This window comes from Cherax quadricarinatus, chromosome 98, assembly GCF_038502225.1.
Source record: "Cherax quadricarinatus isolate ZL_2023a chromosome 98, ASM3850222v1, whole genome shotgun sequence".
In the NCBI taxonomy this organism is placed as follows: domain Eukaryota; kingdom Metazoa; phylum Arthropoda; class Malacostraca; order Decapoda; family Parastacidae; genus Cherax; species Cherax quadricarinatus.
The window spans coordinates 5336159-5408247 of NC_091389.1; the positions used below are offsets into that span (position 1 = coordinate 5336159).

At 37.9% G+C, this 72089-nt stretch overlaps 1 protein-coding gene across 1 annotated transcript; it reads left to right on the forward strand.

Annotated features, from left to right (window-relative positions):
- The first annotated feature begins 11030 nt into the window (after positions 1 to 11030).
- On the forward strand, positions 11031 to 57058 carry SmB (small ribonucleoprotein particle protein SmB). Its single transcript, XM_053796763.2, has 5 exons — positions 11031 to 11135; positions 13493 to 13586; positions 19030 to 19196; positions 21423 to 21714; positions 56629 to 57058. The coding sequence occupies exons 1-5, from the start codon at positions 11133 to 11135 to the stop codon at positions 56652 to 56654; spliced, it is 582 nt and encodes a 193-aa protein (XP_053652738.1). The 5' UTR covers positions 11031 to 11132; the 3' UTR covers positions 56655 to 57058.
- The last annotated feature ends 15031 nt before the right edge of the window (positions 57059 to 72089 follow it).

Consider the following 72089-nt stretch of genomic DNA (forward strand, 5'->3'; position numbering starts at 1 on the left):
AAACAAGGGGAAAAAAAAGCAATTGAAAGCATCATGAAAGCAATAGGAGAAGACGATATGACCCAGCTGGAAAATTTTCGGAGAATAGGGGGGTTTGTAAAAAAAAGAACCCGGCCAGTGAGAGTGACCTTCAAGGCAGAAGCAACTCGGACCAGGATACTGCAGGAGAAAGCACGATTAAGGGACATGACGGCATACAGGAGGGTGTATCTCGACCGCGACAGAACACAAGAAGAAAGGAAGAAACTGAGAGAGATGGTACAAAGGCGAAAGGAGGAAAGAGAGGGGATGGAGAAGACAGACAGGAGATCCCAGACCCAGGAAGAAGATCTAATACAGCCTCCCTCACAACTTTCTATAGAAGCCTCCCAACCAGGTCAACCCCAGTGCAACCAAACACTCTAAATCAAAACACCCATGCCACATCCAATGCCCCCACCCACTACATTACAAACTTCACCCCCACAGCAACAACCCATAGTTCCTTACCAGGTCTCCCACTTCCCCAACCCCAATATACTTCCCAGACTACAGTCTTAGAAAAGAAGTTGAAGGTGTGGTATACAAATGCAGATGGAATAACAAACAAGTATGAGGAGTGGCACGAAAGAATCAAAGAGACATCCCCAGACATAATAGCACTCACAGAAACAAAACTCACCAGAATAATAACAGATTCAATCTTTCCATCCGGATATCAAATCTTCAGGAAAGACAGAGGGAGGAGAGGGGGAGGAGGAGTTGCACTGCTCATTAAAAACCAGTGGGGTTTTGAGAAAATGGAAGGAATGGATGGCATGGGCGAAAGGGACTACTTAGTAGGAACAATCCAGTCTGAGGGACATAAGGTGATAATTGCAGTAATGTACAACCCACCACAGAACTGCAGGAGGCCAAGAGAAGAATACGATGAGAGCAACAGAGCAATGATCAACACACTAGCCGAGGTGGCCAGGAGAGCACACATGGGGGGAGCAAAGTTACTAGTTATGGGTGATTTCAATCACAAGGAGATTGACTGGGAAAACCTGGAGCCCCATGGGGGTCCCGAAACATGGAGAGCCAAGATGATGGATGTGGTACTGGAGAACCTCATGCATCAACATGTTAGAGACACTACCAGAGAGAGAGGAGAGGATGAACCAGCAAGGTTGGACCTTGTATTCACCATGAGTAGTTCGGACATCGAGGGTATCATGTATGAAAGGCCCCTGGGAGCTAGTGATCATGTGGTTCTGTGCTTCGACTACATAGTTGAGCTCCAAGTGGAGAGAGTAGCAGGAATAGGCTGGGAAAAACCAAACTACAAAAGGGGGAACTACTCAGGCATGAGGAACTTCCTTCAAGACATTCAGTGGGAGAGGGAACTGACAGGAAAACCAGTACAAGAAATGATGGACTATGTGGCAACAAAATGCAAGGAGGCAGAGGAGAGGTTTGTTCCCAAGGGAAACAGAAATAATGGGAAGAACAGAACGAGTCCTTGGTTCACCCAAAGGTGTAGGGAGGCAAAAACTAGGTGTACTAGAGAATGGAAAAGGTACAGAAGACAGAGAACTCAGGAAAATAAAGAAATCAGCCGAAGAGCCAGAAACGAATATGCACAGATAAGAAGGGAGGCTCAGAGACAATATGAAAATGACATAGCATCAAAAGTAAAGACTGACCCGAAGCTGTTGTACAGCCACATCAGGAGGAAAACAACAGTCAAGGACCAGGTAATCAGACTGAGGAAGGGTGATGGGGAATTCACAAGAAACGACCGAGAGGTTTGTCAGGAGCTCAACACAAGATTTAAAGAGGTATTTACAGTGGAAACCAGTAGGACTCCAAGAAATCAGAACAGGGGGGCACACCAGCAAGTGCTGGATGAGGTACATATAACCAAGGAGAAGGTGAAGAAGCTGCTATGCGAACTTGACACCTCAAAGGCGGTGGGACCAGACAACATCTCTCCATGGGTCCTTAAAGAGGGAGCAGAGATATTGTGTGAGCCATTAACAAAGATCTTCAACACATCATTTGAAACTGGGCAACTCCCTGAGGTATGGAAAATGGCAAATGTAGTCCCAATTTTTAAAAAGGGAGACAGACATGAGGCACTAAACTACAGACCTGTATCACTAACGTGTATAGTATGCAAGGTCATGGAGAAGATCATCAGGAGGAGAGTGGTGGGGCACCTGGTAAACAAGTGTATAATTGACAACCAGCACGGTTTCAGGGAAGGAAAATCCTGTGTCACAAACCTACTAGAGTTTTATGACAAGGTGACAGAAGTAAGACAAGAGAGAGAGGGGTGGATCGACTGCGTATTTTTGGACTGCAAGAAGGCTTTCGACACAGTTCCTCACAAGAGGTTACTGCAAAAGCTAGAGGACCAGGCACACATAACAGGAAAGGCACTGCAATGGATCAGAGAATATCTGACAGGGAGGAAACAACGAGTCATGGTACGCGACGAGGTGTCAGAGTGGGCGCCTGTGACAAGCGGGGTTCCACAGGGGTCAGTCCTAGGACCTGTGCTGTTCTTGGTATACGTGAACGACATAACGGAAGGGATAGACTCAGAAGTGTCCTTGTTTGCAGACGATGTGAAGTTAATGAGAAGAATCGAATCGGACGAGGATCAGGCAGGACTACAAAGAGATCTGGACAGGCTACAAGCCTGGTCCAGCAACTGGCTCCTAGAATTTAACCCTGCCAAATGCAAAGTCATGAAGATTGGGGAAGGGCAAAGAAGACCGCAGACACAATATAGTTTAGATGGCCAAAGACTGCAAACCTCACTAAAGGAAAAAGATCTGGGGGTGAGTATAACACCGAGCATATCTCCTGAGGCGCACATCAATCAGATAACTGCTGCAGCATACGGGCGCCTGGCAAACCTACGGATAGCGTTCCGATACCTCAGTAAGGATTCGTTTAAGACTCTGTACACCATCTACGTCAGGCCCATACTGGAGTATGCAGCACCAGTTTGGAATCCACACCTAGTCAAGCACGTCAAGAAATTAGAGAAAGTGCAAAGGTTTGCAACAAGACTAGTCCCAGAGCTACGGGGATTGTCCTATGAAGAAAGGTTGAGGGAAATCGGCCTGACGACACTGGAGGCCAGGAGGGTCAGGGGAGACATGATAACGACATATAAAATACTGCGCGGAATAGACGAGGTGGACAAAGACGGGATGTTCCAGAGATGGGACACAGACACAAGAGGTCACAATTGGAAGTTGAAGACTCAGATGAATCAAAGGGATGTTAGGAAGTATTTCTTCAGTCATAGAGTAGTCAGGCCATGGAATAGCCTAGAAAGTGATGTGGTGGAGGCAGGAACCATACATAGTTTTAAGGCGAGGTATGATAGAGCTCATGGGGCAGGGAGAGAGAGGACCTAGTAGCAATCAGCGAAGAGGCGGGGCCAGGAGCTGTGACTCGACCCCTGCAACCACAAATAGGTGAGTACAAATAGGTGAGTACACACACACACACACACACACACACACCCTCACACACACACACACACACACACACACACACACACACACACACACACACACACACACACACACACACACACACACACACACACACACACACACATACACACATGCACACATGTGGTAATGCTTTATTTACAGCTAGCAAAGTCAGGGTATTTCTCCAGAATGGTCTGCAATATACCACTGTGGATAAAATACTTAGCCATTTCTTGAACACTTCTGAGTGAGTTGTTTCTAAATTCATTAATTTTATCACACTCCAGTACATAATGACGCAGGGTGTGACAATAATCCATCTGGCAAAGTTTACATTTCGTTTGGTCTACATCTGGTGGTGGTGATTTAACCTGCCAAAGATACTTGTAACCCAGCCGGAGCCGGGCAGTAGTGACATCCAAGAGTCTGCTTATTTTGTTGGATGCACCATAGACATGTGGCTCCTCCTGCATGATGGAATGATGATAGATGGACTGACTTGTGTCAATCTCCCTAAGTCTTAAGTCAATAAAGTTCATTTGAAGTTCTTTTCGTATTATTGTTCTCAAACTGCTAAGTGACAACCCAAGATTGTAATCTACCCCCTCTTTGAAAGCATACAGCTTAGCCAATTTATCAGTTCTATCATGCATCTGAAGACCAATGTGAGATGGAATCCACAGCATGTGCACTCTGACTCCACTGTCCACAATCTTACCATATCTATGTCTGGCTTCTGACACAAGCATGCCACAATTTATACTTAATGAGTTGAGAGCATTTATGGATGACAGAGAATCAGTTACAATTAAAGTGTCAACCTTAGATACATGGACACATTTGAGTGCAAGGAGTATGGCAAACAGTTCTGTTTGAAGGGTAGAGGCCCAGTTATTGATGCGTGCTCCAATTTCTTTATGAGAGCCATCACTCCGTGTGACAACAGCAGCACCACCAGCTGCACCAGTGGACTGGTGAACAGAACCATCGACGTAAATAATTTGTGAAAGAGTGTTCTGTGTGACTAAGTTATCAATACAGCTTAAGGCATCATGTTTGGCTTCAAGACGAAGCTTTGGTTGTGATTTAAGAAGAGTTTTGGGGGGAAATGGAGGAATGGTAGTTTGGAATGGGGTAATATCCCATGGAGCAGGGAAATGTCTCTGTTGTCCAACTTGATATAGATCATGTAGCTGGTTCATGCGGAGGTCGGTTCCAGTTTTTTCGATCCATCTGGAAGGATGTTCACCAGTGCTGTGGGACGACCCCCGTGTCCATGCTCCCTCTCCATAGGATGGAAAAGGCTCGTGATAGGGGCTTCTTGCAGTTCTTGATGAACACAGAGTTCCATGAGTCTGGCCCTGGGGCAGAGTGCATGGGCATGTCATTTATCGCCTGTTCGAAGTCATTTGGCGTAGAAGGTATACATGTACAAGGTATACATCTACAAGGTATACATGTACATGGTATACATATACAAGGTATACATGTACAAGGTATACATGTACAAGGTATACAGACCATAGTTGACATCAATGACATACTACTATATAGAAAGTACCTTCTTATGTTGAGCATTTCCTGCAAATTATGTCAGTTTTGTCCCAGGATGTGGCCCACACCAGTCCACTAACACCCAGGATGTGACCCACACCAGTCCACTAGCACCCAGGATGTGACCCACACCAGTCCACTGACACCCAGGATGTGACTCACACCAGTCCACTAACACCCAGGATGTGACCCACACCAGTCCACTAACACCCAGGATGACCCACACCAGTCCACTAACACCCAGGATGTCACCCACACCAGTCCACTAACACCCAGGATGTGACCCACACCAGTCCACTAACACCCAGGATGCCACCCACACCAGTCCACTAACACCCAGGATGTGACCCACACCAGTCCACTAACACCCAGGGTGTGACCCACACCAGTCCACTAACACCCAGGATGTGACCCACACCAGTCCACTAACACCCAGGATGTGACCCACACCAGTCCACTAACACCCAGGATGTGACCCACACCAGTCCACTAACACCCAGGATGTGACTCACACCAGTCCACTAACACCCAGGATGTGACCCACACCAGTCCACTAATACCCAGGATGTGACCCACACCAGTCCACTAACACCCAGGATGTGACCCACACCAGTCCACTAACACCCAGGATGCCACCCACACCAGTCCACTAACACCCAGGATGCCAACCACACCAGTCCACTAACACCCAGGATGCCACCCACACCAGTCCACTGACACCCAGGATGTGACCCACACCAGTCCACTAACACCCAGGATGTGACCCACACCAGTCCACTAACACCCAGGATGACCCACACCAGTCCACTAACACCCAGAATGTCACCCACACCAGTCCACTAACACCCAGGATGTGACCCACACCAGTCCACTAACACCCAGGATGCCACCCACACATGTCCACTAACACCCAGGATGTGACCCACACCAGTCCACTAACACCCAGGGTGTGACCCACACCAGTCCACTAACACCCAGGATGTGACCCACACCAGTCCACTAACACCCAGGATGTGACCCACACCAGTCCACTAACACCCAGGATGTGACCCACACCAGTCCACTAACACCCAGGATGTGACTCACACCAGTCCACTAACACCCAGGATGTGACCCACACCAGTCCACTAATACCCAGGATGTGACCCACACCAGTCCACTAACACCCAGGATGTGACCCACAGCAGTCCACTAACACCCAGGATGCCACCCACACCAGTCCACTAACACCCAGGATGCCACCCACACCAGTCCACTAACACCCAGGATGCCACCCACACCAGTCCACTGACACCCAGGATGTGACCCACACCAGTCCACTAACACCCAGGATGTGACCCACACCAGTCCACTAACACCCAGGATGTGACCCACACCAGTCCACTAACACCCAGGATGTGACCCACACCAGTCCACTAACACCCAGGATGTGACCCACACCAGTCCACTAACACCCAGGATGTGACCCACACCAGTCCACTAACACCCAGGATGTGACCCACACCAGTCCACTAACACCCAGGATGTGACCCACACCAGTCCACTAACACCCAGGATGTGACCCACACCAGTCTACTAACACCCAGGATGTGACCCACACCAGTCCACTAACACCCAGGATGTGACCCACACCAGTCCACTAACACCCAGGATGTGACCCACACCAGTCCACTAACACCCAGGATGTGACCCACACCAGTCCACTAACACCCAGGATGTGACCCACACCAGTCTACTAACACCCAGGATGTGACCCACACCAGTCCACTAACACCCAGGATGTGACCCACACCAGTCCACTAACACCCAGGATGTGACCCACACCAGTCCACTAACACCCAGGATGTGACCCACACCAGTCTACTAACACCCAGGATGTGACCCACACCAGTCCACTAACTCCCAGGATGTGACCCACACCAGTCCATTAACACCCAGGATGTGACCCACACCAGTCCACTAACACCCAGGATGTGACCCACACCAGTCCACTAACACCCAGGATGTGACTCACACCAGTCCACTAACACCCAGGATGTGACCCACACCAGTCCACTAACACCCAGGATGTGATCCACACCAGTCCACTAACACCCAGGATGTGACCCACACCAGTCCACTAACACCCAGGATGTGACCCACACCAGTCCACTAACATGCAGGATGTGACCCACACCAGTCAACTAACACCCAGGATGTGACCCACACCAGTCCACTAACACCCAGGATGCCACCCACACCAGTCCACTAACACCCAGGATGTGACCCACACCAGTCCACTAACACCCAGGATGTGACCCACACCAGTCCACTAACACCCAGGATGTGACCCACACCAGTCCACTAACACCCAGGATGTGACCCACACCAGTCCACTAACACCCAGGATGTGACCCACACCAGTCCACTAACACCAGGATGTGACCCACACCAGTCCATAACACCCAGGATGTGACCCACACCAGTCCACTAACACCCAGGATATGACCCACACCAGTCCACTAACACCCAGGATCTGACCCACACCAGTCCACTAACACCAGGATATGATCCACACAAGTCCACTAACACCTAGGATGTGACCCACACCAGTCCACTAACACCCAGGATGTGACCCACACCAGTCCACTAACACCCAGGATGTGACCCACACCAGTCAACTAACACCCAGGATGTGACCCACACCAGTCCACTAACACCCAGGATGTGACCCACACCAGTCCACTAACACCCAGGATGTGACCCACACCAGTCCACTAACACCCAGGATGTGACCCACACCAGTCCACTAACACCCAGGATGTGACCCACACCAGTCCACTAACACCCAGAATGTGACCCACACCAGTCCACTAACACCCAGGATGCGACCCACACCAGTCCACTAACACCAGGATGTGACCCACACCAGTCAAGTAACACCCAGGATGTGACCCACACCAGTCCACTAACACCCAGGATGTGACCCACACCAGTCCACTAACACCCAGGATGCCACCCACACCAGTCCACTAACACCCAGGATGTGACCCACATCAGTCCACTAACACCCAGGATGCCACCCACACCAGTCCACTAACACCCAGGATGTGACCCACACCAGTCCACTAACACCCAGGATGTGACCCACACCAGTCCACTAACACCCAGGATGTGACCCACACCAGTCCACTAACACCCAGAATGTGACCCACACCAGTCCACTAACACCCAGGATGCGACCCACACCAGTCCACTAACACCAGGATGTGACCCACACCAGTCAAGTAACACCCAGGATGTGACCCACACCAGTCCACTAACACCCAGGATGTGACCCACACCAGTCCACTAACACCAGGATGTGACCCACACCAGTCAACTAACACCCAGGATGTGACCCACACCAGTCCACTAACACCAGGATGTGACCCACACCAGTCCACTAACACCCAGGATGTGACCCACACCAGTCCACTAACACCCAGGATGTGACCCACACCAGTCCACTAACACCAGGATGTGACCCACACCAGTCAACTAACACCCAGGATGTGACCCACACCAGTCCACTAACACCCAGGATGTGACCCACACCAGTCCACTAACACCCAGGATGCCACCCACACCAGTCCACTAACACCCAGGATGTGACCCACACCAGTCCACTAACACCCAGGATGTGACCCACACCAGTCCACTAACACCCAGGATGTGACCCACACCAGTCCACTAACACCCAGAATGTGACCCACACCAGTCCACTAACACCCAGGATGTGACCCACACCAGTCCACTAACACCCAGGATGCCACCCACACCAGTCCACTAACACCCAGGATGTGACCCACATCAGTCCACTAACACCCAGGATGCCACCCACACCAGTCCACTAACACCCAGGATGTGACCCACACCAGTCCACTAACACCCAGGATGTGACCCACACCAGTCCACTAACACCCAGGATGTGACCCACACCAGTCCACTAACACCCAGAATGTGACCCACACCAGTCCACTAACACCCAGGATGCGACCCACACCAGTCCACTAACACCAGGATGTGACCCACACCAGTCAAGTAACACCCAGGATGTGACCCACACCAGTCCACTAACACCCAGGATGTGACCCACACCAGTCCACTAACACCCAGGATGTGACCCACACCAGTCCACTAACACCCAGGATGTGACCCACACCAGTCCACTAGCACCCAGGATGTGACCCACACCAGTCCACTAACACCCAGGATGTGACCCACACCAGTCCACTAACACCCAGGATGTGACCCACACCAGTCCACTAACACCCAGGATGTGACCCACACCAGTCCACTAACACCCAGGATGTGACCCACACCAGTCCACTAACACCCAGGATGTGACCCACACCAGTCTACTAACACCCAGGATGCGACCCACACCAGTCCACTAACACCCAGGATGTGACCCACACCAGTCCACTGACACCCAGGATGTGACCCACACCAGTCCACTAACACCCAGGATGTGACCCACACCAGTCCACTAACACCCAGGATGTGACACACACCAGTCCACTAACACCCAGGATGTGACCCACACCAGTCCACTAACACCCAGGATGTGACCCACACCAGTCCACTAACACCCAGGATGTGACCCACACCAGTCCACTAACACTCAGGATGTGACCCACACCAGTCCACTAACACCCAGGATGTGACCCACACCAGTCTACTAACACCCAGGATGCGACCCACACCAGTCCACTAACACCCAGGATGTGACCCACACCAGTCCACTAACACCCAGGATGTGACCCACACCAGTCCACTAACACCCAGGATGTGACCCACACCAGTCCACTAACACCCAGGATGTGACACACACCAGTCCACTAACACCCAGGATGTGACCCAGACCAGTCCACTAACACCCAGGATGTGACACACACCAGTCCACTAACACCCAGGATGTGACCCACACCAGTCCACTAACACCCAGGATGTGACCCACACCAGTCCACTAACACCCAGGATGTGACCCACACCAGTCCACTAACACCAATAATAATAATAATAATAATAATAACAATAATAATAATAATAATAATAATAACACCAATAATAATAATAATAATAATAATAATAATAATAATAATAATAATAATAACACCAATAATAATAATAATAATAATAATAATAATAATAATAATAATAATAATAATAACACCAATAATAATATTAATAATAATAATAATAATAACAATAATAATAATAATAATAATAATAATAATAATAATAATAATAATAATAATAATAATAATAATAATAATAATAACAACACCAATAATAATAATAATAATAATAATAATAATAATAACAATAACAATAATAATAATAATAATAATAATAATAATAATAATAATAATAATAATAATAATAATAACAATAACAATAATAATAATAATAATAATAATAATAATAATAATAATAATAATAATAATAATAATAATAATAATAATAATAACAACACCAATAATAATAATAATAATAATAATAATAATAATAACAATAACAATAATAATAATAATAATAATAATAATAATAATAATAATAATAATAACAATAACAATAATAATAATAATAATAATAATAATAATAATAATAATAATAATAATAATAATAATAACAATAATAATAATAATAATAATAATAATAATAATAATAATAATAATAATAACAATAATAATAATAATAATAATAATAATAATAATAATAATAATAATAATAATAATAATAATAATAATAATAATAATAATAATAATAATAATAACATTCAATCAAAACCTTATATAACACAGGTATAAAAAATCGCATCTGCTAGATAAACTCTATAATTTATTATTTTATATAGTACACAAAATTAAACCCTAATTTTTATTAAGTACAAAAATATGTTCATTGAAGTGAAATTAGAAATTGTTGAACAAAGAATAAGAGAGGAAGTAATAAATAATTATGTTGTTATAGAGCAGATGCGGTGAAGGTAGCGTCCATAAACGTTAGAGCTCCTCAGGCGGGCAGGCTCATCATTTTTATATCGGGGTGATCCTCCCTTAACACACCGCAACCATGGTAAGTACACACACCCACATAAATGGCAGATATTCAGCGTCATCACCATCAACAAATAACAGCGGGAAATATCGTGTCTCCAGAGATCTCGCAGAATGTTTTACGGGCGGCAAAAATTTTTTTTTTCAGTTTCTTGCCGCTTTGTTTACATATATAATTTTTTCAAAAATTTGTGGCTTAATGGGATTTTCTGAGTACTGGATATGTTGATAATGTTAAAAATGTTTGAATATTTCATCGTTAAGTTACGATTATTAACATGTTAAATTTAACGCCATTATTAACTTTTGAATTATTTACATAAATATAATCCTACGGGTTTAGCGCTTCCCCCTTGATTATAATAATAATAATAATACATAAATATTATCGCTGGAAAATGTTTCTGATGTGTTGGCCTAAGTTGATTTAAAGTTTGCTAGGCCTACGTGATAATGGTGTATTTGGCCAGTCCTGGCAGCTACTGGTTTATTTGGCCAGTCCTGGCAGCTACTGGTTTATTTGGCCAGTCCTGGGGGATACTGGTCTATTTGGCCAGTCCTGGGGGATACTGGTCTATTTGGCCAGTCCTGGGGGATACTGGTCTTATTTGGCCAGTCCTGGGGGATACTGGTCTATTTGGCCAGTCCTGGGGGATACTGGTTTATTTGGCCAGTCCTGGGAGATATTGGTCTATTTGGCCAGTCCTGGGAGATACTGGTCTATTTGGCCAATCCTGGGAGATACTGGTCTATTTGGCCAGTCCTGGGGGATACTGGACTATTTGGCCAGTCCTGGGGGATACTGGTCTATTTGGCCAGTCCTGGGGGATACTGGTCTATTTGGCCAGTCCTGGGGGATACTGGTCTATTTGGCCAGTACTGGGGGATACTGGTCTATTTGGCTAGTCCTGGGGGATACTGGTCTATTTGGCCAGTCCTGGGGGATACTGGTTTACTTGGCCAGTCCTGGGGGATACTGGTTTATTTGGCCAGTCCTGGGGGATACTGGTCTATTTGGCCAGTCCTGGGGGCTACTGGTTTATTTGGCCAGTCCTGGGGGCTACTGGTCTATTTGGCCAGTCCTGGGGGATACTCTGGGAAAATGTTAATGGTATGATAAACCATGAGGATCTTTAGCTCAAAATCGTAATAACGTTATTGGAAACAAGTCAATGAACACGTAGGGTTTGAACCCATGGCAAATGGTTCCTAAAACTTGCCATGGTTTCAAACCTCCCATTACTTTTGACAAGTACATGTGGTCCTCGACTTAATATATTTTGAGTTTGTGGTGATGCAGAGGCAGTTACTTCGGAGGTGAAACTTGAGATAATTACCCAGCATGAAGGTGGCAAGTTCGTAACTTGTATTCATGTACAGTGGTACCCTGAGTGTCGAACAGCTCCCAACTCGAACTGTTATGTAAGTGTGTTTTTGGAGGTCTAAAATGGACTAATCTAATTTACATTGTTCTTTATGTTAACAAATTTGTTCGGTATCGGCACTCGAACAGCCTTCTGGAACTAATTAATTTCGTAACTCGAGGTACCACTGTGTTTACTTTTCAGTTCTGGTAGTTACTTTGTTCCAGTAATTATTTACTTATTTAGCATATTTTCATATTCGACTTGCGATTTTTTCGACTTGAGTTCATTTATAACCCCTTTGTAAGTCAGGGAATGCCTGTATTTGCTTTATTAATGGAATGCCCAGAACTGTTGTTACGGGCAGCTGTTGGTTTCAAATTTTAGTTTAATACAGGTATGGTCTGTCAATAGTGTAGACAGCCTGTACTGTCTGCACAGACAGTCTTGCTGTCTGCCAGCTTAGTTCATATTTCACGCCACTCAGGTGCTGCCCTCTGGGCCTGTTCAGGTTTGTGGGAAGCTGGTCCCACACTCGCTCACACAGCGGCCTGGCAGCAAGACACAAGGCCTAGTAGCGCTCTCTCGTGGGATGGCCCTCCCGGGCCATGGGCACAACACACAAGCCTGTGTACCCACCACGACTTAACAATAAAGTAAGAAGTCTCCGAAGACGTATCATTGAACCCCGCTACCATAATACCAATAAACCCGTTCACAAGAGAACCAGAATAAAAACAGTACCAGGCAGTACTAAATTGTATTTTTGTCAGCCAGCTCTTTATCGTCCTGTGTAAACATGTGCTACTTAGGCTCAGAATGAATCGTAAAGTGATGCTGAATGTTCTTATTACTGAAAACAGACTCCTATTTTCTGTTCGCTTCAAAATAACTTTGCCTTATTCATTACTACATTTATTGTTATTGTATGGTATAATTGGGTTAATTTAAGTGATGTATGTAAATTGGTTTTATCAGAGGCTGTCACTTACCGGCTATTTTAACTTTTCAGACTTTCTCTAAAAACAACAAAATGCTCGGCCACATCGGCTACCGTATGAAAGTGACCATGCAGGACAGCCGCACCTTCATCGGCATATTCAAAGGTGAGGAAATATGTATATTTGTACTGGATGTGATTTGGCTCATGATCAAAAAATTTCAGATCCATGTCATGTTAAGACTAAATTTGAAGATCAAACTTCTGCCTAGACTTTATTGTGGAACTGCTTTACTCAAATTGTTTTTGATACAATCTTAAGAGACAACCCTTAAACTGTCCAAACGTAGATTTACGTTTTTTTACAACATTTGAAAGTACGTAAAAAAACGTAGATCTTTTCTGCTCACCGACTCTGCCGTGTGGCACCATTATTACTCTCTCACTCAGCCTGTACACAAGCAACATGACAATGTTACTCATTTATATTTTAAATGATTTTGTACCTTTCTCTAACCCAATAATTTTGAAGCTAATTACAATCTCAAACAATACTGCAGACAGTACTCCTTTGAGATTTTAGCTTCGGGTGCTTCATTATAGATTAGAAGTAAATGAAAGACTACTTAATTTGTATTTTTTTTATTTAATTTGTACGTATTACGTAGTGGAAATAATTGGAAAGTTCAAATATTAAATTATATTTTAGTACCCCATTAGAAGGCAAACTGGAGTGTTGAAATGTATGATAGTAAATACAGTGGAACCTCAAATATCGAACTTTCTTCGGTCCAGAAGGCTGTTCGAGTGCCTTTACCTAATGAATTTATTCCCATCGGGAATAATGTAAATTAGATTAGTCCATTTCAGACCCTCAAAAATACACTTATAAAAGCACTTACAAAAATACACTTACATAATTGGTCGTGTTGGGAGCAGTTCGATTTTTGAGGTTCCACTGTAGTTAAATTTACTTGTAAATTAACCCTCAAACGGTCCAAACGTATATATACTTTTTTTCAACATCTGAAAGTATTTAAAAAAATGTAGATCTTTTTTGTTTTATATTTGAAAACTTGTAAAAAAAAAACTTTTATCTACATTTTTTTTTGTTATATTTGAAAATATGTAAAAAAAAGTAGGTCTACTTTTGCAGCACTACGGATTTGAACGTCGATCTGTTTGGACCGTTTAAGGGTTAATTGTTGGGTTTTGCCAAATGACATTTAAACTTCATTTCATTCCATTATTTTTTTTTTCTCAACAAGTCGGCCGTCTCCCACCGAGGCAGGGTGACCCAAAAAGAAAGAAAAAATCCCTAAAAAGAAAATACTTTCATCATCATTCAACACTTTCACCTCACTCACACATAATCACTGTTTTTGCAGAGGTGCTCAGAATACAACAGTTTAGAAGTACTATATACATATGAAAATACACAATATATCTCTCCAAACTGCCAATATTTCAAACCCCTCCTTTAGAGTGCAGGCATTGTACTTCCCATTTCCAGGACTCGAGTCCGGTTATATAAAAAAACCGGTTTCCCTGAATCCCTTCACTAAATATTACCCTGCTCACACTCCAACAGATCGTCAGGTTCCAAATACCATTTGTCTCCATTCACTCCTATCTAACACGCTCACGCACGCTTGCTGGAAGTCCAAGCCCCTCGCCCACAACACCACCTTTGCCCCCTCCCTCCAACCTTTTCGAGGACGACCCCTACCCCGCCTTCCTTCCCCTACAGATTTATACGCTCTCCATGTCATTCTACTTTGATCCATTCTCTCTAAATGACCAAACCACCTCAACAAACCCTCTTCTGCCCTCTGACTAATACTTTTATTAACTCCACACCTTCTCCTAATTTCCACACTCCGAATTTTCTGCATAATATTTACACCACACATTGCCCTTAGACAGTTCATCTCCACTGCCTCCAACCGTCTCCTCGCTGCTGCATTTACAACCCAAGCTTCACACCCATACAAGAGTGTTGGTACTATACTTTCATACATTTCCTTCTTTGCCTCCATAGATAAAATTTTGCCTCCACATATACCTCAATGCACCACTCACCTTTTTTCATTCATCTATTCTGTGATTAACCTCATCCTTCATAAGTCCATCCGCTGACACGTCAACTCCCAAATATCTGAAAACATTCACTTCTTCCATACTCCTCCTCCCCAATTTGATAACCAATTTTTCTTTATCTAAATAATTTTTCATTTTTTTTTTTTTTAACAAGTCAGCCGTCTCCCACCAAGGTAATATAAATTGTGTGTGAACGTGGGCAGGTTCACAAAACCAGATCTAGATCATTTGATAATAGGCATTGACAAATTGTGCTGATGCAGTTTTTATGATATTAAACACTATATATGTCCCATTGTAGGTAACAGTTTTTCAATTAGTTAATCTGGTAAGATGTTTCAGGTGAGGTTGGCAAGGCAAAGCAAATTGTCTTCTTCACTACCTAGTCCTAATCAGATCCACCGTAATGTCCTTGCTACGTGAACCCCAAACCGCCATAAAAATAGTCTTGGGGAATTTTCAGACCACCACCATACTGCCTTCCCCACTACCACCTTCTACCATTACGACCTCCTGCCTATATATGCTCTCTCCTCTCCTTTTCGTTAGTGTGACTTTGTAAATGGTCCAAGTCGGACTGAAACATCATCGTAAGCTCCTCTCTTCAATGTGCAGGTTATTTCTGTATTTCTCTCCCTATCTAGTAGGAGAGCAAAGGTGATAAAGAACATGATCCAAACAGGTCTGAATGAAATTGTTGTCAAGAAGATGCATTGTGTACTTAAAATTTATTATATATTCAGTCCCCAGATCACTATAAGACAATGATATTTTAAAGCATGTGTGGGTGTGTTTCTGGGGCCAAGATAAAGGGGTTACAGAGGAGTCCTCCCCCCTGCCAGTTCAGGTGTGCTATGCCATAAAACTCAGGCATAACATGTATGTCATGGCAGACAGTATAGTCCTAAGTTATTAAGTCAGTTGCCAATAATTACAGTTTACAAAACACCTTTCATTAGACTTTCAGCTTTTTATTGTTTTGATGACTCGCGAAATCGTAATGACACGATCGCAAACCATACCACGGATGGGGTTTGAACCTGTGGCAAGTCTCAAAACTCCACACTTGCGTTAGCCGCTGGGCCAGCTAACGCGACGGTCTGGAGTTTTGAGACACTCTTACCGCAGGTTCAAACCCCATCCATGGTATGGTTTTTTTATTGTTTTTTTTGTGCTTCACTTCAAGTATTTATACAGAACTTAACCCTGCATCTTTCTGAGAAGCCATAGATAGTGTTAAATATGCTGACACTCGTCAACAAGATCACCATCAACTGCGGTGTAATCACTAAGCACAAGCTACATACACCATCTGTGACTGCCCTCATAATAGTATTATCCAGATTAACCCTTTGACTGTTTCAGGCCCCTCTCTGAAACTGTCGTTCTATGTCGCTCAATTTTTGAAAAAAAAAAAAATATTTTTTCTTATGAAATGATAGAGAATCTTTTCCCGGTGGTAATGACACCAAAAGTTCGAAATTTGGTCGAAAACTCATGGAATTATGCTCCCGCGAAGTTAGCGGTCTCGGCGACATACGTGTATCGGCGATTTCGCCGACTTTGAGCCCTATTTTCAGCCAATTCCATTGTTCCAGTTGACCAAACTCATAGCTATTTCTTTTGAACTCCATCTTATCTATCAGCTGAGTACAAGAAACCTCCCATTTACTAATTTGGACTACCCAATATGGTGGTCAGAAATTGGCAATTTGGCCAATTTCACGCAAACTAAAAAAGATGCCAATTTCAAAATAGGGTCCAGAATAAACAAGGTAGACATTCGTGGCACTAAAATAACATATGCTCTGTTCATTAGTCACATCTCTAGGCCCCTCTTATATTATTATTGCTTTCTATTTTGATTTTTTATTCATACAAAAAAATACAAAATTTACTGTTATGCAGACTACTGCATTATTGTAAAAATGGTATAAATAATATCAGTGCACTAGTGAAAGAATATTAGACTCCCCAGTTGACGTGTGTTGGACGTGTGGTGTGATTTATTTACTCCTGAACATTGGTAAAAATCGAACATTTCCGCTACTTTGAGCTCAGTTTCAAGGTCATTTTCATCGTCAAAGTAATGAAAATCATCTCTATTTCTGTAATATGTTTTCCATTTTATCACCTAAGACCATGAAAACGCGAATACAATGATAAATATTATACGAAAATACACCTCAAAGTCGGCGTTTTATTCCAAAAAAACGATCAGTTTTTTTTTTCTCATTACGCAATGTGTGCTGCAGGATTTTTTTTATGTGGTGCACACTGACCACACAGACCCATTCTCTCACATGTGGGCCTACCAGCTTTCTCCCGCTTGATTTGAAGCCGCTAGAATTATTGAGTATATATACGTCAGAAACATTGGCTCGTAAGACGTATTTATACGTCGAAAACAGTCAAAGGGTTAAGAGTTGGTTGACCATCTATTGCTGGACAATCAGAGTTGTACCTGTATGAACAATAACACCCTAAAACTTTGTGCTGCCTCACTCCAGGTGTGTTTTAACTGTTGATCTTCTCTTCCCTTATGACACATGTATACCATTTTAAGTGTCTTCCAGCTTCGTAACTATGCTTTTGTTTTAACCAAGGCCTACATTGCCTTTTTTATTATTAACATTTTTTATTAACACACAGGCGGATTCCCACCAAGGCAGGGTGGCCCGAAAAAGAAAAACTTTCACCATCATTCACTCCATCACTGTCTTGCCAGAAGGGTGCTTTACAATACAGTTTTTAAACTGCAACATTAACACCCCTCTTACATTGTCTTTATATTCTTTTATATAATTAATATTTTAAATGGTTACTATGGACAGTCAGGATATGCAAGCTTAATATTTAATACAGTAAATCTAGATAGGTTTTTATTCACAAAATATTACACATTGTTTTGCAAATAACTTTTCCCAATAAATAAGTGCCATAAATTCGGTTTATGGTAACTAAATAAAAAATGTAAAAGAATACTGAATACAGTGGTACCCTATGTGTTTTGTACACAATTCGTTCCAGAAGGCTGTTAGTGCCATTACCAAACGAATTTGTTCCCATAAGGAATAATGTAAATTAGATTAGTGCGTTTCAGACCCCGAAAAATACACTTACAAAAGCACTTGTATTAATACACTTAACTATTGTTCGAGTTAGGAGGTGTTGGAAACTCAGGGTACCACTGTGTTAACATGACATAACCTAACACTATTTCACAGTTCACAATTTTATTTTCTCAGTTCTTCCCTCTTGTTTCACTTTGAAGTTGAATCTTGTTAAATGTTCTACAACTTAAAAGGATTTTTCTTTGTGCAATTATAAGCTAACAGTAAATCTTGATAACTTGCATTCACATTCAGTGTTGATTAATGTTTTGCATTGCTTCAGTTTAAGAAGTTTGGTCTGAAACAAGAGCCTTAGGGTACCAATGATCCCCTGAACCATTTTATAGAAAGTTCACATACTATCACGTCATTCATTTTAGGTCTTATTTTTTTCAGCCTTCGACAAACACATGAACGTCATCTTGGCTGACTGTGAGGAGTTCAGACTCGTCAGGGGAAAAAAGAATAAAGAAGAGAAGCAGGAGAAGCGAACGATGGGTTTGTTATTACTCCGAGGGGAAACGATTGTCACCATGACTCTGGAAGGTCCTCCACCTACTGAGGTACGGTTTCCCATAAACCACAGAACAGGTGGAGATATAACCCATGGTAATCCCCACCCGTTCTGTGGTTTGCTTGCAGTCGTGTTTATTACAGTTTTATGAGTTGTGGTTTCTCGTCTTTGTAAATAGATTGTGTCAAAGTGGAATTGTGTTTTTGCTACATATGGCTACATTTCAGCAGAAATAGGAACTTTGTTGTACGTAAGTAGCATTAGATAATTTCAGAGTGGAATGGTATATACTGTTTTATTTATTTTAATACGTGGTCGTCTCTCACTGAGATAGGGTAATCTGGAAAAGAAAAGATTTCAATATTACTTGTTCAGTTACTTTTGCCAGAAGCATGCCAACATCATAGTTCAGATGCACCTCCAAACTGCAGTATCCCCACCCCTCCTTTGTGGTGTAGGCACTGTACTTCCTATCACCCCCTCCCCCTGCTTCCATAGTTCATGCACTGTACTTCCACTCACCCCCCCCCCCCCCTCCATAGTGCAGGCACTGTGCTTCCCACCAGCACCCACCTTCCATAGTGTAGGCACTGTACTTCCCATCACTACCCTCCATAGTGCAGGCACTGTACTTCCCGCCACCACCCCCTTTCCATAGTGCAGGCACTGTACTTCCCGCCACCACCCCCTTTCCATAGTGCAGGCACTGTACTTCCCATCACCATCCACCCTCTATAGTGCAGGCACTGCACTTCTCACTACCCCTCCATAGTGCACTGTGCTTCCAGTCACTACCTTCCCTTTACTTTATAATGTAGGTACTGTACTTCCCGCCACCACCCCCTTTCCATAGTGCAGGCACTGTACTTCCCATCACCATCCACCCTCTATAGTGCAGGCACTGCACTTCTCACTACCCCTCCATAGTGCACTGTGCTTCCAGTCACTACCTTCCCTTTACTTTATAATGTAGGTACTGTACTTCCCACCTCCAGAACCCGTCATGTTAAATGGTTTTCCTTAATCCATATACGTATATAATTACCCTACTTGCACTCTAACAGCAAGTCATAAAAATCATTTGCCTCTGTACCTGTCTAATTCACTCAAAATCCTGTTGGATGTCTAGTCCCCTGTCACTCAAAATCTTTGCCTCTCCCCAATCCATCTTTTCTTGTGGTGACCCCTTTGCCTGCTAATGACTAAATTTTGAGTGTTGATGGTGTGTTCCTTAAAGTTGATATATGCTTAGTTGGTACAATTAATTTATTAAGAGAAGCTGTGATTACAATAAACCTTCAATTTAATTGACTTTGAATTAGTGTCTGAAATAAAGCGTGCATAGTCAATCACATTTAAATTAATTGGAACACCTGTCCTTAATGTTTACTTTCAGGAGTAGAGAGAGAGGCATAATATTATGAAAAATACTTGAGTTCTTAGTCCTAAATTTATACACTACCATCATGTAATGGTGTGATGGATATGGGAGAAAATGAAAGATAAACCTTTGAAGGGTAAGGGCATGGAAGGCAGAATAAGTGAACACATTATTAACATCAGTGGGCCTAGACTATCTAACATCTTGCCAGAAGATATCTGAAATGCTACTGGAACAAGTGTAGACATCTTGAAGGAGACTTAACTTTTACCTCTTCCAGTGCCTGTATCAACCAGGCTGTGGTGTATTCATGGACCACTGGGCTGCCAGCTGGCTCATATATCATGGTCTGGTCTAATCTGATGCTTACCTGGTCTAGTCAGCCAGCCAGACAGGCTTGGCCCAGGGTCAAAATGCAGGGGTGGAGCCCAAAAATCCTATATGTACATGTATACAGGACATAATCGGGTGGCCAGCAAATTGGCCATTATTGTTTTCTAACAGAGTTGTAGGTTTTCTAACAGAGTTGTAGATGCGTGGAACAGTCTTCCCAGTGGGGTGATAGAGGTTAGGACCTTGGGTAGCTTTAAGAAGAGACTGGACAAATATATGAGTGGGAGGGGCTGGGTTTGATTGGTGTCAAGGGGTACGGGAGTTATTTCTTGAGTAGCTTTAGGTAGATGTCGTTTTGATAAGGACCTGCCTCGTATGGGCCATTAGGCCTTCTGCAGTGTTCCTACATTCTTATGTTCTTATGATCACTGCTAAACTATCTCCGTGCTGTCCACACCACAATCTCCTGTACCATTAGATTAAGCTGAGGGTTTAGTGTACATATATGTGTGATTTCATTAAAGGTTTATGATGTGCAAGTAATTTTTTCTCTATAAATAGGATGGACCACGTGTGAACCTGCCAGGAGCTTCACCTGGACCAGGTGTGGGACGCCCAGCTGGCCGTGGAATGCCTGGAACTGGGGGTGGCGGTCTGCAGGGCCCAGTACGTGGAGTGGGCGGACCTTCCCAGCAGATGATGCAACCAGCGGCTCGTGCTGGACCCCAGTTGAATGTTCCCCCAAGGGGAGGTCCCCCAGGTGGTATGCCTCCTCACATGATGGGTGGTATGCCCCCACACATGGGTCGTGGGGGTCCCATGGCACCACCAAGCAGCTCTATGATGAGAGGAGGTAACAGACTTATGTTTATTGTATGGTTGATGTACCTTTACCTTTGATATGCCTTTTATATGTTTCGTGTCTTTCTACTCCCAGTACTTGTATGATGTATGAATGACTGAATCTCTATTAATTCTGACACTGAATTTCACATGGTATCCTGAGTTTACTTTTACGTACTAAATCTTAAAATGGATTAGAAAAGATGGTTATAATTAAGATAGTTATAAATAATCATTTTATCCTTGATTGTAGTTAATTCTTGTTGGAAATATATTTTGAAGTATTCATTAGAAAGTTTATTAAATCATTAAAATGAGATACAGTTGTCTTCAAAAATTTTCAATAATAACTTATTACAGCTCAAAGAACGTAATTGTTTAATAGTTACCCTCTTTCACTCTGTCACATTGAACTACATTACTGAGGCCAGGGTCTCTTGAGATAGTTATACGTCACGAGCTTGGCTTGTCCAGATAAGCTGTGAGTGGTAATTTTGGCCTAGATGCGAGAGAATGGGTCTATGCAGTGAGTCTGCACAGTTAAAAAAAAATCTTGCCCCCACATGTGCATGGTAGGGAAAAACAAAATTGAATGTATAGTTTTTAAATAGCAATTTTTTTTTGGGGGGGGGGGAAGGGAGAGGGGATTGTCTTGGTATCATTTGACAGAATGGCTGGAATATCATTGTAATAGTGTTACATGTATATTACTTGGCTTCAGGTAAGACCTCTCTACAACCTCCAGTCTAGTTTTGTGGGTTCTTAATCTAATTCAATTATTGGGATGATACAAACCATGAACAATCTTTACTGGTTATATTTTATTATCTGAGAAATAGAGTAAATCTAATTTTGTGTTGAAGAATTTAAAATGGAAGGTAAATGTAGTATAGGAGAGGCCTGGGGGGACATTACTAATGAATAGAGGAGATGTTTTAGTGCTGAGAATGTCTACGTTGTTTATTATGGACTCTTAGTTTTAAATTTTTAATTTTTGGGTAAAATTGGCCAAATTACCAACTTCTGTGCATTTTATAGGGTAGTTGAAATGTTGAATGGTCAGTTTCTTGTGCTCAGTCTATAGAATGGAAGGCATACTAGTGAAGGAGCTAAGAATTTGGTCAAATTTAACCCTTTGACTGTTTCGGCTGTATATATACGTCTTACGAGCCAGTGTTTCGAACGTAGTATTTTTTTTTTTTTTTTTTTCAACAAGTTGGCCATCTCCCACCGAGGCAGGGTGACCCAAAAAAGAAAGAAAATCCCCAAAAAGAAAATACTTTCATCATCATTCAACACTTTCACCACACACACATTATCACTGTTTTTGCAGAGGTGCTCAGAATACAACAGTTTAGAAGCATATACGTATAAAGATACACAACACATCCCTCCAAACTGCCAATATCCCAAACCCCTCCTTTAAAGTGCAGGCATTGTACTTCCCATTTCCAGGACTCAAGTCCGACTTTATGAAAATAAGTTGTGCAAGACAGGTATACAATACCGACAAGATGAAAGTTAAGACACTTGTGCAACATCTGGTTATCTTTATTGTAAATGTTTCGCCATCCAGTGGCTTTATCAATACAAATTCTTGGACATAATTAGAAAACAGAAGAACTATATACAAAAGATGAGGTAATCAGTCCCTCAGCCTTGGAGGTGGTGTTTACAACACCGTGGTTGTAGAGATTCTGAAGCACAGAATATAAGCCTATATAAGCGCCAGTCTCCTTACCTGTGCTTCAGAATCTCTACAACCACGGTGTTGTAAACACCACCTCCAAGGCTGAGGGACTGATTACCTCATCTTTTGTATATAGTTCTTCTGTTTTCTAATTATGTCCAAGAATTTGTATTGATAAAGCCACTGGATGGCGAAACATTTACAATAAAGATAACCAGATGTTGCACAAGTGTCTTAACTTTCAACTTTATATGAAAATAACCAGTTTCCCTGAATCCCTTCACTAAATATTACCCTGCTCACACTCCAACAGATCGTCGGTTCCCAAGTACCATTCGATTCCATTCACTCCTATCTAACACACTCATGCACGCTTGCTGGAAGTCCAAGCCCCTTGCCCACAAAACCTCCTTTACCCCCTCTCTCCAACCCTTTTGAGGACGACCCCTACCCTGCCTTCCTTCCCCTATAGATTTATATGCTTTCCATGTCATTCTACTTTGATCCATTCTCTCTAAATGACCAAACCACCTCAACAATCCTTCTTCTGCCCTCTGACTAATACTTTTATTAACTCCACACCTTTTCCTAATTTCCACACTCCGAATTTTCTGCATAATATTTACACCACACATTGCCCTTAGACAGGACATCTCCACTGCCTCCAACCGTCTCCTCGCTGTTGCATTTGCCACCCAAGCTTCACACCCATATAAGAGTGTTGGTACTACTATACTTTCATACATTCCCTTCTTTGCCTCCATAGATAACGTTTTTTGACTCCACATATACCTCAACGCACCACTCACCTTTTTTCCCTCATCAATTCTATGATTAACCTCATCCTTCATAAATCCATCCACTGACACATCAAATCCCAAGTATCTGAAAACATTCACTTCTTCCATACTCCTCCTCCCCAATTTGATATCCAATTTTCTTTATCTAAATCATTTGATACCCTCATCACCTTGCTCTTTTCTATGTTCACTTTCAACTTTCTACCTTGACACACATTCCCAAACTCATCCACTAACCTTTGCAATTTTTCTTTAGAATCTACCATAAGCACAGTATCATCAGCAAAAAGTAACTGTCAATTCCCATTTTGAATTTAATTCCCCATAATTTAATCGCACCCCTCTCCCAGACACCCTAGCATTTACTTCTTTTACAACCCCATCTATAAATATATTAAACAACCATGGTGACATTACACATCCCTGTGTAAGACCTACTTTTACTGGGAAGTATTCTCCCTCTCTTCTACACACCCTAACCTGAGCCTCACTATCCTCATAAAAACTCTTTACAGCATTTAGTAACTTAACACCTATTCCATATACTTGCAACATCTGCCACATTGCTCCTCTATCCACTCTATCATATGCCTTTTCTAAATCCATAAATGCAATAAAAACTTCCCTACCTTTATCTAAATACTGTTCACATATATGCTTCAATGTAAACACTTGATCTACACATCCCCTACCCACTGAAACCACCTTGCTCATCCGCAATCCTACATTCTGTCTTGCCTCTAATTCTTTCAGTTATAACCCTACCGTACACTTTTCCTGGTATACTCAGTAAACTTATTCCTCTATAATTTTTACAATCTCTTGTCCCCTTTCCCTTTATATAAAGGGACTATACATGCTCTCTGCCAATCCCTAGGTACCTTCTGTTCTTTCATACATTTATTAAACAAAAGTACCAACCACTCCAACACTATATCCCCCCTGCTTTTAACATTTCTGTCATGATCCCATCAGTTCCAGCTGCTTTACCCCCTTTCATTCTACGTAATGCCTCACGTACCTCCCCCACACTTGCATTCTGCTCTTCTTCACTCCTAAAAGATGGTATACCTCCCTGGCCAGTGCATGAAATTACCGCCTCCCTTTCTTCCTCAACATTTAAAAGTTCCTCAAAATATTCTTGCCATCTACCCAATACCTCCATCTCCCCATCTACTAACTCCCCTACTCTGTTTTTAACCGACAACTCCATACTTTCCCTAGGCTTTCTTAACTTGTTTATCTCCAAAAAAATTTTCTTATTTTCACTAAAATTTCTTGACAGTGCCTCTCCCACTCTATCATCTGCTCTCCTTTTGCACTCTCACCACTCTCTTCACCTTTCTTTTACTTTCCATATACTGTGCTCTTCTTATAACACTTCTGCTTTGTAAAAACCTCTCATAAGCTACCTTTTTCTCTTTTATCACCCCCTTTACTTCATCATTCCACCAATCACTCCTCTTTCCTCCTGCCCCCACCCTCCTATAACCACAAACTTCTGCCCCACATTCTAATACTGCATTTTTAAAACTATTCCAATCCTCTTCAACCCCCCCCCCACTACTCATCTTCGCGCGAGCCCACCTTTCTGCCAATAGTCACTTATCTCGCCTGAACTTCCTCCTCCCTTAGTTTATACACTTTCACCTCCCTCTTACTTGTTGTTGCCACCTTCCTCTTTTCCCATCTACCTCTTACTCTAACTGTAGCTACAACTAAATAATGATCCGATATATCAGTTGCCCCTCTATAAACATACATCCTGAAGCCTACCCATCAAACTTTTATCCACCAATACATAATCTAATAAACTACTTTCATTACGTGCTACATCATACCTTGTATATTTATTTATCCTCTTTTTCATAAAATATGTATTACTTATTACCAAGTCTCTTTCTACACATAGCTCAATTAAAGGCTCCCTATTTACACTTACCCCTGGCACCCCAAATTTACCTACTACTCCCTCCATAACATTTTTACCCACTTCAGCATTGAAATCCCCAACCACCATTACTCTCACACTTGATTCAAAACTCCCCACGCATTCACTCAACATTTCCCAAAATCTCTCTCTCTCCTCTACACTTCTCTCTTCTCCAGGTGCATACACACTTATTATAACCCACTTTTCACATCCAATCTTTATTTTACTCCACATAATCCTTGAATTTATACATTTATAGTACAGTGGACCCCCGGTTAACGATATTTTTTCACTCCAGAAGTATGTTCAGGTGCCAGTACTGACCGAATTTGTTCCCATAAGAAATATTGTGAAGTAGATTAGTCCATTTCAGACCCCCAAACATACACGTACAAACGCACTTACATAAATACACTTACATAATTGGTCGCATTCGGAGGTAATCGTTATGCGGGGGTCCACTGTATATATACTCAATTCTAGCAGCTTCAAATAAAGCAGGAGAAAGCTGGTAGGCCCACGTGTGAGAGAATGGGTCTGTGTTGTGAGTGTGCACCATATAAAAAAAATCCTGCAGCACACAGTGCATAATGAATTTTTTTTTTTTTTTAATTAAAATGCCGACTTTGTGGTCGATTTTTGTATAGTATTTATGGTTATATTCTCGTTTTCTTGGTCTCATTTGATAGAATGGAAAACATTTTATAGAAATAGAGGTGATTTTGATTGGTTTTACTATGAAAAGAACCTGGAAATGGAGCTCAAAGTAGGGGAAATGTTTGATTTTTGCCGATGTTCTAAAGTAAACAAATGATGTCATTGTCCAATAAATGTCCAAGTAGCCATTCTAATATGCAGTCATGAATAGGTTGACATTATTTATACAATTACAATATTGCAGTAGTCTGCATAACAGTAAATCTTCTATTTTTTGTTTGAAAAAAATTCAAAATAGAAAGCAAGAGTAATATCAGAGGGGCCTGGAGACATGACTGATGAACAAAGAAAATGTTATTTTAGAGCCAGGAAAGTCTGCATTGTTCATTCTGGACCCTATTTTGAAATTGTCGTATTTTTTAATTTTCGTGAAATTGGCCAAATTGCAAATTTGACCACGTTATTGGGTAGTTGAAATTGGTAAATGGGCAGTTTCTTGTACTCAATCGATAGAACAAATGGAGTTCTAAAGAAATAGCTGTGAGTTTGGTCGACTGGAACAATGGAATTAGCCGAAAATAGGGCTGAACGTGGGTGAAATCGCCGATTCATAAATATCGCCAAGGTTGCTAACTTCGCGAGAAGGTAAGTCCGTCGATTTTCCATCAAATTTCGTTCTTTTGGTGTCGTTACAGTTAGGAAAAATTCTGTCATTTCATGAGAAATTTTTTTTTTTTTTTTTTTCGGGAATTTTGTGACACCAGGAGACACCTCAAGATTTGGAGTTGCGACAGTGAAGGGGTTAATAATAGAATTTACATAAAATAGGACTCAGTGGGCAAAATTGTCAATGCGTAAATTGCACCAAAACCACTAACTCAGTCTGCGTAATTCCACAAGTTTTCCATCAATTTTTTTTTTTATATATATATAGAAGAGACTGAGAGTTAGACTTAAGTCCTGAAGGTGGGAAGTACAGCGCCTACACTAGAGATTAAGATAAGATTTCGTTCGGATTTTTAACCCCGGAGGGTTAGCCACCCAGGATAACCCAAGAAAGTCAGTGCGTCATCGAGGACTGTCTAACTTATTTCCATTGGGGTCCTTAATCTTGTCCCCCAGGATGCGACCCACACCAGTCGACTAACACCCAGGTACCTATTTGCTGCTAGGTGAACAGGACAACAGGTGTAAGGAAACGTGTCGAAATGTTTCCACCCACCGGGAATCGAACCCGGGCCCTCCGTGTATGAAGCGGGAGTTTTAGCCACCGGGCCACTGAAGGAGGGTTGTTGTTATGTTGCAGTTTTTTTCACTAGTGTAGGCAAGACAGTGATGGAGTAAATGGTGAAGGCATTTCTTATTTTTCGGGTCACTCTGCCTTTGTGGTAAATGGCTGCTGTGTTGATAAAAAAAAAAAGAAAATAGACCCTCATGGCCTTAAATTTTCTTCAAGTGTATGGCTGTGTTAAAGAATGCTCAGAGAATTGCAGTAAGGTCAAAAAACATTGGTGGGTGGCAGATTAGAAGGTACGAAAAAATTTTCATATTAGCATATCAAACAGTTGCCACTTGCATACTAATATGTGAAGCACGGTTTAAAGGTTAAATGGATGTTGTATAATCTGCTAAATATGGCAAATCCTCCCCAAAAATGTGGGGTAACTGTGTGTGTGTGTGTATATATATATGTATATATATATATATATATATATATATATATATATATATATATATATATATATATATATATATATATATATATATATATATATATATATATATATATATATATATATATATATATATATATATATAAATTTTTTTTTTCTCTCAACAAGTCGGCCGTCTCCCACTGAGGCAGGGTGACCCAAAAAAGAAAGAAAATCCCCAAAAATGTGGGGTAACTGTATCTATATATATATATATTTTTTTTTTTTTTTTTTTTTCTCTTAACAAGTCGGTCGTCTCCCACCTAGGCAGGGTGACCCAAAAAAGAAAGAAAATCCCCAAAAAGAAAATACTTTCATCATCATTCAACACTTTCACCACACTCACACATTATCACTGTTTTTGCAGAAGTGCTCAGAATACAACAGTTTAGAAGCATATACGTATAAAGATACACAACATATCCCTCCAAACTGCCAATATCCCAAACCACTCCTTTAAAGTGCAGGCATTGTACCTCCCATTTCCAGGACTCAAGTCCGACTATATGAAAATATATAATTTTTTTTTTTTTTTTTCTCTTAACAAGTCGGCCGTCTCCCACTGAGGCAGGGTGACCCAAAAAAGAAAGAAAATCCCCAAAAAGAAAATACTTTCATCATCATTCAACACTTTCACCACACTCGCACATTATCACTGTTTTTGCAGAGGTGCTCAGAATACAACAGTTTAGAAGCATATACGTATAAAGATACACAACATATCCCTCCAAACTGCTAATATCCCAAACCCCTCCTTTAAAGTGCAGGCATTGTACTTCCCATTTCCAGGACTCAAGTCCGACTATATGAAAATAACCGGTTTCCCTGAATCCCTTCACTAAATATTACCCTGCTCACAATCCAACAGATCGTCAGGTCCCAAGTACCATTCATCTCCATTCACTCCTATCTAACACGCTCACGCACGCTTGCTGGAAGTCCAAGCCCCTTGCCCACAAAACCTCCTTTACCCCCTCTCTCCAACCCTTTCGAGGACGACCCCTACCCCGCCTTCCTTCCCCTATAGATTTATATGCTTTCCATGTCATTCTACTTTGATCCATTCTCTCTAAATGACCAAACCACCTCAACCCCTCTTCTGCCCTCTGACTAATACTTTTATTAACTCCACACCTTTTCCTAATTTCTTTATATGTATATGCTTCTAAACTGCTGTATTCTGAGCACTTCTGCAAAAACAGTGATTGTGTGAGTGTGGTGAAAGTGTTGAATGATGAAAATATTTTTTGGGGGGATTTTCTTTTTTGGGTCACCCTGCCTCGGTGGGAGACGGCAACTTGTTGAAAAAAAGAAATCTGTAATAGGACTACAGGTTTGCTCTGAGCATACATTGTTGAAATACAAATATTTCTGCTTTTGTATCTATAATTTCTCATAGATCAGTGGACATGGGGGGATGAATCATAGAACTGATAAGGGGCAGAAAAGGTGGGTTGTGTAATTGAGGCACCTGTGGAGACAGTGTTCGTTATCCATGGAGGCAAAATGGGTAATTTGAGAACATTGCAGTGAGGAGGCTGCATAAGGCAGTGGAGACGTCATTTCTAAGGGCTTAAAAGAAAGAAAAAAAAAAAGGAAAAATTTTCATCAACACTCACCATCACTCATACATAATCGCTCTTTGTATAGACACTCATACGGCAGTTTTGATGTCCTTCCAAACTGCCAATATCCCAGACTCCACCTTTAGAGTGCAGGCATTGTACTTCCCACTTCCACCACTCAAGTTTGGCTGACCAGTTTCCCTGAATCCCTTCACAATATTACCCTGCTCAAACTCCAACAGCTCGTCAGGTTCCAGAAACCATTTGTCTCCATTCACTCGTGTCTAACCTGCTCACACAGGCTTGCTGCAATCCAAGCCCCTTATCCACAAAACCTCCTTTATGCCCTCCCTTCAACCTATCCTAGGATGACCTCTACCCTGCCTTCCTTTCCCTACAGATTTATTCATTTATTCATTTATTCATTCTACTTTGTTCCATTCTCTCTAAATGATGAAACCACCTCAACAAGCCCCCTTCAGCCCTCTAATACTTTTAGTGACTCCACACCACCTAATTTCCACACTACGAATTCTCTGCATAATATTTACACCACACTTGGACACATCACTAATTTTATTCTTTTTAAAAGTGTAAGTTGTTTTCTGTCTTGGTAAGAAATATTTCTAGACAGGATTAACTTGATTCCTTGAGTAGTTATATCCATTTTTGCACTAAAATAACCAAAATTTTCTGTGATGTGGCCTTAGCAAATTGTATTCATCTGTAGTGTATGGCCTTAGCAAATTGTATTCATCTGTAGTGTAGTCTTGGGAATACTGTTACTTAAACTAGTCAGCTTTAATAATTTTATTTCTAACACTTGTGTTTCTTTTACTCATTTCTTCGTGCTTTTCCTAATTTGCAAGTGAACTACATCTGCCACTTTTAAACCACAACATTAACTTCATCCTGAATGTCCCTGTACCTTGTACCTTGCCAGCCTATTTCTTGTCCTTGTACCTTGCCAACCTATTTCTTGTCCTTGTACATTGCCAACCTATTTCTTGTCCTTGTACCTTGCCAACCTATTTCTTGTCCTTGTACCTTGCCAACCTATTTCTTGCCCTTGTACCTTGCCAACCTATTTCTTGTCCTTGTACCTTGCCAACCTATTTCTTGTCCTTGTAACTTGCCAACCTATTTCTTGTCCTTGTACCTTGCCAACCTATTTCTTGCCCTTGTAACTTGCCAACCTATTTCTTGTCCTTGTACCTTGCCAACCTATTTCTTGCCCTTGTAACTTGCCAACCTATTTCTTGTCCTTGTACCTTGCCAACCTATTTCTTGCCCTTGTAACTTGCCAACCTATTTCTTGTCCTTGTAACTTGCCAACCTATTTCTTGCCCTTGTAACTTGCCAACCTATTTCTTGTCCTTGTACCTTGCCAACCTATTTCTTGCCCTTGTAACTTGCCAACCTATTTCTTGTCCTTGTAACTTGCCAACCTATTTCTTGCCCTTGTAACTTGCCAACCTATTTCTTGTCCTTGTACCTTGCCAACCTATTTCTTGCCCTTGTAACTTGCCAACCTATTTCTTGTCCTTGTACCTTGCCAACCTATTTCTTGTCCTTGTAACTTGCCAACCTATTTCTTTTCTGAGAACTTTAATACTGTAGCTATTCACTTGTAGGTTTCTGTATTTAAACAAAAACATTTATGATCCTTCCTGTGATTTCTCTGTATTTAGGCACCTATTGCCCATCAGTCTCATGTTTTCATCCAATAGAGAATTTTCCTAGTCTGGTTACGGATACTGTTAAAATGTCTTTGTGGCAACGTCTAGGGGTGTGTGGGGAGACTGACCCAAGGCTGGAGCAGAAAACCCCCTTGAAACTCATCAATGGCTTTGAAATGGAGATGATTTTTTTTTTATCAAATGTAGTGGAACCTCAATATGCAACCTTAATTCATTCCAGAGTGTTGTTCGACTGCTGCTCCGTTTGAGAATCGAACAAGTTCTTCCCAACCAATTTTCTGTTTGGTTTGCTGTTTTCACTAATCGTCGTAGGCCCCTTGGTGACTTATTTATACAAATAATAAAAAAAAAAAAGAGTGAAGAAACACGAAATACAGTGGCCCCCGGTTTACGATATTTCACTCCAGAAGTATGTTCAGGTGCCAGTACTGACCGAATTTGTTCCCATAAGAAATATTGTGAAGTAGATTAGTCCATTTCAGACCCCCAAACATACACATACAAATGCACTTACATAAATATACTTACATAATTGGTCGCATTGGGAGCTGATCGTAAACCGGGGGTCCACTGTAGTTTACAGCGAGGTTCCAGCACGTTGTGCTTGTTTGAGTGCTGAGCTTTGTTCGAGTAGGGAGCTGGTCATGTACCGAGGTTCCACTGTATTCTTGAAAGTGTATTTTGTAGATTGTAGTACCATTTATTATCATTTTGCATTTGCACAGTTAGTCAGGTCCTTGAGTTCAAAGAGTTAGGGTCCTGTAGGTCTGAATATTGCCACATTCTATTAGTGTAATAAACAGATTTTGGGCAATATCTTAAATATTGATCTAATCTGAGTAATATTTATCCAGGAGGTTTTCAGGCCTTGGGAAATGTATCAAGCACAATTTTAATTTAATTATTTAAAGTAAAGGATCTGTGTCATATTGTATAAATAGGTTTCACACTAGTAACAACGTTTCATTGAATCATCTGTTTGTTCATATTTTTATATATACAGTGGACCCCCGGTTAACGATTTTAATCCGTGCAAGAGGGGTAATTGTTATGCGAAATAATCGTTATGTGAATGAATTTTCCCCATAAGAAATAATGGAAATAAAATTAATCCGTGCAAGACACCCAAAAGTATGAAAAAAAAAATTTTACCACATGAAATATACATTTTCCCACACACAAAGAGAAGGATACATGCACAATAGTAGAGTAGTACATGCACAGTATATATTGTGCATGTACTAGTCTACTAAATGAAGAATAAATGACACTTACCTTTATTGAAGATGCAGCAATGACTGATGAGACACTGTGTCCTGGGAGTGCCTTTTCCTCCTGAGTACTGTAGGTCCTGTTTGGCATTTTCTTCCAGAACAGGCCTTATCACACTGTGTATGCCACTACGATTCTTAAATCTCTCAAACCAACCTTTGCTGGCTTTAAATTCACCAATATGAGCACTAGTTCCAGGCATTTTTCCCTGTTCACCTGGGTGTTAGTCGACTTGTGTGGGTTGCATCCTGGGAGATAAGATTAAGGACCCCAATGGAAATAAGTTAGACAGTCTTCGATGACACTGACTTTTTTGGGTTATCCTGGGTGGCAAATCCTCTGGGGTTAATTGTTTCTTGGTATTCTCAATAAGCCACACCAACAACGGTGCTACAGCAGCAGCAGCAGCTGACAGTGCAGCAGCAGCAGCAGCAGCTGTACCACCAATAGTAGCGATGGTTGATTGGGGTTTATTATACAACCTGGCCAGCTCGGAGACATGCACTCCACTTTCATACTTATCAATGATCTTTTTCTTCATCTCTATTGTAATTCTCACCCTTATTGCTGTAGGGTTGGCACTAGAAGCTTTCTTGGGGCCCATGGTCACTTATTTTCCAGAAAAAGCACCGAAAACACTGTAATAATACGAAATATTCCGATTGTATGCTTGGATGTTACCGCGGAGGCTGGCTGGTAAACAATGCCACCGGCGGAACATGTGAGCGCGTCTCGGAAGAAAATCGGTAAGCGGGTTTTTAAGCGGTATGTGAGGCAAAATTTTTGCAATTAAAGTAAGCGGTATGCGAAATAATCGCTATGTGATGCCATCGTTATGCGGGGGTCCACTGTATATATATATATATATATATATATATATATATATATAAATTATATATATATATATATATGTATATATATATATATAAATATATATATAAATATATATATATAAATATATTATATATATATATATATATATATATATATATATATATATATATATATATATATATATATATATATATAAATATATATATATTTGTGTGTGTGTGTGTATATATATATATATATATATATATATATATATATATATATATATATATATATATACATACATATATATATATATATATATATATATATATATATATATATATATATATATATATATATATATATATATATATATATATATATATATATATATATATATATATATATATATATATATATTTATATATATATATATATGTGTGTGTGTGTTTATTTATATATAAATATATATATATATATATATATATATATATATATATATATATATATATATATATATATATATATTTATATTTATATATATATATTTATATTTATATATATATATTTATATTTATATTTATAGGTAGTAGGTTGGTAGACAGCAACCACCCAGGGAGGTACTACCGTCCTGCCAAGTGAGTGTAAAACGAAAGCCTGTAATTGTTTTACATGATGGTAGGATTGCTGGTGTCTTTTGTCTGTCTCATAAATATGCAAGATTACAGGTATGTCTTGCTACTTCTACTTACAATTAGGTCACACTACACATACATGTACAAGCACATATATACACACCCCTCTGGGTTTTCTTCTATTTTCTTTCTAGTTCTTATTCTTGTTTATTTCCTCTTATCTCCATGGGGAAGTGGAACAGAATTCTTCCTCCGTAAGCCATGCGTGTTGTAAGAGGCGACTAAAATGCCGGGAGCAAGGGGCTAGTAACCTCTTCTCCTGTATATATTACTAAATGTAAAAAGAGAAACTTTCGTTTTTCCTTTTGGGCCACCCCGCCTCGGTGGGATACGGCCGGTGTGTTGAAAGAAAGAAGATTATATATATATATATATATATATATATATATATATATATATATATATATATTTATATTTATATATATATATTTATATTTATATATTTATATATATATTTATATTTATATAGGTAGTAGGTTGGTAGACAGCAACCACCCAGGGAGGTACTACCGTCCTGCCAAGTGAGTGTAAAACGAAAGCCTGTAATTGTTTTACATGATGGTAGGATTGCTGGTGTCTTTTGTCTGTCTCATAAATATGCAAGATTACAGGTACGTCTTGCTACTTCTACTTACAATTAGGTCACACTACACATACATGTACACGTTTATTTATACACACTCATCTGAGTTTTCTTTGATTTTATCTTAATAGTTCTTGGTCTTATTACTTTTCCTTTTATATCCATGGGGAAGTGGAATAAGAATCTTTCCTCCGTAAGCCATGCGTGTTGTAAAAGTCAACTAAAATGCCGGGAACAATGGGCTAGTAACCCCTTTTCCTGTAAAGATTACTAAAAAGAATAAGAAGAAGAAAATTGTCAAAGTGGGAAGTCTGAATGTGCGTGGATGTTGTGCAAATGATAAGAAAGAGATGATTGTGGATGTTATGAATGAGAAGAAACTGGATGTCCTGGCTTTAAGTGAAACAAAGCTGAAGGGGGTGGGAGAGTTTCAATGGAGAGGAATAAATGGGATTAGGTCAGGGGTTTCAAATAGAGTTAGAGCTAAAGAAGGAGTAGCAATAATGTTGAAGGATAAGCTATGGCAGGAAAAGAGGGACTACAAATGTATAAATTCAAGGATTATGTGGAGTAAAATAAAGATTGGATGTGAAAAGTGGGTTATAGTAAGCGTGTATGCACCTGGAGAAGAGAGAAGTGTAGAGGAGAGAGAGAGATTCTGGGAAATGTTGAGTGAATGCGTGGGGAGTTTTGAATCAAGTGTGAGAGTAATGGTGGTTGGGGATTTCAATGCTAAAGTGGGTAAAAATGTTATGGAGGGAGTAGTAGGTAATTTTGGGGTGCCAGGGGTAAATGTAAATAGGGAGCCTTTAATTGAGCTATGTGTAGAAAGAAATTTGGTAATAAGTAATACATATTTTATGAAAAAGAGGATAAATAAATATACAAGGTATGATGTAGCACGTAATGAAAGTAGTTTGTTAGATTATGTATTGGTGGATAAAAGGTTGATGGGTAGGCTCCAGGATGTACATGTTTATAGAGGGGCAACTGATATATCGGATCATTATTTAGTTGTAGCTACAGTTAGAGTAAGAGGTAGATGGGAAAAGAGGAAGGTGGCAACAACAAGTAAGAGGGAGGTGAAAGTGTATAAACTAAGGGAGGAGGAAGTTCGGGCGAGATATAAGCGACTATTGGCAGAAAGGTGGGCTAGTGCAAAGATGAGTAGTGGGGGGGTTGAAGAGGGTTGGAATAGTTTTAAAAATGCAGTATTAGAATGTGGGGCAGAAGTTTGTGGTTATAGGAGGGTGGGGGCAGGAGGAAAGAGGAGTGATTGGTGGAATGATGAAGTAAAGGGTGTGATAAAAGAGAAAAAGGTAGCTTACGAGAGGTTTTTACAAAGCAGAAGTGTTATAAGAAGAGCAGAGTATATGGAGAGTAAAAGAAAGGTGAAGAGAGTGGTGAGAGAGTGCAAAAGGAGAGCAGATGAAAGAGTGGGAGAGGCACTGTCAAGAAATTTTAATGAAAATAAGAAAAAATTTTGGAGTGAGTTAAACAAGTTAAGAAAGCCTAGGGAAAGTATGGATTTGTCAGTTAAAAACAGAGTAGGGGAGTTAGTAGATGGGGAGAGGGAGGTATTAGGTAGATGGCGAGAATATTTTGAGGAACTTTTAAATGTTAAGGAAGAAAGGGAGGCGGTAATTTCATGCACTGGCCAGGGAGGTATACCATCTTTTAGGAGTGAAGAAGAGCAGAATGTAAGTGTGGTGGAGGTACGTGAGGCATTACGTAGAATGAAAGGGGGTAAAGCAGCTGGAACTGATGGGATCATGACAGAAATGTTAAAAGCAGGGGGGGATATAGTGTTGGAGTGGTTGGTACTTTTGTTTAATAAATGTATGAAAGAGGGGAAGGTACCTAGGGATTGGCGGAGAGCATGTATAGTCCCTTTATATAAAGGGAAAGGGGACAAAAGAGATTGTAAAAATTATAGAGGAATAAGTTTACTGAGTATACCAGGAAAAGTATACGGTAGGGTTATAATTGAAAGAATTAGAGGTAAGACAGAATGTAGAATTGCGGACGAGCAAGGAGGCTTCAGAGTGGGTAGGGGATGTGTAGATCAAGTGTTTACATTGAAACATATATGTGAACAGTATTTAGATAAAGGTAGGGAAGTTTTTATTGCATTTATGGATTTAGAAAAGGCATATGATAGAGTGGATAGAGGAGCAATGTGGCAGATGTTGCAAGTATATGGAATAGGTGGTAAGTTACTAAATGCTGTAAAGAGCTTTTATGAGGATAGTGAGGCTCAGGTTAGGGTGTGTAGAAGAGAGGGAGAATACTTCCCAGTAAAAGTAGGTCTTAGACAGGGATGTGTAATGTCACCATGGTTGTTTAATATATTTATAGATGGGGTTGTAAAAGAAGTAAATGCTAGGGTGTTCGGGAGAGGGGTGGGATTAAATTATGGGGAATCAAATTCAAAATGGGAATTGACACAGTTACTTTTTGCTGATGATACTGTGCTTATGGGAGATTCTAAAGAAAAATTACAAAGGTTAGTGGATGAGTTTGAGAATGTGTGTAAAGGTAGAAAGTTGAAAGTGAACATAGAAAAGAGTAAGGTGATGAGGGTATCAAATGATTTAGATAAAGAAAAATTGGATATCAAATTGGGGAGGAGGAGTATGGAAGAAGTGAATGTTTTCAGATACTTGGGAGTTGACGTGTCGGCGGATGGATTTATGAAGGATGAGGTTAATCATAGAATTGATGAGGGAAAAAAGGTGAGTGGTGCGTTGAGGTATATGTGGAGTCAAAAAACGTTATCTATGGAGGCAAAGAAGGGAATGTATGAAAGTATAGTAGTACCAACACTCTTATATGGATGTGAAGCTTGGGTGGTAAATGCAGCAGCGAGGAGACGGTTGGAGGCAGTGGAGATGTCCTGTCTAAGGGCAATGTGTGGTGTAAATATTATGCAGAAAATTCGGAGTGTGGAAATTAGGAGAAGGTGTGGAGTTAATAAAAGCATTAGTCAGAGGGCAGAAGAGGGGTTGTTGAGGTGGTTTGGTCATTTAGAGAGAATGGATCAAAGTAGAATGACATGGAAAGCATATAAATCTATAGGGGAAGGAAAGAGGGGTAGGGGTCGTCCTCGAAAGGGTTGGAAAGAGGGGGTAAAGGAGGTTTTGTGGGTGAGGGGCTTGGACTTCCAGCAAGCGTGCATGAGCGTGTTAGATAGGAGTGAATGGAGACGAATGATACTTGGGACCTGACGATCTGTTGGAGTGTGAGCAGGGTAATATTTAGTGAAGGGATTCAGGGAAACCGGTTATTTTCATATAGTCGGACTTGAGTCCTGGAAATGGGAAGTACAATGCCTGCACTTTAAAGGAGGGGTTTGGGATATTGGCAGTTTGGAGGGATATGTTGTGTATCTCTATACGTATATGCTTCTAAACTGTTGTATTTCTGAGCACCTCTGCAAAAGCAGTGATAATGTGTGAGTGTGGTGAAAGTGTTGAATGATGATGAAAGTATTTTCTTTTTGGGGATTTTCTTTCTTTTTTTTTTGGGTCACCCTGCCTCGGTGGGAGACGGCCGACTTGTTGAAAAAAAAAAAAAAAAAAAAAAATATATATGTCGGCGGATGGATTTATGAAGGATGAGGTTAATCATAGAATTGATGAGGGAAAAAAGGTGAGTGGTGCGTTGAGGTATATGTGGAGTCAAAAAACGTTATCTATGGAGGCAAAGAAGGGTATGTATGAAAGTATAGTAGTACCAACACTCTTATATGGGTGTGAAGCTTGGGTGGTAAATGCAGCAGCGAGGAGACGGTTGGAGGCAGTGGAGATGTCCTGTTTAAGGGCAATGTGTGGTGTAAATATTATGCAGAGAATTCGGAGTGTGGAAATTAGGAGAAGGTGTGGAGTTAATAAAAGTATTAGTCAGAGGGCAGAGGAGGGGTTGTTGAGGTGGTTTGGTCATTTAGAGAGAATGGATCAAAGTAGAATGACATGGAAAGCATATAAATCTATAGGGGAAGGAAGGCGGGGTAGGGGTCGTCCTCGAAAGGGTTGGAGAGAGTGGGTAAAGGAGGTTTTGTGGGTAAGGGGCTTGGACTTCCAGCAAGCGTGCGTGAGCGTGTTAGATAGGAGTGAATGGAGACGAATGGTACTTGGGACCTGACGATCTGTTGGAGTGTGAGCAGGGTAATATTTAGTGAAGGGATTCAGGGAAACCGGTTATTTTCATATAGTCGGACTTGAGTCCTGGAAATGGGAAGTACAATGCCTGCACTTTAAAGGAGGGGTTTGGGATATTGGCAGTTTGGAGGGATATGTTGTGTATCTTTATATGTGTATGCTTCTAGACTGTTGTATTCTGAGCACCTCTGCAAAAACAGTGATAATGTGCGAGTGTGGTGAAAGTGTTGAATGATGATGAAAGTATTTTCTTTTTGGGGATTTTCTTTCTTTTTTGGGTCACCCTGCCTCGGTGGGAGACGGCCGACTTGTTGAAAAAAAAAAAATATATATATATATATTTTTAGCTTGTCTATTAGCCCTTTGACTGTCGAAGGGCCCAATCCTGAAGTTGCTCCTGGTGTCGCAAAATATTTGAAAAAAAAAAAAAATTATTTTTTCTTATGAAATGATAGAGAATCTTTTCCCGATTGTAAAGACACCAAAAAAAACGAAATTTGATGGAAAACTGACGGAATTACGCTCTCGCGAAGTTAGCGACTTCGGCGATATTTAAAAATCGGCAATTTCGCCCACTTTGAGCCCTATTTTCGGCTAATTCCGTTATTCCAGTCAACCAAACTCATAACTATTTCTTCAGAACTCTATTTTTTCTATCGATTGAGCACAAGAAACTGCCCATTTACCGATTTCAACTACCCAATAACATGGTCAGAAATTTGCAATTTGGCCAATTTCACGAAAATTAAAAAATACGACAATTTCAAAATAAGGTCCAGAATGAACAATGCAGACATTCCTGGCTCTAAAATAAGATTTTCTTTGTTCATCAGTCATGTCTCCAGGCCCCTCTGATATTACTCTTGCTTTTTATTTTGAAATTTTATTCAAACAAAAAATAGAAGATTTACTGTTATGCAGACTACTGCAATACTGTAATAATTGTAAAAATTACATCAACCCATTCATGACTGCGTATTAGAATGGCTATTTGGACATTTATTGGACAATGACATCATTTGTTTACTTTTGAACATCGGCAAAAATCAAACATTTCCTGTACTTTGTGCTCCATTTCCAGGTTCTTTTTATAGTAAAATTAATCAAAATCACCTCCATTTCTATAATATAGTTTCCATTCTATCAAATGAGACCATGAAAACGAGAATACAACCACAAATACTATACGAAAATAGACCACAAAGTCGGCATTTTAATTAAAAAAAACGGTCGGAGTTTTTTTTTTCTCATTATGCACTGCGTGCTCCAGGATTTTTTTTATGTGGTGCACACTGACCACACAGGCCCATTCTCTCACATGTGGGCCTACTAGCTTTCTCCTGCCTGATTTGAAGCCGCTAGAATTTATGAGTATATATACGTCAAACACGGTACCTCACAAACATATATATACGGCCGCGACAGTCAAAGGGTTAACTAATTATGAGAAGTTGTAAGTAAAGTTAGTGACATGATAAACACTGAGAATTCCAAATCGAATAGATACCCAATTCCTGTATTTTGAATGGCCACCAGACCCTTGCCTCATTTTCAACAAGTTTTTTATAATAAAATCTGACAGAAAGGCATTTTGTTAATGTTGCTACACAGAAAAGACCCAGATTATCTCTTCCACAGTAAAATGGGAAGGTTTCCATAGGTGGCATTCTGAAGGTGTGGATGCATCCTTAACCCTTTGACTGTTTCAGGCCCCTTTCTGAAACATTCTATGTCGCTCAGTTTTTTGAAAAAAAAAAAAATCTTATGAAATGATAGAGAATCTTTTTCCGATGGTAATGACACCAAAACTTCGAAATTTGGTCGAAAACTCATGGAATTATGCTCCCACGAAGTTAGCGGTCTCGGCGACATATGCATATCGGCGATTTCGCCGATTTTGAGCCCTATTTTCAGCCAATTCCATTGTTCCAGTTGACCAAACTCATAGCTATTTCTTTAGAACTCCATTTTATCTATCAGCTGAGTATAAGAAACCTCCCATTTACTAATTTGCACTACCCAATATGGTGGTCAGAAATTGGCAATTTGGCCAATTTCACGCAAACTAAAAAAGATGCCAATTTCAAAATAGGGTCCAGAATAAACAAGGTAGACATTCTTTTTTTTTTTTTTTTTTTTTTTTATCATCACACTGGCCGATTCCCACCAAGGCAGGGTGGCCCGAAAAAGAAAAACTTTCACCATCATTCACTCCATCACTGTCTTGCCAGAAGGGTGCTTTACACTACAGTTTTTAAACTGTAACATTAACACCCCTCCTTCAGAGTGCAGGCACTGTACTTCCCATCTCCAGGACTCAAGTCCGGCCTGCCGGTTTCCCTGAACCCCTTCATAAATGTTACTTTGCTCACACTCCAACAGCACGTCAAGTATTAAAAACCATTTGTCTCCATTCACTCCTATCAAACACGCTCACGCATGCCTGCTGGAAGTCCAAGCCCCTCGCACACAAAACCTCCTTTGCCCCCTCTCTCCAACCTTTCCTAGGCCGACCCCTACCCCGCCTTCCTTCCACTACAGACTGATACACTCTTGAAGTCATTCCGTTTTGCTCCATTCTCTCTACATGTCCGAACCACCTCAACAACCCTTCCTCAGCCCTCTGGACAACAGTTTTGGTAATCCCGCACCTCCTCCTAACTTCCAAACTACGAATTCTCTGCATTATATTCACACCACACATTGCCCTCAGACATGACATCTCCACTGCCTCCAGCCTTCTCCTCGCTGCAACATTCATCACCCATGCTTCACACCCATATAAGAGCATTGGTAAAACTATACTCTCATACATTCCCCTCTTTACCTCCAAGGACAAAGTTCTTTGTCTCCACAGACTCCTAAGTGCACCACTCACTCTTTTCCCCTCATCAATTCTATGATTCACCTCATCTTTCATAGACCCATCCGCTGACATGTCCACTCCCAAATATCTGAATACATTCACCTCCTCCATACTCTCTCCCTCCAATCTGATATTCAATCTTTCATCACCTAATCTTTTTGTTATCCTCATAACCTTACTCTTTCCTGTATTCACCTTTAATTTTCTTCTTTTGCACACCCTTCCAAATTCATCCACCAATCTCTGCAACTTCTCTTCAGAATCTCCCAAGAGCACAGTGTCATCAGCAAAGAGCAGCTGTGACAACTCCCACTTTGTGTGTGATTCTTTATCTTTTAGGTAGACATTCGTGGCACTAAAATAACATATCCTCTGTTCATTAGTCACATCTCTAGGCCCCTCTTATATTATTACTTTCTATTTTGATTTTTTATTCATACAAAAAAATACAAAATTTACTGTTATGCAGAATACTGCATTATTGTAAAAATGGTATAAATAATATCATTGCACTAGTGACTTTAAGAATATTAGACTCCCCAGTTGACGTGTATTGGACGTGTGGTGTGATTTATTTACTCCTGAACATTGGTAAAAATCGAACATTTCCGCTATTTTGAGCTCAGTTTCAAGGTCGTTTTCATCGTCAAAGTAATGAAAATCATCTCTATTTCTGTAATATGTTTTCCATTTTATCACCTAAGACCATGAAAACGCGAATACAACGATAAATACTATACGAAAATACACCTCAAAGTCGACGTTTTATTCCAAAAAAACGATCAGTTTTTTTTTTTCTCATTACGCAATGTGTGCTGCAGGATTTTTTTGAGGGGGCACACTGACCATACAGATACCCATTCTCTCACATGTGGGCCTACCAGCTTTCTCCCGCTAGAATTATTGAGTATATATACGTCAGAAACATTGGCTCGTAAGACGTATTTATACGTCGAAAACAGTCAAAGGGTTAAAGAAGTCTAGTTATTCCCGTCAAAAAAAAAGTCTTTAATATTTGGAAGTAATATTAATATTGAGGCATCTTTGGAAAGTAGTTTATCTTGGAGTTAAAAAAAGATATGCACCAGAGTTCATTATAATAAAATTGGTAGAATTACCAACAATATGTAAAGTAAAAGGACACAAGTGCAACTAATGTGACATTTTATTGTGGCAACGTTTCGCTCTCCAGGAGCTTTATCAAGCTGATACAAACAACATGGACACAGAGGGTATATAAAGGCTCAGAGTGAGGTGCAATACTAGTGAGGTACCATTTCGATGTTCACTAGTGGTAGTAGTAGTAGTAGTAGTAGTAGTAGTGACAATATGATAGAGCAATTAATTCGTACACGAGTAAAAGGATATAAAAGCTATTTTTTTTTTTTTTTTTTTTTTTTTTTTTTTTTCAAACAAGTCGGCCGTCTCCCACCGAGGCAGGGTGACACAAAAAAGAAAGAAAATCCCCAAAAAGAAAATACTTTCATCATCATTCAACACTTTCACCACACTCGCACATTATCACTGTTTTTGCAGAGGTGCTCAGAATACAACAGTCTAGAAGCATACACATATAAAGATACACAACATATGTGTATGCTTCTAGACTGTTGTAAAAGCTATTACAAACAGTAATAGTATCGGCTTTGTCAAGCCGATACTGTTTGTGTCTGCTTGACAAAGCTCCTGGAGAGCGAAACGTTGCCACAATAAAATGTCACATTAGTTGCACTTGTGTCCTTTTACTTTACAGAGTTCATTATGTAAGTGTGAGGCATTGGTTTTTGAACACTGCAGTGCGAAGGCAAGAAACAATGGTTATGTTGCACTTGTGAGCATTGTGAGGTGAATATTACACCAAAATTTGAGCATGGAAATAAAGATTAGTCACCAGGGATTTAATTCAGAGATGAAGAGGGAATGTGAAAGCAGTTTAGGTATTTAAAGAGGATGTATAATTCTGGGGTGGAATGTCAGAGTGAGGCAGGGGTTGTCTCAAGAATGGCTGGGGGTAATAATGAAAACTTGAGTGTTTGGGGTTTGAGCATCCAGCAGGCTTGTGCGAGAGAGATGAGATAACTTGGGACAAATGATTCTTAACCAAAAAGTATGAAATTTTATGGAAAACTTGTGGAATTATGCTTTTGCAAAGTTAGCTGCTGTCTTGGTGATATTTATGCACTGGCGATTTTTGCCCAATTTGAGCCCTATTTTAGGCCAATTCCATTGCTCCAGTTAATCAAACTCTCTACTATTTCTCTAGTATGCCTTAAATTCTGTTGATTGAGCACAAGAAACCCAATTACCTATTTCAACAATCCAATATAGTGATCAGAAATGATCAATTTCTCACAAAATTAAAGAAAATGACTATCAAAATAGGGTCCAGAATAAACACTGTAGATATTCCTGGCATTAAACCTTTCCTTCTTTCAACAAACCGGCTGTATCCCACCAAGGAAGGGTGGCCCAAAAAGAAAAACGAAGGTTTCTCTTTTTAAATTTAGTAATTTATGGAGGAGAAGGGGTTACCAGCCCCTTGCTCCTGGCATTTTTGTTGCCTCTTACAACACGCATGGCTTAGAGGAAGCATTCTGTTCCACTTCCCCATGGAGATAACAGGAAATAAACAACAACAAGAACTAGTAAGAAAATAGAAGAAAACCCAGAGGGGTGTGTGTATATACAGTGGACCCCCAGTTCGTGACAGTAATCCGTTCCTGAGAGCTCATCGTAAACCAAAGTTATCGGAAAGCAAATCAATTTCCCCATAAATAATGGAAATCAAATTAATCCATGCAAGACACCCAAAAGTATGAAAAAAAAAACTTTTACCACATGAAATATTAAGTTTAATGCAATAGAATAATTAAAATAACAATAGAATAATTGACACTTACTTTTAATAAAGATCTGGTGATGATTGATGGGATGGGAGGTGGGGAGAGAGTGAATGGTGTTAGCGTTTAGAAGGGGAATCCCCCTCCATTAGGGCTTGAGGTAGCAAGTCCTTTTCCGGGGTTATTTCCCTTCTTTTAATGCCACTAGGACCAGGTTGAGAGTCACTGGACTTGTGTCGCACAACATATCTGCCCATAGAGGTCTGTACCTCCCGTTCCTTTATGAATTTCCTAAAGTGGTTCACAACAGTGTCATTGTACAGGTTGCCAACACGGCTTGCAGTAGCTGTCTGAGGGTGATTTTCATCAAAAAAGCTTTGCACTTTAAGCCACATTGCACACATTTCCTTAATCTTTGAAGTAGACAACTTTTTAAATTTCTCTGTCCTCTCCTCTGGAGCAGTTTCCTCAGGTCTGGCCTCTTGCTGTTAAAGATGATCTAGCAGCTCATCAGTGGTTAGTTTGTCATTGTCCTCCTCCATCAACTCTTCCACATCCTCCCCACTAACCTCCAACCCCAAGGACTTCCCCAATGCCACAGTGGATTCCTCAACTGGCATAGGCTTCTCAGGGTTAGTCTCAAACCCTTCGAAATCCCTTTTGTCTACACATTCTGGCCACAGTCTTTTCCAAGCAGTTCAAGGTCCTCTTAGTCACTCCCTCCCAAGCCTTACCTATAAGGTTTACAGAATTGAGGATATTAAAGTGATCCTTCCAAAACTCCTTTAGTCTCAATAGAGTATCTGTGGTCACTACAAAGCACCTTTCAAACATAGCTTTTGTGTACAGTTTCTTGAAGTTGGAAATGACCTGCTGGTCCATGGGCTCCAGGAGAGGAGTGGTATTAGGAGGCAAAAACTTGACCTTAATGAAACTCATGTCCGCAGAAAGTCGCTCTGCCACGTCTGTAGGATGACCAGGGGCATTGTCTAATACCAGGAGGCACTTAAGGTCTAATTTCTTTTCAATCAGGTGATTTTTCACATTGGGGCAAATGCATGGTGTAACCAGTCATAGAAAAAGTCCTTAGTTACCCATGCCTTACTGTTTGCCCTCCACAGCACACACAAATTAGCCTTGAGGATATTCTTTTGCCTGAACGCTCTGGGAGTTTCTGAGCGATACACCAATAAAGGCTTCACTTTGCAATCACCACTAGCATTGGCACACATCAGAAGAGTAAGCCTGTCTTTCATAGGCTTACGTCCTTGGAGTGCCTTTTCCTCCTGAGTAATGTAGGTTCTGCTTGGCAATTTCTTTCAAAACAGGCCTGTTTCATCACAATCCTTAAGCCTCTATGTACTCCTTGAATTCATGCACATATTTTTCAGCCGCTTTGTGGTCCGAACTGGCAGCCTCACCATGCCTAATCACACTGTATGCCACTACAATTCTTAAATCTTTCAAACCAACCTTTGCTGGCCTTAAATTCACTCGCATCACCACTAGTTGCATGCAATTTCTTTACCAAATCGTCATGCAACTGCCTAGCCTTTTCACAAATGATCGCTTGAGAGATGCTATCTCCTGCTATCTGTTTTTTATTTATCCACTCCAATAACAGTCTCTCAAACATTTTCTAACACTTGCGGTCGCTGTTTCGTAATCACAGTTGCACCTTTTGCAAGAACAGCTTCCTTGATTGCTGTTTTCCTGCTCACTATAGTAGAGATGGTTGATTGGGGGTTTACTATACAACCTGACCAGCTCCGACACACGCACTCCACTTTCGTACTTTGCAATTATCTCTTTCTTCATTTCAACAGTCATTAGCACCCTTGGTCTCAAGGGTTGGCACTAGGAGCTTTCTTGGGGCCCATGGTGACTTATTTTGCAGAAACAAGCACCAAAAACAGTGATAATATGGATAATGTGGAATGTACCGAATGTATCCTTAGATGCGCGCACACTGGCTGGCTTGTAAACACTGGCACACACGGGGCAGTTCAGGCCACACGTGGACACGTCTCGTACGAATCGCATCGCATACCGGGTTTTGTAATGGGAACCGAGGCAAATTTTCTGCGATATAATGCATTGGTTACCGGATTTATCGGATACCGATAGCATCGCGAACCGGGGATCCACTGTATATATTTTATTTTTTTTCAACAAACCAGCCACATCCAACCAAGGCAGGGTGGCCCAAAAAGAAAAACGAGAGTTTCTCTCTTGCAATTTAGTAATCCATACAGGAGAAGGGGTTACTAGTCCCTTTGCTCCTGCCATTTAATCGCCTCCTACAACACGCATGGCTTACGGAGGAAGAATTCTGTTTCACTTCCCCATGGAGATAAGAGGAAATAAACAAGAACTATAAGTAAATAGAAGAAAACCCAGATGGGTATGTATATATATGCTTGTACAAGCATGTGAAGTGTGACCCAAGTGTAAGTATAAGTAGCAAGATGTACCTGAAATCTTGTGTGTTTGAGACCGAGAAAAGACACCAGCAATCCTACCATCACGTAAAACAATTACAGGTTTCCGTTTTACACTTACTTGGCAGGATGGTAGTACCTCCCTGGGTGGCTGCTGTCTACCAACCTACTACCTAGGTAAAACCTTTCCTCTGTTCATTATGTTCCCAGACCTCTCCTATATTACACTTGCTTTCCATTTTAAATTTTTATTCACACAAGAAATATAAGATTTACTGTTATGGAGAGTAGTGTATTATTGTAATGATTGTATAAAGTTAACGCATTTGTTGACACGTATTAGACTGACCAGTTGGACGAGTATTGGAGAAGTGATTTAATTTGTGTATTCTGGAATATCGGCAAAAATCGGGCATTTCTGCTACTTTGAGCTCAACTTCAAGCTACTTTCAGTCATTAAACCAATCAAAATCATCTCTATTTCTGTAACATATCTTCCATTATATGAAATGAAACCAAGAAACCGAGAACACAAGAATAAAACTCGTACGAAAATACACCGCAAAGTTACCGTATTAAATGAAAAACAGTCGCAGATTTTTTGTTTTCCCCTAATTATTCACTGCTTGTTGCAGGATTTTGTTTTTATTTGGGGCGCACGTACCGCATAGACCCATTCCCATATCTAGGCCCAAATTTACTGCATGAGTAGTATTTTTATACCATTTTCAAAAAGTATTGGTATTTTACCATCTATACTTTTGTGAAATCCATGGGGGACGACATTATCTTTTTTTTTTGTCATGGTTCATTAATTGACATACATTACCTTGTAGCCCTAAATCCATCTTGGTTGAAGTTGTGTAGGTCATTCTTTTTGAAAAAGTTAGTAATTTGGTATTTTGTCCTTTCAAAGGACTTGCTGTTCTGGTTTGTTAATTTTTGCCCTCACTCTGACTGTCTCATTTGTCCAGTGGACTTGTGTCTGCACTTTTAAGACCCATTGGATTTCACCTAGATCTAAACTCTTCAAATGATCCCAAGTTGTTGTGCGAGTGGGAATTTACACTTGTTTATAAATAAGGACCTTGTGAGAGCCTTGACCCTGGTGAAGGGCTCTTAATCCCAAGAATTGGAGCTACCTCTCCTCGCTCTTGTATCAAATCTGGTTACCACTTACTCCCAAGGCACCGAATTTCTTCTCCAGAAAAGAAGCTAAATAGGGAAATACCAGTTACAATCTTATTGCTTTTTACTTTTTTCTTTATTTGTAATTGAATACAGGTATTATTAGCCCCCCTTACTACTAGCATTTTGTTTTTCTTTTGTATAATTTGTATGGCTTTCAGTGGAAGAATTCTAGTCCACTAGCATCATGGGACAGGACAACAAGAAGGGTGTATGAATCTGGGGTGGTAGGTAGGAGGGTTAGGGGTCCTAGGAATGGTTGGAGGGAGGGGGGTATAATACACAAATAACCCGCACATAAAAGACAGAAGCTTACGACGACGTTTCGGTCCGACTTGGACCATTGACAAAGTCACACTAACAGAGGAGGAGCAGGACGGCTATATATAGGCAGGAAGAGGTGGAGGTAGTAGTAGTGGTAGTACAAGAATTGTATATAATACCGACAGGATGAAATGACACATGCACAACACCCGGGCATCCCCACCGTTTCGCTGGATGGCGAAACGTCTACGGTGGGGATGCCCGGGTGTTGTGCATGTGTCATTTCATCCTGTCGGTATTATATACAATTCTTGTACTACTACTACTACCACTACTACTACCTCCACCTCTTCCTGCCTATATATAGCCGTCCTGCTCCTCCTCTGTTAGTGTGACTTTGTCAATGGTCCAAGTCGGACCGAAACGTCGTCGTAAGCTTCTGTCTTTTATGTGCGGGTTATTTGTGTATCGTTCCAGTCACGGTATTGTGCCTTTTTGTTATTTATTTGAGGGGGGTATAAGAGATTTTTGTTTCAGAGGCTGGAGCATCCAGCAGGCTTATGTGAGCATGTTAAATCAGAGTGAATAAAAAAACTAGTTTATAATGGACTTTGTGTTGAAAAGGTTCAAAGAAACAGCTTAGCTGAAAGTTTTTGTGAGAAAAGAAGTGGGGATGTTACAATTGGAGGGTAATCTGATTGTAACATCAATGTTTTCTATGGGATGATAATTTTTTTGCCAATATCTCCGTCCTCGGTTTTAGGCTGATACTGATATCTATCACTGATATCCACTGATGCTTTGTGACATCCCTCTTCAGCACACTTCTGGAAAGGTGGTAACTGTGCTTTTATTGGTCATTCTTCCTTAGCGGGAGATTTTTCCAAATTAACCCATTAACCCTTAAACGGTCCAAACGTATATATACGTTTTTTCAACATCTAAAAGTATGTAAAAGAAATGTGGATCTTTTTTGTTTTACATTTGAAAACGTAAGAAAAACTTTTATCTACATTTTTTTTTTTTTTTGTTATATTTGAAAATATGTAAAAAAAAGTAGATCTACTTTTGTAGCTACGAATTTGAACGTCGATCTATTTGGACCGTTTAAGGGTTAAGTGTCCACGCCGTAGTTTTACACCATGAGCTCAGCTCACTCAGATAACCCGTGAGTGGTAAATTTTGGCCTAGATACGAGAGAATGCATCTGTGGTAAGTATGCACCATATAAAACAAATCCTGCAGCATGCAGTGCATAATGAGAAAAAATGCGACTGTTTTGGGACTTTTGTATGTTTTTTTCAGTTGTATTTGTGGTTTCTTGTTCTCGTTTGATAGAATGGAAGATATACAGTGGACCCCCGGCATACGATACATTTTAACGCAAAAAAATTTGCCTCTCCTCATGTTAAAAAACTCGCCTCGCGCAATTCGTCCGAGACATGTTCCACGTCTGGCCTCAGCGCCAGTGTTCACAAGCCAGCCAATGCGGTCGTATCTACACATACATTCTGCACATTTCACATTATCCCAGTGTTTTTAGTGCTTGTAACTACAAAATAAGTCACCATGGACCCCAAGAAAGCTTCTAGTGCCATCCCTGTGGTAAAAAGGGCGAGAATTAGTATGGAATTGAAAAAGGAGATTAAGGAAATGTGTGCAAAGTGGCTTTAAGTGCAAACCTTTATGGATGAAAATCACCCTCACACAGCTATTGCAACCTGTGCTGGTGACTATTACAATGACAATGTTGTGAACCACTTTAGACAAATCATAAAGGAACGAGAGGTACAGGCCTCTATGGACAGATATGTTGTGCGACAGAGGTCCAGTGACTCAAGCTGGTCCTAGTGGCATTAATAGAAGAAAGGAAGTAACCCCGGAGAAGGACTTGCCACCTCAAGTCCTATTGGAAGGGGATTCCCCTTCTAAACAATAAGTTCGACACACTCCCCTCCTCCCATCCCATCAATCATCACCAGATCTATTGTTAGCAGAGTACTACTTACTGTGCATGTCTTCTTCAGTTTGTGTGCATTAAACTTAATATTTCATGCGGTAAAACCTTTTTTTTAATTCTTTTGGATGTTTTGCACGGATTAATTTGATTTCCATTATTTCTTATGGGGAAAATTAATTCGCCTTACGATAATTTCGGCATACGATGAGCTCTCAGGAACGGATTAATATCGTATGCCGGGGGTCCACTGTATTACAGAAAGAGATGATTTTGATTGGTTTTAGTACTGGAAATAACTAATATACTGGTTTGTCTAATATACATTCACGAATGCGCTAATATTATTTTTACAATTATTACAGTATTGCATAAACAGTCAATCTTCTATTTTTTGGTGTGAATAAAAATTCTATGTAAATAAAAAATGAAAATGGAATTAATCTGTAAAGCCTGAAAATGTAACGAATAAACAAGAAATGTTATTTTAGCATCAGGAATGTCTATTATTTTTTCTGGATCCTATTTTGAAATTGGAATATTATGAACATTGTGTGAAATTGGCTAAATTACTAATTTCTAATCACGTAATGGATAGTTATAATAGTTGATTTGGCAGTTTCTTCAGCTAAGTCAATGAAATGGAAGGTATACTAGCAAAATAGCTAAGAATTTGGTTGACTGGAAAAAGTGTAATTGACTAAAAATCTCGATGCTTGTCACTAACACCTCTTCAAGGGAACCTCCTTGGCATGGTGAAGAGGCTCTTGGTCTGAGGAATTAGACCTGATGGTCTCCTTCCTCAGACCAAACCTGATTACCCCCAATCCCCCCTTCCCTATCCCATCCTCCCTACCCTCTCTTCCCTTTCCTCCTCCTCCCTGCCCCTCCCTTATTCCCTTCCTTTTTTTGGCCTGTAGGATTCTTCCTACAGGCATGCTCGTTCCTAGGTAGGGGGAAGGGTACTGGGGTCCATCCCATTCCATTGAGGTTCTTGGAGGTGGCGTAGTTTGCCGTGGAATCTGGATCGCCTGGGGATGTCCCGATCTCTCACCGGTATCCTGGGGGGAGGGTGGCTTTGGGTGTCTTTCAGGCGATGGGTATATCTCCAGAAGTCGCCTTTCGGATTCCGGGGATGGTGGCCGAAGGAGGTATGTTTTGTGGCGGATATCCGGCCGTCCTCTCTTTTGTCCGTCGAGGTAGCTTGGCAGATGTGAGGTTGCTATACTGGATTGCTGGTATGCTGACATGAAGGGTAGGGTATGGCATGGGTTCCATGCTGCATCTGCGCTACTTGTGGTTCTGACGTCCTCTTGGGCACGAAGGGGAATTTCCGGCCGTTTCATTCCTCCTCGCTCCCCCCTTTTTTTAATTTATTTATTTTTTTTTTTTCTTAAAAACAGACAAGAAGTAACCTAACCATGGAGATCCCAATCTATGAACCTCCTACCCCGGGCCCCTTCATGATACAGCACCCCATTCTGACCCTGCCTCGATTTTTGACCACTCTTTGGACACTCCTGATGCCTCTGTACCTCTTGCTGGTGCTGTTTCCTCACCTGCTTCAGGTACCGGGGCTTCGACTGACTCCTTCGATTTGTCTGACCTCTGCTCTCCTTTGACTATGCTTTCGGCCTCTCTCTCTACGTTGCGGCAATTTTCGAATCGCCAGCCCGTTTCACTGACCAACTTCGGTCCCACTCCTAAACGCCAACGACAATTGCCTGATGATGATAATACTTCACCACCTTCTCGTTCTTCTCAGAAAAGATCAACCCGTCATTCACTCCCTTTCCATGCTCAGTTTTGGAATGCACAATGGACTAAATTCTTTACTTTATGACCGACTTCCTCTAGTGCGTATCTTTCTGACCATAGTACTGCAAGGTGCTCCTATGACATGTTGGTAGAGATATTTCCTTTTATGCTCTTAAGAGCGGTACGTGCATCATCACTGTCCAGAATGCTACCCAAGCTCATGATCTTTCTCTTTCGCATATCTATACTATTTCTTCGCATATCGATACTATTTCTGTCACTATCGAAAAACATCATTCCCTCAATTCTTATAGCGGTACTGTCATTCTGCCCCATACCATAGTCCAACAGAATTTTCAGACATGTGGCAATGACATTCTTGAACAGCTGGAACTCCAAGATCTCCCAATCCTCAAGGCAGACACTTACGTCCTTCCTGCCCGCGGGCGGAGGCGATACCCTTGCAATGTGGCTCGATTAACTTTTGACAGCAGTGAACTCCCATCCTCTGTTTATATAGCAGGACATCGGTTACAAGTTCGAAAGGTGGCCACTACACCACAGCAGTGTAGAAATTGCTGGCAATTTGGTCACCCAGCAAAATATTGCAAATCTATACCTGGATGCCCAGTCTGTGGTGCCGATGACCATTTTAATACGTCTTGCAGTCAACCTCCCTCTTGCCTTAATTGTCACGAGGCTCGCCCATTGTACTCTCACTGTTAACAGGTCTGCTTAAATGAGTGTGAAATCCGTTGCCTCAAAGAGGCAGAAGATCTCCCTTATGCTATGGCAGTTTCTCATCTCCACCCCCAAGGGAGACTACCCCGTGTTTCTTATTCACGTGTTTCCAAATGTCCCCCCACTTCTGGGGTCCCATCTTCTGCAGCCTCCTCTGGTTACCCCTCCCATAGCCACTCCTGTATCTAACTCTTCTGCTGTCCTGGGCTCAGACGTCCCTACTACAACACCTCAGTCTGTTTTCACATCTTCACGTCCTTCCTCGCAAGCCCCAGTATCGACAAGACCTCGTACGACACCTACCAATCGCCCCTCTACTTCTCAGAAGTCCAAAAAATCCCCATTGCTCAAATCTTCTTTGCCCCCTCCTTCCCTTCTTCCACCTCCGCATTTTACCTTTCCAGTCTCTGTGCCTAGTTCTTCCCCTCTCACTGGCTCTATTACAAGTGTGGAGGTTCACCCTCCTCCTCGTACTGTGCCTTCCACCCCTGTCCCCTCCCAAATTTCTCCCTCGTCTGCCACCTCCCAGGTTTCTGCCTCTTCTGTCCCCTCCCACACTTATTCTCCAGTCCCCTACACTCTTTCGTCCCCCCCCTGCTTTGGCACAGTCCATTACTGTCCCCATCTTTACTCACCCTCCTCCTGCCTCCAATATTGTCTCCCATACGTCTTTGAATTCAGAAACACTTGAAGCCATTTCAGAATATATTGCCTTGAATTTTCCATCCAAAATTTGGTCATTCCTTTATGTTGATGACTTCACTATTGCTTGTGCAGGCACTGACTGTCACCTCATTACAGTTTCTCTCCAGCATGCGGTTGACCGTGTTTCCAATTGGGCCACCACACATGGGTTTAAATTTTCCAGTACCAAAACTTGCCAAATTACTTTCACTAGACGCTCTGCCATCTCCGATCATCCTTTGTACCTCTATGGCTCCCGTATCCCTGAACGTGATAGTCAGGTTTCTAGGCCTTCTCTTTGACCATAGGTTATCCTGGAAACCTCGCATTACCTCTCTGAAGGCAACTTGTCACAGCCGGCTGAACCTTCTTAAAACCCTTGCTCATCTTTCATGGGGAGCTGATCATCAAACTCTCCTTTGCCTACATTCAGCCCTTATTTTATCGAAACTCAGTTATGGTGACTAGATCTATTCAGCGGCCTCTCCTGCTACTCTCTCCAGCCTTAACCCCATCCATCACCAAGGATTACGTTTATGCCTTGGTGCTTTTCCCTCTTTTCCTGTTGAGAGCCTCTATACAGAAGCGAATGATCTGTCCTTGTCTGATCGCCGTGATGCCCATTGCCTTCGTTACTATGTACGCTCTTATGATCTCCGCAATCCTTCCATTTATAGAATGGTCACTGATATTAGTAGACATTATCTGTTCGCTGTCCCTGTTTGCTCCGTCCCTTCTCTCTTCGCCTACATTCGATCTTGTCTTCCCTTCAGTTACCACCTTTCTATGTTCATGTAGCATCTCACTTTTCCCTACACCCCCCCCCCCGGGAAGTTCCAGCTTTTCGAGTCTGTTCTTTCTCAGCCCCTTGCTCGAAAGCCCAACTGCTTACAGTAGCTTCCCGCTCTCTTTTGCTTGGCCACTTCCACTCTCATTCTCATGCCATTGCAGTGTACACAGATGGCTCTAAGTCTTCTGACGGTGTAGGATTCGCAGCACTGTTTCCGGACAGTGTCATGCGAGGGCATTTACTATCTTCGGCTAGCATTTTTACTGCTGAATTGTATGCCATTCTTGCAGCACTTACCCGTATTGCATCTATGCCTGTCCTTTGTGGTTGTCAGACTCCCTCAGTGCTCTACAGGCTATACGAAAAATTTTTACACCTCACCTCCTAGTTCTCCTTACCCAACTTTGGCTACGCTGCATCTCTATCAAGCATAAAGATATTGTTTTTTGTTGGGTCCCTGGTCATGTTGACGTACAGGGCAATGAACAGGCAGACACTGCTGCACGGTCAGCAGTACATGACCCACCAGTTTCACATAGGTGTTCCATTTACGGACTATTTTGCTGTAATAGCTACCCACCTTCACACCCGTTGGCAAGAATGTTGGTCTAATCTGCTTGGTAACAAACTTCAGTCTATTAAACCGAGTATAGGTAACTGGCCGTCTTCTTGTCGTCAGTGTCGAGGTTGGGAGACTACTCTCTCCCGTCCTCGCATTGGCCACACTTGTCTTACTCATGGGTATCTCATGGAGAGGCGCCCTGTTCCTCTCTGTGAGAAGTGTCAGGTTCCAGTACGGTTAGCCGCATTCTGTTAGACTGCCCTCTATCAACGAGCACACAGAATTTACCTCCAACGTCGTCTCTGTTACTACTTTCTCTTTACCTTCCCTTCTTGCTGATGGACCCTCCTTTAATCCTGACTCTCTCATTGACTTCTTGACAACGACTGATTTACTCCATAAACTCTGATGATACCTTTCGCACTCCCCTCAGCCCTTTCTACCTCAATCTTTTGCTGCCCTCTACCCTTTCACTATCCACTGCCCCGCTGTTCTCCGCAACCTACTACTCATCCCACTCCCTTTTGCCACCTGATACCCTCGCTTCCTTTCTGCCCTGCAGTGCTGTATAGCCCTTGTGGTTTATCGCTTCTTTTTGATTATAATAATTGTCACTAACAGAAAAATTCGCAAAAGTGTAATTTCATCAATTTTCCATCAAATTTTGTACTTTTTGTTTTATTACCCTCGAAGATTATGTACCATTTCATAAGAAAATTCTTGGACATTGTGGACACTTGAGATCAGGGGTCTCGACACTCGTGGGGTTAATGATTTAAGGCGATTGGTCGTAGTAGATCCCCAAGCACAAATACCATAGGTGAGGTCAGGGTAGGGCATTATGTAAGCCCTCTGGGTTGATGTTTTCCCATGAATACAGCCTCTCCTCACTTAGCGACGTACTTGTTTACCGACACCTTGGACTTGTGACGGGCTCTGACCAGTATTTATACCTAAATAATGTATATTAGAGCTGAGTTCGTCTATTTTGTTTATTTCAATATACAGTACACTACTGGATAAAGATTTGAAAATATATCAGAAATGTTATAAGTGGTGCAAGGTGACATTAAAAGAATATCAAAGATGGTTGACACACATCCACTTCCATTCTAGTATGCTCCTTACTTAGCAATGAATTCGTTTAACGACGTGGTCTTAGGAATAGAACGTCATTGTTATAGAGAAGAGGCTGTATAGTAACTTAGTTTATTCAAGTATACACAAATAATGCTTATTTGTTTTTTCAGTTCCCCCAGGAGGCCGACCCTACTAGACAACCCATCCAGACACCGGAATTGTCTCAGACATTATGGTGGCACACACTACATTCATCTTTTCCGACTCTTAAGAGATTCTTCAGTTATAAAGAATAAATTATCTAGTTCAATCTGTTTATCCTAAAAGAGGTAGTGTATTTTCTTCTCACCTTCATCCCTGTGTATTTTGGAAGAAAGTTTTAATATAAATACAGTTAATATACATTGTTGTATTTAATTACTGTATGCAGTTCAGGGTTATTAGTGGTGATTAAGACAAGTACCTTTTAGATTTATACTTGTGTATATTTATTGCATTCATGAAGGATATTGCCAGATTAATGTACCATTAATACAAACCCTTGTACTCTGTCCTAATTTGTAATTGTCAAATTTTTTTAAAATAAAAATATAAAATACTTGTTCTGTTCTTCTTTCAACAAACTGACCGTATCCCACCAAGGCAGGGTGACCCAAAAAGAAAACCAAAGTTTCTCTTTTTAACTTTAGTAATGTATACAGGAGAAGGGGTTACTAGCCCCTTGCTCCTGGCATTTTAGTCGTCTCTTAGGACACGCATGGCTTATGGAGGAAGCATTCTGTTCGACTTCTCGATGGAGAAGTTGTTCTGCTATTCTCATAATTCATTTAGTATAGAGCATTTTGTCAGTACTGGTTTAACATGTTTTTGGATGCAATGATCCATTAAACTTTGTGTCAAATTTGACCTTGCTGATAACCAAATTTTGACACAAGGTTCCCTTTGATTTTTTTGACAGCACAGATTTATTACACAAACTTGGATTATACTTCATTTAGCACTGCTCCCCTCAAGGGAGGTTCCTTGATGCTGGTGAGGAGCTCTTGATCTAGGGAATTGGATCTGTGCTCTGGTTCCCTGAATTGAGTCGGAATACCTTCCATCCTCCCCACATGCGCCGTATAATCCTACGGGTTTAGCGCTCCCCCATGATTATAATAATTTAGCACTCTTCACCACCCATACTAATTCTACTTCTGTTATCCTCTCCATCCACCCTCAGTAGTCACTAATCAGGCAAGCACACCCTGCCCTGCAGCACTTTGACCCTTGTGGGTTTAGTACTTGGTTTTAATAATCATCTTTATCTCGTCAGACCCTGCAGTGCTGTGTGACTTGTGGGTTTAGTGCTTAGTTTTAATTTTAATTGCATTAAAGATAGTTTAAATGTGCTGTAGGGATGTATAGTGGTAATAATTGTGTCTACAGTGCACTTTGATGATGCAAATGGTCTAATAAGCGATGATACTTTGTAAATAGCTGAAATATACCTGTCTTCATAAAAGCAACATTATGACTCCCATATAGGTTTAGTACTTTTATTATTGCATTATTTACTTCACACAGGCAGGATAATTTATAATTGAATGTGCCAAGTTTGGAGGGATATGTTGTGTATCTCTATACGTATATGCTTCTAAACTGTTGTATTCTGAGCACCTCTGCAAAAGCAGTGATAATGTGTGAGTGTGGTGAAAGTGTTGAATGATGAAAGTATTTTCTTTTTGGGGATTTTCTTTCTTTTTTTTGGGTCACCCTGCCTCGGTGGGAGACGACCGACTTGTTGAAAAAAAAAAAAAAAAAGTGTAACTTTCCTACTGGATCAGTTCCCATTCCTTAGCACTCCTCACTGCCCTTACAAACTCTACCTCCATTATACTCTCCACTTTTTCTAGTTTCAGATGAAGCATATGACACAGTGGATGCACTTTACCCTGCAGTGCTGTATGACCCATCAGGGTCATACAGCACTGCAGGGTAAAGTGCTTAGTTTGGATTTTAATAATTCTATCAGTAAAAGAAAGTTTGCCACTGTGCTAGCAGGATAGTCTTAGATCCTTGAACATCTGAATATTAAAAGTAAAGAGGGAGCCACTTTACGAGAAGTTTGCGGTAAAATGATTAAATGGCTTTGACTCAGATTTAATAACTAATATGGTATTTGATAAAAATAATTGTGAATTTTCTTTATGAATTATTGGATTTTTTAAACATTTTAAATTGAAATTTGTGAATTTTGAATTATAATTTTAATGGAATTTTTAAATTCATGTTATATGCATCTGGAGGATTGATTTATAATTTTAAATTTTATGGAAATTTAATTCTGAATTATTTTTTTTTGTAATTTCTTATTATTTTGAATGGTAGTTTTTGATTTATGGGAATCCCAATAATATTAATTAATAGTGGAATATTCCTCATTATGATGGAATTTTTGAATTATGGTGAATATTCCTCATTATGATGGAAATTTAAAATTATGTGAATATCCATATTATATGAATTTTGCATGATATGATATATTATTATGTGTATATTTAATTATGGAATATTTTCATAATAGGAATATTCGCTGTAAGTTATGTGAGTTAGTGAATTCGTATAGGAATTTGTAATGGTGAAATTCACATTATGATGAATATTTGTCAATTATGAATTTCCATTATATGTATTTTGGAATTTGTGTTCAATTATGTGAATTTGTGGAATTTAGTGAATTCATTTAATGTATTTTGTAATAGTAATATTCCATCATTATGTGAAATTTGAAGTTATAAAATTCTCATATTATGGTATTTTTTAAGTTATATAATTCCATCATTATGATGGAATATTTTAAGGAGATGGTTATTCTTATTGTTGAATTTTGTAGTATGGAATATTCCACATTATGAGGAATTTTGTGAATAATTTGAATTACATTTTGTGGAATTTATAATTTCAATTATGATGGAATTGTGTAATTTGGAATATTCCATCATTATGAATTTTGTAGTATGATTTCCTATGATGGAATATTTTATATGAATATTCCATCAATTATGATGGAATTTTGTGAAAATAGAGAAATTCCTCATTTATGGAATATTTATAGTTAAGAATTTCCACATATGATGAATAATGATAGAGAAATCACATTCTAAATTGATTTTATAGGAAATTCAATATTGGAATATTTGAGTAAATATTCATATTATGATGGAAATTTGTTTGGAAATGATATGTTAGAATATTAATATATTAATTTGATGAATATTTGAAAGTTATGTGAATATTCCATATTATGATGGAATATTTTGAATTTATTTATCAATTATATGAAATCTATTGTGGAATATTTTTATGATGGAATATTTTAATTATGATATTTCATTATTAGTGGAATTTTGTAGTTATGGAATTTTTGAATTATGGTGAATTTGATTAATGGAATATTCTATTAATGTTTGAATATTAATTATGAGGAATATTCCATATTATGATGGAATATTTGTATATTATGATAATTCTATTATGATGAATTTGTGGAGATTATGAGAATATTCATCTTATGATGGAATATTTGAATATGTGAATATTCCATTTATATGGAATTTTGTGAGTTATGAATATTCCATCATTTGTGGAATATTGTGAGATTATTAATATTCCATATGTAATATTGATATTTGAATATTATGATTATGGTGAATATTCCATCTATTATGGAATTTGGGAGAGTGATATTCATCATTGATGTGGAATTTTGTGAATAGTTTCCATCATTATGATGGAATATTTGTAGTTATGGTAATATCCATCATTATGGGAAATTTAAGAAGTTAGTGAATATTCCATTATGATGGAATATTTGAAGTTAGTTATTATATGTAATATTTGAGAATATGAGAATCTACTCTATATTATATGGAATATGTAAATATAATCATTTTGATGGAATTTTAGAAGAGAGGAAATTTCAATATTATGATGGAATATTTGTAATATATCCATATTATGAGATTTTGATGATATTATGTAATATTCCACATTATGATGGAATATTTGTCGGAAGATGGATATTCGATTTATGTAATATTTGTGGATTATTAATATTTTATTATGATGTATTTGTGGAATTTTGGTTTATTAATTTTTTAATTATGGAATTTGAATTATGGTGAATATTCCATCTTATGAGAATTTTAAATATGGTGAATATTCCATTATGTGAATATTAATATTATATGAATATTTGATCATTATGATGGAATATTTGATATTATGATATTCCATCATTATGATAATATTTGTGAATTATGGTGAAATATTATATTAGATGAATATTGTATTATTGAATATTCCATATATATGGAATATTTGTGATTATATGGAATATTCCATCATTATGGGAATATTTTATTATATGGAATTTCCATCATTATGTGAATTATTATTATATGAATATTCCATCATTATGGTGAATATTTATCATTAATATATATTTGATGATGGAATATTTTATTTAGGAATATTCCATTTATGATGATATTTGTGATAAATTTGAAATTTGATGGAGGAATATTTTAAGTATATAATATTCCAATTATATGGAATATTTATAATATTGAATATATGGAATATTCCATATTTATGGAATATTTTGATATATGGAATATTCCATCATTATGTGGAATATTTGATATTATGATGAATATTCCATAGATTAGAATTTAATTTGTAATATTCCATCATTATGGGAATATTTGTGGAAGTTAAGGAATATTAATTAATGATATTTGGTATTTATGAATATTCCATCATTATGAAATGTTTTGAATTTGTAGAAATTCATAATATTCCATCATTATGATGGAATATTATAGTGAATTATGTGAATTTCATATTATGGAATATTTTAATTATGGAATATTCCTCATTATGATGATTTTGTAATTATGGTAATTTCCTCATTATGATGGAATATTTGTAAATATGAATATTCCATCATTATGATGGAATATTTGTAATTATGGTGAAATTTCCATCATTATGATAATATTTGTAAATGATATGGTATTTCTCATTATGAAATTTTGTAAGTTATGGTGAATATTCCATCATTATGATGAATATTTTGAAATTATGAATATTCCAATTTGATGGAATATTTTAGAAATTTGGTGAATATTCCATCATTATGATGGAAATTTGTGTAGATTATGGTGAATATTCCATCTTATGATGGAATATTTGTGAGATTTAATAATTCATCATTATGATGAATATTTGGATTGTGAGATATTTCTAATGATGGAAATTTTTGTGATATTGATATTATTGGAATTTGATTATGGAATATTCCATTTAGTGGGAATATTTGATTATAATTTATATTCACATTTGTGATATTTGATTATGATATATTCATAATTATGAGGAATTTAATTTATAGTGGAATATATGTGAATTTGGTGAATATTCATTTATATGCAATATTTATTTAGTGGAATTTGTAATATGATATTATAGAATTTGATGGAATTTCCATCATAGTTGGAAATTTGTTAGATGGAATTTGTATTATCATGAATATTGAATTATGGAATATTGATTATGTATTTGGAATTTTGTAATATTTATATGAATTGAATTCATATTATAGGAATAATTGATTAATTAGAGATTTCATTTATGATGAATATTCTATATGTGGGATTTGTTATTGATTGATCAATTATGTAAAATTGGTATTTTAATGATGATTTTTGATTATGGTAATATTCCATCATTATATGAATATTTGTGATATGGTAATATTCCTCATTATGATGGAATATTTTGATATGGTGAATTTATCTTATGATGAATTTAGAATATGGGAAATTCCTCATTTATGATGGTATTTTGGGAATTATGAATATTCCATCATTATGAGGAAATTTTGGAAGTTTGGGAATATTCCATCTTATGTGGAATATTTTGAAGATTATAATATTCCATCATTATGATAATATTGGTATGTGAATTTATATTATGATGGAATATTTTTGAAAGATATAGGAATATTCTCATTATGATGGAATTTTGTGAATTGTGAATATTCCATCATTTGAGATTTTGATTTTATAGAATTTGTGAATTTATATGTGATAAATTTTCAATAAATTCTATATTATGATGGAATTTTGAAGAGTTTGATATTATGATTGGAGATATTTGTGATTTTAGAATATTCTTATTTATGGAATATTATAAATTGGAATATTCATCATTATGATGGAATATTTGATGGAATTAAATTATGAATATTCCATCATTATGATGGAATATTTTATAATTGGTATTCTTTATATGGAATTTTTATGATATTTATATTCCATATGATGGAATATTTGAATTATATATATATTATATGGAATTTGTGAATAATGATATTCCATTATGTGAATATTAATTATATGGAATTTTTGTGAATTATATATTCATATGATGGAATTTTATATATGAATCCATTTTGGAAATTTGTGGAGATATGTAATATTCCTATTATGGAATATTTTAAAGTTATGTGAAATATTCAATTATGATGGAATTTTAGTATTTAATTCATATTAGAATTATAGAATTTGTATTATGATGAATTTCCACATAATGTATTCTATTTGGGAATATTGTAATATGGAATTTATGTAATATTATATGAATTATGGAATTTTTGTATTCAGATTATGGAAATTAGATATGGAATATTTCAATTATGATGGAATTTCTGATTATGTGAATATTCCATCATTATGATGGAAATTTGTGGTTATGATTATCATTTGAGGATTATGTGATTATTAATTATGTGATATTATTAATGGAATATTTAGGATTATGGTGAATATTCCATCATTATGATGGAATATTTGTATATTATGAATCCATATTATTGGAATTTAGTAATATTCCATCATTATGTGGAATATTTGTATAGTGAATATTCCATCTTATGATGAATATTTTGAAGATTTATGGAATGTTCCTATTATGATGGAATATTTGTGTGATAATATTTCCATATTATGGAATATTTTGAAATTAATGGAATATTCCTCATTATGATGAATTTGTAATAGATTTGTAATATTCCTATTTGATGGATATTTAAATTAATGGAATATTCATCATTATGATGGAAATTTGAGGAATTATGTGAATATTCCATTTATGATGGAATATTTGTGATATGATGAATATTCCATATTATGATGGAATATTTGTAGAGTTAATTGAATATTCCATCATTATGATGGAATATTTTATGAATAGTAATATTCCATCATTATGGATGGAATATTTGTATGATTATATAAATTACTATTATGGAATATTTTAAAATATGATTATATGATTTATTTAATATTTGTAATTATATGATATTTTATTGAGGAATTTCAATTATATGGAATATTTGAATTAGATATTGATTATGTGATATTGATGAATATTTGAATATATTTATGATTGGAATATTTTGAAGTTAGAATATTCCATATTATAGAAATTTTGAGATATTAGTATATTCCATTATGTGGAATATTTTGAATAATTCATTTATATTATGGATTTTATGAATTGGAAATATTAGTGAATATTCCTCATTATGATGGAATATTTGTATTATGTGGAATATTCATCATTATGATGAATATTTTATTATGGTGAATATTTCCATATTTGTGGAATTATTGTAGTTAGTTGAATTATTGGAATATTTGAATATTATGTGAATGATTTTGATATGGTTATTGATGAATTAATTGGTGATATTCCATCATTATGATATTTGGAATATTTGTATAGATTATGATAGTGAATATTCCATCAATTTTATTCAATGTATTGTAGAATAGTTGAATTTATATTAGTGGAGATATTTTGTATTTAATTATATGTTTAGTCCAAGTATTTCATAGATCATTAATGTGATATTGAGAATATTTGATTTCTGGAATTTAAGGTGATATTCATCATTACCTGATGGCAATATTTTGGAAGTGAGGTAGATTTTTTATGTGAATATTTTATAAAGTTTCATGTAGGGATGATATTGTGAATAGGTGAATTCTGAATAGAATGAATTATTCCATCATATATCGATGATATGATGTTAGTGGTAATAAGGTGAATATTAATTTATGTCGGAAATTGTGAATTAAGTGAAATTGCATAAGTGATATGAAAGGTCCTTAGTGGAGAAGATAGTGATATTCCGAGTCATTATGATGGATATTATGTGAATCATATTGATGAAGTGTAAAATAGTTCCTATTATGCATGAATTGAATATGGTAGATATTCTCATTGATGAAATTTGTTGAATTCCATCATTATGTTATATTATGAGGAATATTTTGTGAATTATTTGAATATTCCATCATTATGATGGAATATTTGTATCTAAAGATGAATATCTTGATGAATGTAGGATGATATGTAATATTCCATCTTGATGGAATATTTGTAAGAGAGATTATAGTGAATATTCCATCATTATGATTGGAATATTTTGGAAATTATTGAATATCATCATTGTGGAATTTGTGATAGGAATATTCCATCATTATGATGGAATATTTGTGAATAGTTATAGTGAATATTCCATCATTATGATGGAATATTTGTGAGAGGAATATTCATTTTGATGAATATTTGTATTGTGAATATTCCATCATTATGATGGAATATTTTGTAAGATATGTGAATATTCCATCATTATGGTTTTGGAATCATTATTGTGAAAGTAGAATATTCCATCATTAGTGATGGAATATTTGTAAAGGTTTTGGTGAAATATTCATCATTATTGAATATTTGTGAATTATGGTGAATATTCCATCATTATGATGGAATATTTTAGTGAATTATAATGAATATTCCATCATTATGATGGAATATTTGTGAGTATAGGATATTCATCATTATGATGGAATATTTGTAATTATGTGAATATTCCATCATTATGATGGAATATTTGTGAGTATGTGAATATTCCAATGATGGAATATTTGTATTGAATATTCATCTTTGGAAATTTGAATATGGGAATATTCACATTATGATGGAATGATTTGTGAATTAATGAATATTCCATCATTATGATGGAATTTTGTGAATTGGAATTAGATATGATAATATTTGTAGTTATGTGAATATTCCATCATTATGATGGAATATTTGGAATTATAGAGAAAAATTCCATCATTATGATGGAATATTTTAATATTGAATATTCCATCATTGATATGGAATATTTGTGATAGTATGGATATTATATTATGATGGAATATTGTAGTATATGAATATCCATCATTATGATGGAATATTTTAGTATGAATATTCCTTTATGGATGGAGATTATGGTGAATATTCCATCATCTATGATGGAATATTTGTGAAGATATGGTGATATTCCATCATTATGTATGGAATATTTTGTAGTAAAAGATTATAGTGAATATTCCATCATTATGATGGATATTTGTATATGTAATATTCCATCATTATAGTGGAATATTGCTTGATGGATATTAAATGGAATATTCCATCATTATGATGGAATATTTGTAATGATATAGTGAATATTCCATCATTATGATGGAATATTTAAAAGTTATAGTGAATATTCCATCATTATGATGGAATATTTGTAATGAATATGTGAATATTCCATCATTATGATGGAATATTTATTGGAATTTTTGTTAGTCAAATATTATGATGGAATATTTGTAAGTATATGTGATATTCCATCATTATGATGGAATATTTGTAAGTATGGAATTTCATCATTATGTTTGTGATTTTTTTGTGAAGTATGATGATATTCCATATTGAATAAAATGAATATTTCTCAGAGAAATCCAGATGAAATTGTTTTGATGAATATTTGTGGAATTATGAATATTCCATCATATAATATGATATGGAATATTTTAGGAAATTATGAGTAAGGAATATTCCATCATTATGATGGAATATTTGTGAGTTATTGAATATTCATCATTGAGGAATTTGTAAGTATGTGAATATTCCATCATTATGAATATTGAATGAATATTATGTAGTGAATATATAGTGAATATTCCATCATTATGATGTGAATATTTTTGTAATTTGAATTATGTGAATATTCCATCATTATGATGGAAGAAGATGATATTCTCATATTGATAGTAAAGATTATGGTGAATATTCCATCATTATGATGGAATATTTGAATGATATCATCATTATGATGGAATGTTGTTCTTAATGAATATGATGAATATTCCATCATTATGATGGAATATTTTATGAATGTATTGTGAATATTCCATCATTATGATGGAATATTTGTAGAATTATGGTGAATATTCCATCATTATGATGGAATATTTGTAAATTATAGTGAATATTGTATATGTGAATATCTAGAGAATTAATTTGGGAATATTCCATCATTATGATGGAATATTTGTGAAGTATGGTGAATATTCCATCATTATGATGGAATATTTATAGAGAAATTATTGAATATTCCATCATTATGATGGAATATTTGTAAGTTATGAATATTCCATCATTATGATGGAATATTTGTAAAGAATGAGTTATGGTGAATATTCCATCATTGTGGAATATTTTATGTGACAAGTATTGGAGATATTCCATCATTAGTGGAATATTTGTATAGTAGGTAATATTCCATCATTATGATGGAATATTGAAATTTTGTGAAGATTATGGTGAATATTCCATCATTATGATGGAATATTTGTAAAAATGATATTGGTGAATATTCCATCATTATGATGGAATATTTGTGAAGATTATGGTGAATATTCCATCATTATGATGGAATATTTGGTATTGAAATTCTATTTGATGATTTTATTGTAATATGAATTTAAGGGAATATTCCATCATTTTTTTGATGGAATATTTTTTGTGAATTGAGAGTGATATTCACATTATATGATTTTTGATGGAAATTTGATGATTTGAATTATGAATATTCCATCATTATGATGGAATATTTGTGAAGATTATGGTGAATATTCCATCATTATGATGGAATATTTGTAGAATTATGGTGAATATTCCATCATTATGATGGAATATTGTAGATATGTGAATATTCATCATTATGATGATTTTTGAATATATGAATATTCCATCATTATGATGGAATATTTGTAATTTGAATATATGATGTTTAGAATAGTGATTTCCATCATTAGATGGAATATTTGTGAGTATATGAATATTCATCATTATGATGGAATATTTGTAATAAGAATATTCCATCATTATGATGGAATATTTGTAGAATATATTGAATATTCCATCATTATGATGGAATATTTGTGAAGATTATGGTGAATATTCCATCATTATGATGGAATATTTGTGAGTATGGTGAATATTCCATCATTATGATGGAATATTTTAGATATGGTGAATATTCCATCATTATGATGGAATATTTGTAGAATTATAGGAATATTCCATCATTATGATGGAATATTTAGAATTAGTGAATATTCCATCATTATGATGGAATATTTGTGAATATAGAATATTCTATTGATGAATATTGTAGAATATAATTTCCATCATTATGATGGAATATTTGTAGAAGATTATGTGAATATTCCATCATTATGATGGAATATTTGTGAAGTATGAATATTCATCATTATGATGATATGAGTATGAATATTCCATCATTATGATGGAATATTTGTAAGATATTCCATCATATGTGAATATGTAGAATTATGGTGAATATTCCATCATTATGATGGAATATTTGTGAAGTTATGGTGAATATTCCATCATTATGATGGAATATTTGTATGAATTATAGTGAATATTCCATCATTATGATGGAATATTTGTGAAGTATGTGAATATTCCATCATTATGATGGAATATTTGTGGAAGATTATGTGAATATTCCATCATTATGATGGAATATTTGTGAAGATTATAGGAATATTCCATCATTATGATGGAATATTTGTGAAGATTATGGTGAATATTCCATCATTATGATGGAATATTTGTAGAATTATGGTGAATATTCCATCATTATGATGGAATATTTGTGAAGATTATGGTGAATATTCCATCATTATGATGGAATATTTGTGGAAGTTATGGTGAATATTCCATCATTATGATGGAATATTTGTAAGAAGTTATGGTGAATATTCCATCATTATGATGGAATATTTGTGAGTTATAATTGAATATTCCATCATTATGATGGAATATTTGTAGAAGATTATGGTGAATATTCCATCATTATGATGGAATATTTGTAGAAGTTATAGTGAATATTCCATCATTATGATGGAATATTTGTAGAGAGATTATGAGTGAATATTCCATCATTATGATGGAATATTTGTGGAATTATAGTGAATATTCCATCATTATGATGGAATATTTGTGAAGATTATGGTGAATATTCCATCATTATGATGGAATATTTGTGGAAGATTATGGTGAATATTCCATCATTATGATGGAATATTTGTAGTATGAATATTCCATCATTATGATGAATATTTGTGGATTATGGTGAATATTCCATCATTATGAATTGGAATATTTAATTAGAGATATATATGGTGAATATTCCATCATTATGATGGAATATTTGTAGAAGATTATGTGAATATTCCATCATTATGATGGAATATTTGTAGAGATATGGTGAATATTCCATCATTATGATGGAATATTTGTGAAGATTATAGGTGAATATTCCATCATTATGATGGAATATTTGTGGAAGATTATGGTGAATATTCCATCATTATGATGGAATATTTGTGAGAGATTATAGTGAATATTCCATCATTATGATGGAATATTTGTGGAAGATTATGAGTGAATATTCCATCATTATGGAATGGAATATTTGATTCACATTAGATTATTGTGTAGTGAATATTCCATCATTATGATGGAATATTTGTGGAGTTATGGTGAATATTCCATCATTATGATGGAATATTTGTAAGTATGGTGATATTCATCATGATGGAATTGTGAAGTATGGAATATTCCATCATTATGATGAATATTTTGAAGTTATGGTGAATATTCCATCATTATGATGGAATTTTGTGAGTTATGGTGAATATTCCATCATTATGATGGAATATTTGTGAATTATGTGAATATTCCATCATTATGATGGAATATTTGTGAAGATATGGAATATTCCATCATTATGATGGAATATTTGTGAAGTTATGGTGAATATTCCATCATTATGATGGAATATTTGTAGAATTATGGTGAATATTCCATCATTATGATGGAATATTTGTGAAGATTATGGTGAATATTCCATCATTATGATGGAATATTTGTAGAGATTATGGTGAATATTCCATCATTATGATGGAATATTTGTAAGATATGGTGAATGTTCATCATTATGATGGAATATTTGTGGAATTATGGTGAATATTCCATCATTATGATGGAATATTTGTGAAGATTATGGTGAATATTCCATCATTATGATGGAATATTTGTGTAGATTATGAGTGAATATTCCATCATTATGATGGAATATTTGTGAAGATTATGGTGAATATTCCATCATTATGATGGAATATTTGTGAAGATTATGGTAGAATATTCCATCATTATGATGGAATATTTGTGAGAGATTATGGTGAATATTCCATCATTATGATGGAATATTTGTGAAGTTATAGTGAATATTCCATCATTATGATGGAATATTTGTGAAGATTATGTGAATATTCCATCATTATGATGGAATATTTGTAGAAGATTATGGTGAATATTCCATCATTATGATGGAATATTTGTAGAAGTTATGTGAATATTCCATCATTATGATGGAATATTTGTAAGTTATGGTGAATATTCCATCATTATGATGGAATATTTGTAATGAATTATGGTGAATATTCCATCATTATGATGGAATATTTGTGAAGTTATGGTGAATATTCCATCATTATGATGGAATATTTGTAAGAATTATGGTGAATATTCCATCATTATGATGGAATATTTGTGAAGATTATGGTGAATATTCCATCATTATGATGGAATATTTGTATGAATTATAGGTGAATATTCCATCATTATGATGGAATATTTGTAGAATATGGTGAATATTCCATCATTATGATGGAATATTTGTAGAATTATGAGTGAATATTCCATCATTATGATGGAATATTTGTAATGAATTATGGTGAATATTCCATCATTATGATGGAATATTTGTAGAGTTATGGTGAATATTCCATCATTATGATGGAATATTTGTAGTGAATATAGTGAATATTCCATCATTATGATGGAATATTTGTAGAGATTATAGTGAATATTCCATCATTATGATGGAATATTTGTGAAGTTATATGAATATTCCATCATTATGATGGAATATTTGTAATAGATTATGGTGAATATTCCATCATTATGATGGAATATTTGTAGATTATAGTGAATATTCCATCATTATGATGGAATATTTGTAGATAGATTATGGTGAATATTCCATCATTATGATGGAATATTTGTAGAGATATAGTGAATATTCCATCATTATGATGGAATATTTGTGAAGATTATGGTGAATATTCCATCATTATGATGGAATATTTGTAATGAATTATGGTGAATATTCCATCATTATGATGGAATATTTGTAGAAGATTATGGTGAATATTCCATCATTATGATGGAATATTTGTAGATTATGGTGAATATTCCATCATTATGATGGAATATTTGTAGTAAGATTATGGTGAATATTCCATCATTATGATGGAATATTTGTGAATTATATGAATATTCCATCATTATGATGGAATATTTGTGGAATTATGGTGAATATTCCATCATTATGATGGAATATTTGTAGAGATTATGGTGAATATTCCATCATTATGATGGAATATTTGTGAGATTATGTGAATATTCCATCATTATGATGGAATATTTGTAGATTATGTGAATATTCCATCATTATGATGGAATATTTGTATGAATTATAGTGAATATTCCATCATTATGATGGAATATTTGTGAAATTATGGTGAATATTCCATCATTATGATGGAATATTTGTAGTGAATTATGGTGAATATTCCATCATTATGATGGAATATTTGTTGAATTATGGTGAATATTCCATCATTATGATGGAATATTTGTAGAAGATTATGGTGAATATTCCATCATTATGATGGAATATTTGTGTAGATTATGGTGAATATTCCATCATTATGATGGAATATTTGTGTGAATTATGGTGAATATTCCATCATTATGATGGAATATTTGTAGAAGATTATGGTGAATATTCCATCATTATGATGGAATATTTGTAGTAGTTATAGTGAATATTCCATCATTATGATGGAATATTTGTGTGAAGTATAAGTGAATATTCCATCATTATGATGGAATATTTGTAAGTAGATATGGTGAATATTCCATCATTATGATGGAATATTTGTAGTAGATTATGGTGAATATTCCATCATTATGATGGAATATTTGTGAGATTATAGTGAATATTCCATCATTATGATGGAATATTTGTAGAGAT

Coding starts and splice junctions, on each gene's coding strand:
- SmB (XM_053796763.2), top strand. Junction 19,197..21,422: donor AAGGTCCTCCACCTACTGAG/GTACGGTTTCCC, acceptor CTCTATAAATAG/GATGGACCACGTGTGAACCT. Junction 21,715..56,628: donor CAGCTCTATGATGAGAGGAG/GTAACAGACTTA, acceptor TTGTTTTTTCAG/TTCCCCCAGGAGGCCGACCC.